Source organism: Pinus tabuliformis, chromosome 2_2 (genome assembly GCF_031772625.1).
Source record: "Pinus tabuliformis cultivar Carrire ecotype Pingquan chromosome 2_2, CPIR1, whole genome shotgun sequence".
Lineage (NCBI taxonomy): Eukaryota > Viridiplantae > Streptophyta > Pinopsida > Pinales > Pinaceae > Pinus > Pinus tabuliformis.
In genome coordinates, this window is record NC_142300.1 from 1,172,148,214 (window position 1) to 1,172,220,302 (window position 72,089).

Genomic DNA, 72,089 nt, shown 5'->3' on the forward strand with positions numbered 1-72,089 from the left:
AAAGAATATTGATCCTCTTGCCTTCTCTTTTATTGGATTCCCTAGACATCCTCAAAAAGTATTGGATTCCAAATGATTGCCAAATCCTTCATTCTTTCTTCCCAAGTGAAGACAAGAATTATGTCTATCTCTCCCCCTCAACTAGGGAAGATATGCCCATTCCTGTACAGGAATGTACCCAAGCTCCCTCTGAATTAGGGACTTATTAGGGCTCCCTCTAAACTGGGGACTCTCTTATCATCAACAGATTCTTCTTCGTGGATTCTTCAGCTTCTTGATCAATTTCTTAACTTGATGTCATGAAATTCAGTCGAGCTTCTTCTTTGTAGGGCATTAGCCATTGATGACTTTCTTGCTTGGTTCGACATGTCATTCCTTTCTTCATGGAAAGTGGCCTTCTTGGTACATATCTAGAACCTTCTTCATATGGCTATTTCTTTCTCATCATGCTTCTTTCAGGAATTTCCATTCACCAGATGAATTCTAGTTGTACTTGCATTTACAACTCTTGCTCCAGTATCCTTGCATGAACTTATCCAGATATTATTCAAGAAATCAAAACATAAAATTAAATTAAATAGTACCTTACGAGATGGCTTTTCATCCTGAAATCATCCTCTAGGTATCAACATCCTTCATACATGTTGACATATCTCCCGAACATATCCATTGTCAAGGGTCTCCATCTTTTTTAGACTTCCATCAGAGTCTTTCATATCTTTCTGGGAGATTTCCTAGTTAAATCTCCTTTCTCTTTTTGGATGTTGATTACTTTTACTATGGTTTCATATCTCATGATCTCTTCCTTCCTTTCTTCACACATTCTTTTCCCAAGAGCTTCAGAGTTACTTAATTGTATTCAACCACCTCATACTTCATATGAGGACATATTATGTTGACTTCATCTATTTTGATTCATGCCTTTTCGCAACCTATTATAAGAGGAGATTACTTTTTCCTTCGATCATGCTTCTCAAGATAGAAGTAGTGATCCATGTTATCTACAACCATACAACATGACATTATAATATTAAGCACAAGCATACATACCTGATTTATCTTTAGGTCATCTCGAATTCTTTCAGTAGCTTCCTTGATTGAAGTTTCTTCAACCCCTTGATCTGCTTCATCTCTTATGTAATCATAAAATTATCCATGAATTCCACAAGTTGATGTTTCTGACGAAACACATGCTTCCTCGCTAGATTAATGATCCCATTCATGAGGATTCCATCAGAGAATCTTAAGGATCTTGCATATCCCCATCTTGCAAATGCTTCCTTGTATGATGAGCCTTGTCCTAGATGACTTCATCTTTCCTTCAATGTCCAATGGGGTTCCCAAGAGCTATATCCTTCATGTTTGACTACCATGGATTTTGTCCTTCATGATTCCCGTGGTGATGTCAGAGATCTTGTTTCTAATGCTTCCATGATGCCATGATGCATATTATTATCATGGTCATATCAAAATATTGAGGAACTTATAGTGATACCCTTTTGTGAGGGATATCATCTCAATCATAGTAGAGGTTTGTTATTCCCTCTTTCCTTGGCCCTTTTCTTTAGTTTCCTCCATTTTTTGGCGATATGAGCTTTCTTTTCATAACCTTTCCATAACAATGTTCTGTATTGTTTGAGGACCAAACTTCCCTTTCCTTTTTATCCCATGAATTTTATTTCCCTCATGATGATGTCGCGAGTCTTTCATACTTCTAAGATGTCATACCACATCTTATTGTCGACATAGCTTATGTAGGATCTAGGATCTAGTGAGAGAGACTATCTTAATGATTTCCTACTCCCTCTTTCCAGGGAATTCTTTTTCCTCACCTCCTCCTATCCTTTCAGTAATATGAACTTTCTTTTCTTGTAATGTTCATAATTCTTCTTCTAGCTTTGTTGATGTATCCAATATTTTTTATGTGAGAGGACCTTAAGAGTTCCTTCTCATGAATTCATAGTAGACCTTTTTGATTGATATGTTTCTTGACATCACTTATCTGCAAGGACTATGAAAACCCTCCTTATTTCATGCAAGGACCATTGGTCACCCAACCAGCTTATCAATTTCCTTGCAAAATGAATTCATTTAACCAAAATTGATTAAAGAATGAAAAATACTTAATTGTCATGTGAAGATCAAATCTTCACCTTGATCATGTTGAAAGTGTTGAAGCAGGTGCATTGATGCTTCCTCTGGATGAGATCCTTTTTGTAATGATAGGAGGCTTTCCTTCTTGCCTTCAAGATACTTAGACTTACACATCTGATCCTTATGATTAACAAATTGTTGGCATACTTGAGATGGCATTGTATTGATATCACACTAGTGGACTATGGAACCTTGTAGCATTCCATTGAAATTGCAGCATTGTGTAGAACCATAGATCATCGAGGTCACTTTCTATGATCATCAACTCTTAGTATCGAGACCTATCTCTTAGTATTGTTATGACTATATCAATGGACCCCTTCATTCCACATGAAGCATTGTCCATAAAAACTACGAATATGGTACAATGAGACCTATTTCTGAGCACCATGTTGTGGATGATCTACCTCTATACGTCATCGAGTATGTATCAATTCTTTAAGACTGAATTATTTATAAGAATGATTCAACCCAAGGTTGTAACTATCACTAGTATGTTGAGATCATGTTATTATTAAGATCACTATATGATATAGACCGATACTGTGAGAGGCACCGAAATTGTTTCCATGTACCTGAGTTTTCAGCCCTTCATCTTTTGACTAAGATTACTTAATCATAGCACCAATACTGTGGGTAGTATGAGACTATGAAAGTATCTAAGAAGTTTAGATAAGGATCCAAATTAGTCTTACTGTAGTACTTGTCCTAATTGTCTTGCTGTAATACTCAACCGAAATTATAGTGCTAGGTCTGAGATTCTTCCTATAAGCTTATTCAAGACAGTTCTTTATTTGAGACTGTGTACCATCAAATTGTGATATATGTGGGGGATATATGATGGTGATTTTATCTCCATTCATGACTGTAAACAAGTCCTTGAGTGTCACTGTAACCATAACTTAGAAGCCCTTAGTTTGACTGTAACCATAGCTCTGATACCATATTGAGAATTGGGTAGGCAAAACATTATTTTAAATTCTCTTACATGATTATTACTTGTGTAACTCTTCTTGAATTATTGTTGTACTTTATTATTATTTACGTGTGTGGTACGTCAAATAAAAATAAAAAATAATAAGAACAATGACACAATTATTAGGCTTCAAGCTAGGGCTAAAACCCCTGCTCTCGAGGAAAAAACCTGCAACTCTCTTCTTATAGATTCTTCACTAGATGAGTGCATTGACCTTGACAAATATACTTGACCAGAACTACCTCTCCTAGATTAAGACACAATCGTCCTCCATTGTAGCACCTTGTACCACTTATTATCAATATCATCATGATGTAATTGTGACACCCATTCAAATTTTGTCCTTATTCATTCGAAACAGTCTCTCTGTGACCCATCCGAGATTGTCTCAGTGTGACATATGAATTCTTATGTGGCATCTGAATTGTTCAACTTGACATACAAATTATTCTGTGACATTTGAATTGTTCCACTGTTGCACATACCTGAAACTGTCATTGTGTTATGATCCAAAAATCTCAAAGTGATCTGAAAACTCTGTTTCTTTGCGAAAATCTCAATGATCTGAAATTGTGTTTCTCTATGAAAATCTTAGTGATCTAAAAACTGTGTTTCTCTTTGAAAATATCAGTGATCTAAAAATTGTATCTGTATTATGATCTGAGCTTCCTTTATATAGTGGTTGGTGCCTATATGTAAGCCAACCTATCCTTTGTGAAATAACATGTCTCATAAGCAAGCAGACATGTCACTTATATATATATATATATATATATATATATATATATATATATATATATATATATATATATATATAGATATATATATATATATAGATATATATATTGAGACCAATATTTATCCAAAGATTGTGTCTCAATTTGAAGCCAACATGAAGTCTTCATCATATATATATTGAAGCTGGCATGAAGTCTTCATCATATGTACATTCAAGCCAACATAAGATGATTGTGCTTGTCTATATTGGAGGATTTTTAGATAGACAATGTAACATCACTTCATATGACTCTAAATTATACATTTATTACAAGATGAAAAACCCCTAAAGACATCAAGAAGAAGTCATTAACTTATAATAAAAATGTATTTCTCATGAAACCCATGATGCAAGTATTACAAAATACATTTTATTATCTTTTTCTTCTTCATAAATTCATAATTAGAAATCATTATGAAGACCGAAACTAGTTATATTCTACAACAACCTGGTCACAGTTCTTGTTCATGGAACCATGACGCCATCTATTTCTTACCATTGAGACACATGCACACTTTAACAATGTTGACGAACAAGCAATGACAAGGATTTAGCCAGTGCAATTATGGTTATAGCTCATGGATCTGTGAAGTTGTGTGCCCACCCTCCATGGTGAAGTTGCCCACCTTAATCCTTCATTGGACATGAAACGATGGTTGGAGTTGGTCGATATGACCACCATTGTTCTGATGATGGAAGATTCCCACTGAACGACTTCCCACCACATGGTTTTCGTAATTCATCACTTGTTGTGGGCGAGAAAATGAATGAGCAACCATGCCAACATGACATGGACATATGACTATGGGCCCCACAGTGGAGACCTATCAAGATCATGTGATCCTAGTCGAAGCCATATGGGTGCCAAATCGGTAATATGATGACATGGCTTATTTTAACAGACCAAGCTTCAAGGAAGAATAAATTTGATCTGAGACTCAGATTGATCTAAATTTTACATTGTTAAAAATCTCTCTAGGAGCTCGCCGTTGTGGTGGTATCAAAATTAAATTCCCTAGACTTGAAAAGGTAATTATTTTTCTAACCCCATGTTCATAACAAAACTAGGAGATTGTGTCAACATGTAACCCTCGTATATATTAGGAAGCGTGGCATTTGGAAGTGCTTAAAATACATTTCACACTTTTATCATCTTGTATTTTTATTTTCTAAGCAAGGACTTGAGCATAAGAAATACAGTCAAAGACAATAAAATGAATACTAAGAGGTTTTCATCCAGTCCATGTCTGATACCGAATTATATTTTTTACACTTATTATTGGAACTTTATTATAAAAATAAGCAAATATAACTACAAATTCAACCCAAAAATCGGTTAGAGGAGCTTTAATTTTGAGTATTCTCCTAGCTTCTCAATAATTAGTAAATTATTTTATTTAGGTAGACCATTATGTTAGGGATTTTAAATTTCTTGCAATTGTCTTTGAATACCATTATTAGAAGAAAATTCTCCCACTCTATCTATTTGTATGCATTTAAAACATATGCACTTTAAAACAATAAGTTTAAATTGTTGAAAAATAATAGAGACATTTGATATGTAAATTTTCGTGTATATTCCATTGGACGGTTCATTACCACATATCTGATAAAACTATCTTTAAAAATATGAAATCTACACTATTAGGGTCTTATTTCTCTTTAGATTTCTTAATCTGTAGATTATTGTTAATTTCATATGAATGAAAATTAAAATTACGAAAAAATAGAGAACATTGAAATAAAATATCACAAACCATGATTTGACACATGATATAACCTAGGAAATCCTTTCAAGAGAAAATACAATTGGAAGGTGAGGTCGCTCTCTTCTCTTTATTTGAATAGAAAATAGTTGCAAGTACAAATAAGTATGGCCTATGGCATGTGGGCTGCAAAAATTTTCTTTCTGTGCTCTATATCCTATCCCTCTAAGCAAATTTTTCTCATGTATGCAACAAACACACTCAAATGAATCAAACCCCTTTTCCTCCTAGAGATCAGGTTATAACACATCCCGATAGCCTACTAGTGGTTAGATTTGACTACGTGAACTGTTAAACAAAGTTACAATATGGACCCCTATAATGTATTATTCATTATAATCACATGTATAACACCTTTGCCATGAGAAATGGTGGCTAACATGACATTCTCTCGAATTATGATGGTGAAAACAGGAAGGTCAACTTTTGAGTGGCATAATTTTTGCATATAGACATTGATTGATGCAATTGTTGCACCATTGTAAATGTATTTTTGTGTGTAATATGAAATAAATATGTTACGCTAAAGAAATGAATTTTTAACCCAAAAATATCACATTTGATGCCTCAAGTGCTCCTGAAAGGTTTCAGACGCACTTGAGGTGAGAGAGTGTCATGTTTAAGAGCTACTCACTTCCATAAATAGGTATGATGCCTTTTTTTCCTGATTTCCCAACCATTTCTTGCCATTACCTCTTTATTTTTAACCAACTTGATGAAGATAACATATGCTTAATTTATAAGTTAATTCTTCAGATGAATCCCTCTAAGCATTTTTTATGAACCCTAAGAAGGAGTGGTTCAATCTTGTAATTCTTGATGAATCCTATGCTATTTAATGTTTTTGCGAGTCCAGCAAACGTATAACTTGACTTCTTTTCCATGTTTAGATAATTTGAAAAATATGCAAAAAACAAAATTCCAAGAGGCTCCTTTTCATAAACTTTCCTCTTAGGCTCAAAAAGGTATGATAAATACCTAGGAGAACTTTTTAGCCATGTTCGACTAAAGTATTCATTTTTCGTAGATAATCCATCTAGTATGGAAAAGGGTAAAACTTATACTCGGTAGATGGATTTTCATTTACTTTAAAGAGTTTGAAAAGACAAGTGGTCAATAATCTTTTCATGTTTATGGAGTCTAAAAAGAGCGTAGAGAGGACTCTAAGGGGTTCCTTTTTTGTAAGTTTTACGAGCCTGAAAAAGTGATAAAAGTGTATTGATTCATCCAAATGTTCTGCATTTATAATTTCAATATATATATATATATATATATATAACCTGTATCATATTATCCAAATGTCATTTCACCTTCTTATAACACCATAAAAACATCAAAAATACATGATATATGGAAAAATTAGGGAAGAAACATTAAAAAAATATTAAATAATGATTTATTTTGACCATAAAAGAGGTAAAAGAAATTTTATTTTTACCATTTACCATTTTACCATCTTGAGAGAGCTCTGAGTGGCTTTTACCCTGATTCTTCAACAGAGGATTGTGGCCAATCCAGTGGACTATTTTCATTATCATTAGTTCTAGGTAAGAGATCTGTCCTTTCTCATCATTTTCAAGGTTTTGATTTTCAATTTCATGCAACTTTTTGGGAATTTTTTGGAGTTTTTAGGAACTATAAATTTCCCTTGGTCCATCTCACTCTTCCTATATCAGGAGGTGTAATGGGCCTATTTAATTCACACTAAAAAGTTTGACCTAGTGCACTTACCAAGGAGGCTAAGAGATATGGTTTTCATTGCCCAAGAATGGGTAGCGCAATGGGTGCAAGAAGGGTTTGAAAATTTGAGTTTTGAGCTAGATTTTCCAAAAATATTTTACATTTGTGATATAATGTGTTTCTTCCTTGTCATTTGCAAATATTTATTGGAGATAAAATGGTGTTATCATGGAGAGAAAGGTAAAATGATATGCAATACATGATGGTAGTAAATGATCTAGCCATATATCAAGCATTGAGAAACTGTGGGTTACTGAAGTTATTTAAGATTGCACGCATAAGGACCCAGTTAGAGTTGTTGTAGTATTTTGTAAGTGCCTGAGACATAGAGGGGAAATACTTAAGTATTGGTGAGAATATTGTCACAATACATATTGAAGACATATATTTCTTGACATGGATTTCACACAAAGGGGATTCCGTTTATTTATCTGGATAGAGGAAAGGTAGAGAGCTAGTGAGGGATTACATAGCTATCAATTTTTAACCTCGGGCTCATCCTAGCAAGGATGGGAAAATTGATATTAAATATGTTTGTGAACTTACCCTCAAGACAATCATATACACCATTACATGATGAGTTGGTAGTGTTTCTCCTCACATGGATACCAAGACTCAGATGCAGTATGCTTTGGAGTTCCTAGAACCTATAGTCTTCAACTCATGTGAAGGGAGTTTGGTCAATATGAGAGGACAACTCAATAGGGAAAAGATTGGATGGTTAAACAAATATGGGTATGGCCCATATTAGAATTGTTTTCTTCATAAAGGGTACCATTACTACAACCTCAGCGGACATCTTGTGAGCTACTTGGACCTAAAGAGTGTCCCGACTTCTAATTTATCAGCTTCTTGGTCATACAAGAGGAAAGATCTCCATTTGAGAAGGCATGAGGCTTAACATTTTGGTCAAATTGTTCTTTGATGCATTTTTTGTGAGCCTCGTTAACGATCACAACATCATGTCGAGTCTCATCTAGATGAGCTAAGTGCAAAAAATGATATTCTTTGATGGAGGTAGTGGGGAGATGTTTGACGACAAGTTTCAATAAAGAAATTTCACATTGAATTCGAGGAATGACTTATAGGACATACACCAGTTGAAAAGGTGTGAATCCAATCATGGTTCAGGTAGAGGCATGGTATGGCAAGAAAGCTAAAAAAAGGATAGTATACCAATTCATTTTATGAATCCATACCACGCATTGTAGCATTGTTTTCAAGACCTTATTGATGACTTGTAGCTAGCCATTATCTTCTGGGTAGTAGGGAGTTGAGCTATCATGATGTAATCCCAGCTTGCTGGTCAATTAGACATCATGTAATTGTGAAAATGTTTCCCATGGTCCATTACTATAGCTTGTGGTAGGGTGAATCTGGCAATAACATGGTTAAAGAGGAATGTTGTTAGGTTCCTATAATACTAGTGATTACCCCATTACTATTGTAGTTGTATCCCTTATTAATATTGTTGTGCCCCTATTGTCCCCATATTGTTATTACTGTGCCCCATAGAATCCCTCTATTTTTATATTTGTGGCTTTATATTATTATTGTTAGGTCAACTGGGTTATATTGTGACTCCTTTGACTCCTATATATAGAAAGGAGGTTGTGTCATTTGAATCATCCAAGAATTGTTCATTTGTGTAATGTAAAGGAGGTTTCCCCCTCAAAGAGGCTGAATTCTAAGGCGTTCAACTATCTTTCTATCTTTTCGTGAGCTGGTTTCATAACATTTGGTATCATAGCTTTGGATTCTAGGGTTTCGCTACTCCAAATAAGTCATCGTGGCATTTCCGCTATAAAAAAAATTCTGCGATGTTTCAGAAGCTAAAAAAAAAACCGTTTGAGACAAAATCGTACTGAACCTCGGATCCAAATTTTAGAGATTTTTGCACTATATTTGCGGAGATATGATCTCACGAAGTTGGTCTTTTTGCAGACTCTTGAATTACATTCCAAACAGGTGACCTGGGTAAAATCATCATAACTTTCTCTCTGACCATCAAATTGAAATTTCATAAGAAGGTACAGAAAGAGGATGGACTTTAGTTGCTTGTATATATTTTTCAGAGCCAAAGGTCGAAACAGTGACTCATGGCACGTCGTACAAGTTCGCTCTACTGAACTAGTCTATAATCAGGTCACTGTGGGAGATTTCGAATAACTCTTTCCTGGATAATCCAATTTGGATCAGACTGGTGGCATTGGAAAGAGGACGCAAAGGGCTATCGCAAGTCGCAATTTCAAAACTAGATGATCTGAAATTACAGAGATACATTAGATTCAATATCAAGCTCCTACAAAGTGAAAAAAGGTGTGTTGTTTTTTTTAAATTTTTGCATAAGCTTGGTTTGAAAAAATAGTTTGAAGGAATTCAAAGGGCATCGTAAAGCATTATTATCGGTAATTAATGCCTTGAGGAAAGAAAATGCAAACACCTAGTAAGCAACCTGAAAGCTCTAGCATGACTCATGAAGAAGAGGAAGAAATGCAACATGATATATCAAAATTACGAGACCAAGTGCAACAAGTGTCACTTGCACAAAAAGGAACTGAATCTAAGATGGATGGTTTAAATAAAGATGTAGAAGCTAAGATGGATGGTTTAAAGAAAGGCGTAGAAGCTAAGATGGATTGTTTAAAGAAAGGCGTAGAAGCTAAGATGAATGACGTGGAAGCTAAGATGAATGACATGGAAGCTATTTGAAGATAGATTTGAAGACAGATTTAACAAAGTTTCTATAAGAAATGCTTACCAATGGTGAAAGGGTAGTAAAGGAAACTCATGATGAGAACAGAAGAAATGTTAATCATGATTTCATAGACTCTAATGTTGGATAGAAGACCCACCATATTCCAAAAATCGATATGTGGAAGTTTGATGGTAAGGATCCCGCAACATGGATATTATAGATGGAGCAATTTTTCGATCTCAATAATGTGCAAAACACACAAAAGGTACGTATTGCAACTTTATATTTGGAACCAAATCAGTTTGTATGGTATCAATGGCTTTGCTCTCGTAAACAAATTATCACTTGAGCAATTTTTATGGAAGAATTGACAGCACATTATGAGGATACAAAAAGCAACATTTTTTTAAGCCAATTGATAAGTCTCAAATAAAAGGGTTCAATAGTGGATCACATTAAGGAGTTCCAAAAATTGAACATAAGGGGAAATTTTTTTCCAGAGGAGCATAGGATTGATGTGTTCATAGGGACTTTAAAGGATAATATCCAACATGATGTTCACTTTGGGAACCTGATTCATTAGAGAAGGCATTCAGGTTAGCAAGAAAAATGGAAAGCAAAATTATGGCAACCAGGAAGCATACCACTCACAACTATAGAGATGGAAGTGTTGTTGCCCCTAGTCTTCCACAACCTATAAGGTTTACACCACAACAATTGGAAGAAAAAAGAGAAAAATGGCTTTGTTATATTTGTGATAGCAAATACACTAAAGGTCATAAGTGTGTTGAGAAGAAATTATTCTACATAGATTGTGAAGAGGAAGAAGGAAAGGAGCAAGAAAGGTCAAAAGAAGAGGATATACTCTAGGAACAAAGCCTAGATAAAGAAGAAATGAATCCAACCATATCTTGTAATGCATTGGCCAGAATTACCACTCCTCAAACCATCAAGATAGAAGGACAAATCAAGAAGAAAAAGGTAATAGTGTTGATTGATTCAGGAAGTACCCACAATTTTATTCATTGTAAGATAGCAAAAGAATTGAATTGCTTCGTATATCCAGCACCAGAGTGTCAAGTCATGATTGCAAATGGAGGAATGATAAATTGCTCTGGAAAGTGCCATAATATCAAGCTATCCATGGGAGAATATGTATTGACTAGCCCAATGTTTTCCATTCCAATGGGAGGTGCTGATGTTGTACTCGGAGTCCAATGGATACAATCCTTGGGTGCAAGAGCTTTTAATTTTCAAGAACTTTTCATCAAATTTTCTACGGAAGGAAAGGAAGTTGAATTAAGGGGTATTGTAGGGAAACTAGTAAATATAATCAGCTCTAACGGTATGACAAAGCTTTTAAAGAAGCAACAAAGAGGTGTAATTGCACAATTATGTTCATTAGATGTTTCCACATCGGAATCATCTATTTCTCTAGATCTCCAAAAAGTCTTAGACTATCATTCCAAGGTATTTGAGACTTCCAAAGATCTCCCACCTATTCATGATCATGATCATGCTATTTATCTGATTCCAGGAAGTGTTCCTCCAAACATCAGGCCATACAGATATCCCTATGCCCAAAAGAGTGAAATTGAACGTATGGTTGCATAAATGCTAGAGGCTGGTATAATTCAACCTAGTCAAAGTTCTTTCCCTGCTCCAGTAGTATTGGTGCACAAGAAGGATGGATCATGGCGCATGTGTCCAGATTATAGGGATCTCAACAAGCTCACTATTAAAGATAAGTTTACCATTCCTGTCATTGATGAATTACTAGATGAATTGCATGGATCAATTTACTTCATCAAGTTGGATCTTCGTTCAAGATATCATCAAATCAGAATGAAGACTGAAGACATTCCAAAAACAGCATTTAGAACTCATGAGGGTCATTATGAATTTTTGGTCATGCCTTTTGGCCTTACCAATGCACCTTCTACATTTCAAGGTTTGATGAATTCCATTTTCAAACCCTTCCGTAGAAAATTTGTGTTAGTATTTTTTGATGATATACTAATCTACATCAAGTCTTGGAAGGATCATGTTGAACATGTTGACAGGGTGCTACAACTATTGGAGGAGAAACAATTATATGCAAAAAGATTTAAATGTTTCTTTGGAGTACAAGAGGTGGAATATCCGGGTCATATTGTATCTCATGAAGGAGTTAAGGTAGACGCTAGCAAAATTAAAGCCATTAAGGAATGGAAAATCCCCACATCCATAAAGCATCTGCGAGGATTTCTCGGGTTGACAGGGTATTATCGCAAGTTTGTAAAGAATTATGGGAGAATAGCAACACCTCTAACAACATTATTGAAGAAAGATGCATTTTCATGGACTCCAGAAGCAACAAAGCCCTTCGAACATCTTAAAGAGGCAATGTGGCAAGCATCGGTCTTCGCTACACCGGACTTCATAAAAACCTTTATTGTGGAATGTGATGCTTTAGGAAATGGAATTGGTGTTGTTTTAATGCAAGATGAAAGACCCATTGCTTTTGAAAGTAATCCAATCAAGGGAAAGTTTTTACAAAAAGCTATTTATGAGAAGGAAATGTTGGCAATATTACATGCACTTAAGAAATGGTGACCCTACCTAATGGGAAGACACTTCAAGGTAAAAATGGATCATGATAGCCTTAAATACTTTTTAGAACAAAGATTATCCTCTGAAGAGCAACAAAAGTGGGTCACAAAGATGTTGGGTTATGACTTTGAAATCATCTACAAAAAAGGGAAGCAAAATGTGGTGGCAAATGCACTCTCAAGAAAGGATGAGGATGTGGAAGCATTGTTGTGCGCCATTTCTATTATCCAACCAGATTGGATAAATGAACCAAGGGAGGAATGGAAGAATGATGAAGAAGTGTGGGCACTTATTCGAAAGTTACAACAAGATTCCAGTACATCTGATACATTTATCTGGCAAAATGATTCATTATGGTACAAATATCACTTATACCTCTGTAAGAATTCCCAACTCAAACAAAATATTCTTATGGAATTGCACGCTTCTCCCTTAGGAGGGCACTCAGGATTCTTAAAAACTTACCACAGGGTTAAGAAGGAATTTTTTTGGGATGGCCTTAAATCGGATATTCAAAAGTTTGTGGCGGAATGTTTGGTTTGCCAACAAAATAAAGTTGAAACAATTAAGACCCCAGGTCTATTACAACCTTTATCCATTCCAAGCCAACGTTGGGAGGAGGTTTCAATGGATTTTATCACAGGTTTACCCAAGTTTGAGAGAAAGATTGTCATCATGGTGGTATTTGATAGACTTACCAAGTATGCACAATTTTGTGCATTATCACATCCATTTAAAGCTAGTACAGTTTCTACTGCATTTATGGAAACAATTCAAAAGCTACATGGAAATCCAAAGATTATTGTAAGTGACAGAGATCCCATTTTCACTGGAAATTTTTGGACAGAATTATTTTCTTGTCTTGGTACTTAGTTAGCTCATAGCTCATCTTATCATCCTCAATCTAATGGGCAAACTGAGATTGTAAACAAATGTTTGGAAGGATATCTTTATTGCTTTGTATCTGATAAACAAACACAATGGGTCAAATGGTTGCCTTTGGCTGAATGGCGGTATAACACTTCCTTCCATACAACAACAAAAATGACCCCATTTATGGCACTTTATGGATATCAACCACCATCCATCACATCATATTTAAAAGAAAATTCTAAGGTTCAAGCAGTGGAACATCACATCGAACATCAACAACAAGTCCTCCAACTCTTAAAGGATAACCTTGTGTTGGCACAAAATAGAATGAAACAACAGGCAGATCAACATCGCAGTGAAAGAATTTTCGATGTAGGTGATTGGGTATTCCTACGGCTACAACCATATAAACAAATGTCTCTCAAGCAAGCTAAGAAGGATAATAAATTATCACCAAAGTATTATGGCCCATACAACGTGTTGCAAAAGATTGGTACGATGGCATACAAATTGGAGCTTCCTGCAGCTTCTCGAGTGCACCCAGTTTTCCATGTTTCATGTTTAAAGAAGGTTATAGGCGACAAGCTCCCAGTTCAAACAATATTGCCAAAACTTGATGAGGAAGGAAAAATTATATTGGAACCGGAAGCAGTCATAGAAACAAGAACTTGACAGCTACGAAATCGATCAAATTTGGAGTATCTCATCAAGTGGAAGAACTTATCCACTGAAGATTCCACATGGGGGGATGAGAATTTTATACAGAAGCATCGAGAGCTACTCAAGCATTGAGGACAACACTTTTTTGAAGGAGAGGGGCATGTTAGGTTCCTATAATACTAGTGATTACCCCATTACTATTGTAGTTGTATCCTTTATTAATATTGTTGTGCCCCTATTGTCCCCATATTGTTATTACTGTGCCCCATAGAATCCCTCTATTTTTATTTTTGTGGCTTTATATTATTATTGTTAGGTCGACTGGGTTATATTGTGACTCCTTAGACTCCTATATATAGAAAGGAGGTTGTGTCATTTGAATCATCCAAGAATTTTTCATTTGTGTAATGTAAAGGAGGTTGCCCCCTCGAAGAGGCTGAATTCTAAGGCATTCAACTATCTTTTCTATCTTTTTGTGAGTTGGTTTCATAACAAATGTTGTAGAAATGTTTTCATTGTTGTCATATGTAGGCTTCACTTTGACCCATTTAGTAAAATAATCTAATACAAAAATTATGTAACCATGCCCCCCTAGTCGAGCGAGGGTTATAGGTGATGAAGTTGATACCCCATTTGGAAAAGGTTCCAGCAATGATAATTGGATGCAATGGAGTAGGTGGACCATGGGATTTATGGTTATGTATCTGGAATGCATGACACTTTTGGACCATTAGGATAGAATATCTAAGCATAGTTGGCTGAAAGTAACCATCACGTAATATTTTTTCAGTAGTAGCATATCTAGACATATATCCATGACATGTTGTGGCATGACAATCATTTAAATATTTCTCAGCCTCCTCATGAGTAAGGCACCATTAGAAAATTGTATCGACACGATGAAGATAAAGAGTATCGTTGATTATGATGTAATGGCGGGCCTAGTATCAAATTCGACACTGATCAGGATGAGTAGTTTTAGGCTAGAAAGTTTGGGTTAGGAGATAAATGATGATATCTCTATACCATGGATTAGAGTAATCGATCAGAAACAATGTTGATCAGGGATAAATATGTCAATTGTTGATTCTAACGTAGAGGAGGGAAGGTTGCATATTAGTTCGAAAAATACTAAATATTTCTTAGACTTGGATTTAATGAACTCCAAATAAAACACTTGGAGGATAATGATCCAATTTGAGTATTTTCACCCTAGAAATTGATGTGATAGGATGTATGTCATAGGGTTGCAATCGAAAACTGCAATAGTTGTGCAAAGCAGAATATAGTGGTGAAATATTTGAACATCTTGCATGGCTTCGAAAGCTAACTTTTCAACATGAGAGTGCTTGGATTCAGTATTGGTCAAATTATGGCTGAAGTAGTAAATAGGTTGCTTGTCAGCTAATTCGTCTTCTTGTACGAACACCATAGTGATAGTGGTAACAGCCGCAGCAAGATATAGGAACTAGTGTCGATGATAATTGGGGGGACACATTAATGATGCTTCCGCTAGGACATCTTTTAAGGTATCAAAAGCCTTTTGATTCGTATCATCCCAATGAAAGGGAACCCATTTTTTCAATAAAATAGCAAATCCTTTCTACATAAATAGGAATGAAACATCATAGAAATTTATTCTTCCCTTGCAGGCGTTCTAACTGAATGAGAGGGTGCCAAATCAAGAATTACCTAGATTTTCAGTGGATCAATGTGAATCCCTTGCTTGGACACAACGAATCCTAGAAGTTGACTAGATTGAACACAAAAAACACATTTGTGCAAGTTTAATCATATGTTATAATCTTCAAAGCATAAGAATATTTCTATGAGATGCATTGGATGGTCTTGATGACATTCAGAATGGGCAGGAATATCATCGAGGTATGGTTGCACAATATTCTTAATGTTGTGAAAAGCATAGTTACTTTCCCATTGGAAATTTTCTCATGCATTATTAAGACTGAAAGGAATCTTTCAATAAATAAATGTACCTGATGGACAGATGAACTAAGTCTTATGTTGGTTTGAAGGGAATATGTTTATCCATAAACGAGAAAGTCTCAATCCCAGCACAATCATCAACAATTTGGTCGATAAAATGAGTTGGGTAGTTGTCCTTTAGACAAGATCGATTAATAGCCTAGTATTCGACACACACTTGGATAGCACCTTATTTCTTCATTACATGAACTATATTCAAAACCCAACCGGTTAAAGAAATAGGATAAATGAAACCAACAAACAAAAGTTTCTTAACTTCTACTATAATTGCAATAGCTTTCTTAGAATGGATCAAACATAAACGTTGTGGAACAGGTTTGGCATCCGAGTATGTTTTGATTTCATGCACCATGATATTTGGATCAATGCCTAGCATCTCTTCATAGGTCCAAGCAAACACATCACGAAATTCTTGAAACAAGGCCTTGTAAATTTTAATCTCATCTGGAGAATAAGAGGCACCTATGTGGACATTTTCAACAATTCTGGGTTTGATTGAGATATCGAGGGGAATGGTTTCTTCGATATTCACTAGATTCTTCTCATAATCAACCTCATGAATGGAGATGGAATTTTGAGGTTCCTTAGTAATATTGGGTGATAAAAATACTTCAAAATCATTCTCAAGAATTTATGGTTGACGCAAGGAATGATGATGACTATCATCCCGGGGTTTCTCATTTGACATCATTATCTTCATGATGCTTTTATTGGTGGGAAAGATGTCATTGAAAGGGTCGGAGTGGGAAACTATATCTAAATCTTGATTAACCCATTTTACTAAGTCATTTTTTTTAGAAATGGCATGACAGGCCTGGTGAATAGCCTCATAAGCTAACTCAATAGGATTGAGTGGCATATGGTCACTAAAAGAGTCAATGTTGGAACTTTTAGGTACTATCCATGGATTGTAGGAATAGTACTAGACGAAATCATATTAATTGGAGCAACCGTAGTGGAAATTTCGGGAGGTGGGAGCACATGAAAGGTCCCATTAAGGATGAATATTTTAGTAATCCTACTCCAACATTATCATAAGGAAGTGGGGTTTTAGCCATGATCAGTATGTTATGAGTAGTTTGGGAATCATCAATAAAAAGGAAAAGTTGATCAATAGCCAAAATGCCCCCTTAATGATGGAAAGAAATCATCCAAAAATAGAATGAGACTATAGTTTACATAGCATAAACCCAAGTATATCCCAGTAAGAGGTTATAATCTAACACTCCATGAATGACTTCGACCTCTAGTGAGACTGTCTTACCTGTTAATACCACTTTCAATGACTTTAAGATCCCATAATGTCTTAACCCTCTTCTGTCAAAGGCTTTAAGGGTTGTTGGTGACTAGCGAAGAAATAGAGAGCCTAATTATTTCCAACACGATAACGAAATAATACAAGTAGATGAACTTTCATAAACTATCTTTCAGAAGACATTTTTATTTCTAATAACAAATTGAATCATGAAAGCAAGTTGAGCTAGAAGTTTAGGAATACCAATTTCATGATTAAACACAACAAGACATGAATCCAAAGGATCCACTCCTCTAATTGCTACTAACAATTACTTCCATTGAGTAGGAGAGTTCTGCAAAACTTTGAGCTAACATTACTAAAGTAACCCAATCCAAATCTTCAACTATGTTATAATTCTATGTAGCTCTCACATGAGGGTTAAAATATTATTTACGAATAATTCCCTTAGTAGGAGGTTTTACCATTAGTTCAAAAATTGGTTTCTTAATTTGTAGAGGACTAGAGGTAGGTGGAGTAGAAATGGAAGGTTGATCATAGGCCTTCCCATTTGAAGGATTTGAGTTACCATAGTCCTTAATTTTTGTAGCCACCATGAAGTCTTCCTTAATTTGGGTAGTTGCTAACATCAACACCTGGGAAGAGGAGGATAGGTTTTACGCAACCATATTAGTTTCCTGGTTGGGGAAGGGTCTATCAACACAACAGGTGTAGTGGATGCAACCTTCAAAAACTGATTAATCTATGCTCAATGTGGACAATCCTTGGTAAAATTCTATTCATTACATATGAGACAAGGATAAAGCGATTTGCGATTCACATTAGGATATTTATTTTTTTATTTGTCTTGTGTAGGGTTTTATTATTTATTCCTTTCTTTACCCTTATTTTTACTTCTGGGTTGCTGATATTTTCATTTAGTAGATTGAAAAATAGTAATCTTAGAAGTAGTCACAGGAGCGGTAGGAGAGGTATTTTGATTAGACATAATATGAGGAGGCTTCTCATTGGATTAACCAGAGGATCTACTCAGTGACTTTTGACTGACTGAACCAATCACGCCACCAACAACATGTGATTGCTTAGAGGAAGGAGGTGGAATAGTATGAGATGGTCGCATAACATTAAGTATCTTGTCATAGAGCATGTCATATTGGGTATGAATTAAATCTAAATATTGAGCTTAAAAAATGAATTTCACTTCACTAACACCTCCACCCTTGGAAACATCCTCAGTTACGGAAGGCAGCAAGGATTTGATGAACCGTTCTGCCAAAAATTGATATGGACTATAAGTTTTAACCAGATGACGATGATGTCTCCACTCATGTATGTGATCTAATATGTGATTGGAGTCAGATTATTTTAGAGAGGTCAAAATATCAATACTAGTTTCATAATGGATAGGTAATTGAAAATTAGTTAGAAATGTGGTTTCCAATGCATTGAAGTTATTAAATGAAACTCTAGGTAATTTGACATATCATTTGGTTGTTAAACTAGTAAGATTTCATTGGTAAAGACACAAATGAATGGAGTCGTCATTTAAGGAGTTCGAAGAAAACCATAAATGATAAGTCATGATATGGTTTGGTGGGTATTCTCCAGGATTCCCATTGAATTTTGGAATGCCACTCGACAATTTAGTTGGAATAACTGACCACCAAGGAGAATGATAGATTGGATCATTCGTAAGTTGAGAGAGGTTTGGTAATTCTAATGTTTCGATGAAAGGAAATTTCCTATTGAATTTTTTCTATATGGCCTCGTAACCTTGAAGGTAAAGATTAACTAATTGTGGGGTATATATTAGATAAGATGGAATTGGTTGAGCCACTTGCACTTACATTCAACCAAGGTAAGGAGGAGTATGAAAGGAATTATAGCTCATATCAAGTTACCCAGTTCCATGAAAACTTCGATAAGGTTCAAAAGGTTGACCTTGGATGTAGTGACCTTGATAAGGTACTTGTGGAATGGTTGTTTTTTGGCAAACATGGATTTGTGGTATACCTTGTAAAGGTTGTCTAGATGCAATTTTCATCATTCCTATACTAGGTTGATTGGTTTATACCTGTGGCATTCCTTGAACGGGTTGATTTACTTGTACCTGGGGTATATTTTGATCAAGTGGGTTAGATGGAGATTCAAATACACCCTGGATAGGTTGGGTAGATGGGATTTGGCGAATCCCTTATACTAGTTGACTAGTCTGTATTTGAGATACAGCTTGAAGGTTGAGTTGCTTAAAATGTGATTTGGATAAGTTGACTAATAGGAAGTTGAGGTATAGATTAGAGAGTTTGAAAGGTAGGAACCTGAGGCATAGCCTGGACAGGTTGATAGGTTGGAACTTGAGTTAAAATCTAGCTAGGTTGACCTGCCACAAGGAGGGTAACATAAAATGGAGTGGTAGGAAGAGGACTTGCGATAGGTGGAAAACCAACTTGTAACATCTAATTAGCGGGTGGGACCATTCCAACAACAGATTTCCCCTCACCTAAAGGATAAGGAGTGAAAGGAGGGTATCCAATATAAGATGGAGTGGGTTTTTATGGGTGTCCTAACCCAATAAAAAGGACACTATACTATTGATCCAAAGAATTTTGAGGTGTAACAGGTGGAACAAATTATGGGGTGTTTGGTCAAGATAGACCAAATAGTATTCCAGATGATGGAGGTAAAGGAGAAGTCCAAGGGATAGTTGACACATTGGAAAAGGTTTATGACAACAATTGTTATCCAGGTGAACTAACGGACAACAATAAAGGTGAGTTTTTGGTGAAGTTATGAACATGGAGGTCGATGCATCTTCAATCGATTCACTCATAATGGCAGATACAAGTTGGGTGACCATCACTGATTCTATCATCATGGCTAACATAATCAAAGGAATTTTCCAAGGAGAGTTTAAGAGTGAATCAAATCGAGGAGTTTGATGTAAAAGAGCTTGTAGTAGAGTATGAGGAGTAAGAAAAGGAAAATATTGATAGAGAGGAGTTCCTATAATGTGAATGGGAGTTTGTGGGTGAGTAGGAACTTACTTAGTAGTTTCTTCTATACTCAATAAAGCAGGTGGAAATTGTTCTTCTTCAACACCCAAAGAAAACGGTTGTGGATGAGACAAAGGTAGAGGAGTTTAAGAATAAGTTACTAAAGTGATTTGTGGTTCCCTAGGTTATATTACCTCAGGTTGTTAGCTTTCTAAATCTTCACGTTTAAGTTCTACAACTTCAAGTTCTAATGTCTTAACAACTTTTGGTTAAGAGGTTTCAACTGTCTCAAACTCACTAGTTTCCAAGGATGTAACTTCATGTTCAGTACTAATAGGAAGTGATTATTTTGGTTGATTAATTTTGAATGTGGTTCTAGATGGGGTATCTTCTGAAGTACCAAGTTCAATAGTTTGCATTTTCTTATTCTTACGACGACCAAGTGTTTCCACTGGAGGTAAAGGAGGCCATTTTTTCATTTGATGTGAATGACGAGGGAATTATTCCATGGTTAATTAATTGATTTTTGAAATTAAAAACAAAAATAAAAATAAAAAGGGGTAACTAGGCATAAAAGGTTTACCAAGTCACCTTGAACTGCAATATATGGTTAAGTACATGAAGGAAATATCCCCAAATTCTATGTTCGGTGTATCAAAGCTAAAAAGTAAGTTGACTTGGTTACGTATGATGGGATTGCAACCTAGTGGGGACTTCCAAAATATACCTGGAGTTACATGGAAGTGTAGTTTGTAGTAGTGTTTTCTAATGCATAACCGTACAATGGGGACATTTTGATATACTCATTGTACATGGAGTGGTGCCCTATATACCCAAAGGTACGTGGAATAATGTTCTAATATACTATAATGTACATGGAAATACAACCATTCATAGGATGAAACATTAAAAAGTAACAAAATATCCCACATTTAATGACGTCGGAAAATGTCATCTAGCATAGAGCACTAAATGTGTTGTTAATGTTCCAAATTATTCTTAGGTTAATTGATAAATTTCAATGTTAATCTTCATTAAGTTTTTAGTTTTAAGGCTCAAAACGAATTCACCTACACTCCTATAATGCAACTAGCATGAGAAAATGAACTCTTTTTAATTCAATGAAGATATATCTAAAGAAGGGAAGCAATTCCAAACAACGATGAAACAAACAAGAAATTCCAAATAAGATCTTCAACCTTCACAATTCCAATGTAAAGATCAAAAGCTCTAATGCATGAAGAAATGAAATATTATTTTCTTTTCATTTCCAAATTTTTAATGCAATGAAAAATTAAGGATGACTATATTATTAAATAAAAAATATTCACATAGATCTGAACTATAACATGAAATTCATAAAAAAAAAAAATGAAATAAATCACATCAAATAATATATGTCAACACATTTCGAACCAATGTCCTCCCTTCCTATTCTGGTCTGCATTCCTCCCCTTCCAGTCATAAGCTTTCATCCTATTCTCCTTCAATTTGCTTGAGTGTTGACCCTTGCATTGGTCTCCACTCTCAAGGGTCTTTGATCTACGTTTAAAATTCTCTCCGCAGACCTTCAATAACCCGAATCATTTGTATGTGGGTGTTGTTTTTTCGGTAAGCTATGATAATAATGTTAATTTTAATTCTAGAATATGTAAAGGTATTATTTATAATCATAATAATAATAATAATAACAACAACAACAACAATAATAATAATTATAATAATCCTCATAATAATAAAGTAGTTAACCTATCAACTTTTACCTTTCCCCCTCCAGTGTTTAGTCTTTTGGAAAAAGGTTTAAATTTTTCCCTTACTCCTAAGAAAATCTTGGTGGATGATATCATGTACGACATTGAGTTTGGGATCAAGTGCTTACCAGATAATACTAAAGATATTATTCGGTAAGACTACATTATTATCCTTAGGAAAGAAAAGCCCCCTAATAATAACATTATCAAAGATGATTTTGACACCCTCAAATCTTTGAACATGAACCAAGCTGACATCATTGTCCTGAAAGCCAACAAAGGTATGAAAGTTGCAATTATGGATAAGGAATATTATCAGAAGAAGATGTTAGATCACTTGTATAATAGTAGAAGCTACAAAAATCTTGAAAAGAATCTCTTAGAGAGGGTTTCCAGAGTAGTTTATATTGCTATAAAATCTAGTAGCACTGTTGGTTCCTTTAGCCACAACCTTATCGAGAGTAACCCTATCACTCCAATGATCTATGGGCTTAAAAATTTCCATAAGTGGGGGGGCCCTCTTAGACCCATTGTCAACACCATAAGTGGGCCGGCCTACCATCTAACTAAGTATTTATCCATGAAGCTTAATCCCTTTGTTGGCCTTACGAAGCCCTTTGTTAAATACTCCTCGTCATTTTTCAATGAGTTAAGGGACATGAAATTTAATCCTGGAGACAATCTTGTCAGTTTTGATGTAGTTTCTCTTTACACTAACATCCCTATTAAGGAAGTCATTGTGGTCATCTATTACCTCACTGATCCTGACACTGCTATATCAGTCGAGATCTAACTTGTTTTAACTTACTTTGACACCCTTGAAAGTTACAAAAATTTTGAATTTGAGCCTGTCTACCTCCTCGCTAAATCCTCAAGATGATATAAATTTTCTTTAGAAATATGAATAAATAAGACATGGAAGTTTGAGGTAATTGTTCAAGCATCGGAACAAGTCATCTTCATCAGAACTTCTCATTGGAAAATAATCTGGATTAGCTTTCCAACAATATATAGAACTCCCCCAATGGACTTCTTTATCAAAATATAGAACAAGTTGAAGTTCACTCTTCAAAATCCAGAAAATAAAAAAAAATTGCCTAAGTGTTTAGTCCCACATCCCGCGTCCCATAGGTTCTAGATCCTACATCTTGGAGGTTCTAGACCTCGCATCCCAGAGGTTTATGGCTATTCGGTAGTCGACGGGGTTGAAAATCAGAAATTCGTAATGGAGGCAGGGTGATCACATTTCGAAATCATCGGGACTGCGAGAAAAAATCCTACAGTGTTAAAATGTTGGGAAACGTCGAAAGAAAATTATAAAGGAAATTCATCTCAAAATAGAGCAAGGTTGGGCCTTTTCACTCTCCTCCCAAAGGGATGTGTGGCAATCAGCGATTGGATCTGATAATGGGCATATGGAGGATGACGTCAGCAATGACATGGACATACGGTGGACACATGGCAGGTGGATTTGACATTTTCAAGGGTCAAAAGGGGCCAAAAATGGACAACATGTGTCATCACTCACAGGATGACATGTGGCAGTGATATGGCAATGATGATGTTAGCAATCACATATCAGCGATCGAAGGTTGAGGATTGTTGTGCATCGGAGTGAAACCTTCAATTGAAAACCTCTTGGAGAGGGGCTCTAATAAGAGAGCTAGACATGAGAACATGAATATTCACATGATTAAGGGCCATACGTAAAGGGTGATTGATGATCGCAATCGGCATTTTCCAACTTGTGACACTTTAAAGTTCTAATTGCGAATTGTCGAGAAAAGGAGCTCCAATATGAGGGCTTAATTGTGGTCACATGAAGAGCCAAAGGACCAGGGCTAAATATAAAAGGCGATTAGTGATCGCAATTGACATTTTGTAACATGTCAAAATTTAAAAGTCCTAATTATGAATTGTTGGGAAAAGGAGCTCTGATATGAGGGCTTAACTGTAGTGACGTGAAGAGCCAAAAGACCAGGGCTAAACATGGAAGGTGATCAGCGATAGTAAGTCTTAGAGGGTGCAACCAATGGCTACATTATAAAATCTCTAATTGCAAAGTCCCAATATTATAAATTCCCAAGCACATATTATGTGGTCCCATATAGCTTAATATTTCTAAAGAATTGGCCCCCTTTTCCACTATGTCCCAAAGTATTATTTTAAAGGACTATTATGATGCTATACTTCAAATAATCAACCCCCTTTTTCTAGCCAAAGGGTTTAAGCCCCAAAAAGGTTTTGGTCCTGGGTTCCGTGGCCCTAATTATATAGTCTCTACTTAAGCCTTAGGGGCTAAGGCTCATAGATCAACAACCATCATTCATTTTCAGACCCCCCGTGTTTTCCAAAGTTTAACAAATAAGGGGGGTTTGAAAAGTGGTTTGAAACCATTTTTGGATATGTGGAAATCTATGGTGAATTTCACACCCCCCCCCCACCCACCCTGGCTTGGAACAACATACCGCCAAGGGGGCCCCCTGAAATCCATTAGTGGTTTTAGGGGAAAATTTTTAGGCTGATGCAGCAATTGGAAAACACTACACCTCATTTCATTCAGTGTATCAAACCAAATTGATTAAAAATTCAAGGTGTCTTTGAGCAAGGACTCGTATTGCATCAATTGCGTTGTTGCGGAGTGTTGAAAGTAGTTCGGATATCTCAATCGAGCTATCCCACTCGAATTTCTCACCAGAAGTTTGAAAAACACCAAGTGAGAAAGAACAAGGGAGTATTCATCAACTTCAGATTACCAAGATAGAAAATTAGCAGTCATAGGATTGTATTCTCTATTCTTAAGACCTAAGACAATTAGTAGAGCATCCCAAATTAAATTCCAAGGAATTTGACTCAAGCAGATCAACAATTCGAGGCAACAATACCAACATATTTCAAGTAATCAAAGACATGCTACAACTAAAATTCAGCACATGGCATAAGCTGAGCATATTTTGGTTATAAACAAACAAAAGAAGAAAAGGAGCAGTCAAAGAATCCATTTCCCAAATTGGAGGCTAGAGATTTTCCAACAGTTATAGATTTCCTGTAGACTATCTAGAGATTATTCTATTTTTAGTGTATTGTTTAGGATTTTATTCCATAAACATTGTAACAATTTAGGAGAGATTTATTCTATATATTGTTTCATTTGTAATGGTCAAAGGGTTGGCTTTTGATGCCAAAACCCTGTCACTATTGTAAATATTTGATTACAGAAATCCTAATTGAAGTATTCTAGCTCCAATTCTTGACAAAATTTGTGTTTCAGGTATGTTTTTCTAGTGCTTTCATATCTTATTTTGCACATGTTAAAAGTACTATAGAAGATATGGGTAAGAATATATTGAGTGTCAATCTCTCTAAAATCCCCTACAAAGTTATAATCATTTAAAGAGATTAATTAACTAGATTGTTTGTCTTGGTTAATTCATCTACATCTGTTAAATGTTGACTTCTATTATCTCTTCAATGTGTTTTGTTTGGTTGTAGAAATCTTCTACATGCATCCATTCTATCGGGTTGATTAAATATTCAATATTTAGTTATCATGAATTCCCTTGTTTTATTATGTCAAATCCTTTAAAAATCATGTTTCTCTATAAAATTAGATGCTAGCACTTTGACCAAGGACTCTGCAAGAGAGGGATTTATTGACAAATAGAGATTGAATAATCATTAGCAACCACCCAAAATAAATCATAAATCTAGCCAATGTGCTTCATAGGATGATGTCCAGTGATAGTGAACAACGTTAAACAAAGCCTCATAACAATTGATGGATCCCCCTCTAGTTCAGGGGCCAGCTTGAAGCTAAAGATTGGTCGATTTGGTTTCTTGGCATAGTTTTTATAGCCAAGAATTGCCTACGAGAAACAAGTGCTACATTTGGCGTCATTGTTGGGGAACGAAGTGACAAATTTTTTTTTCCCTAGATCACGATAATGATTAGATCTACTCTTTGCTAGTGAATAAAGACTATACAGTTGATATTGGTTGCATTACTTTCACCTGGTGACTCCACTTTGTCATATGGAGATTCCACTCGTTTATGGATTCTACTGGTTCAAAATGATAAGTACATCTCTGCCTATGATAGTAACATGAAACTACATGTTTTTTCTTTTTCATAGCAATGGTAGCATTTAGTAACATATTTCTCTTCCTCTCTATTGCGATCAAAAAATTCACAAGCTTGCAGAAGATGCAACTTTCCAAGTTCACATGTAAGTATCTCTTGTGTGTGGATTTTGAGTTTTATATTGTAAATATGTTTCAATTTTTCAGCTACTGGGAAAGTGGTATGTTAGTAAATCTACTCCTGACTTGGTTACACTAGAAATTTGATTACACCTAACAGTGTAGATTTTCAGCTCAATTAGATAAGAGGTGTGTGGGATTGAATTAGTTATTTTGAGATTCAGTGTGTAGTAGATAAGTGGGTTTGCAGTATATTGTTTAATGCAGTAGATGAATAGTTGTTTAACCTTGTGTTTCAAGTTTCTAGTATGAAGTTTGGTTTGCTTGAGTGTAATGACTTGCAGGGGATTGAAGGGAGTAAATTTATTGTTAATTCATTGATTGACTCCATAGCCCAATGAATTAGGCACTATTGTACTTATTTCCAATTGCAGTGTCAGTGTGAAATAGTCTTTGGATTAGTGCAGGCAATATGGTTATATATTTGCTAACTACAGGGTTATGAATTGACTCCATGCCCAACAAATGTAAGGCAGTTGGTCTACTAGGTTCTATGCGTCCCACAAGGGGAAGCAGTCCCCATTTGGAGTCAATGTTGTAACTTATTTTGACACCGTTGAAAGTTACAAAAATGTTGAATTTTAGCAAGTTTACCTCCTTGCCAAATCCTCAAGCTTATATAAATTTCCTTTGCAAATATGAATAAATAGTACAAGGAAGTTTGAGGTCATTTTCCAAGAACCATAAGGACTTAGAGCTTCATAGGAACTTATCCATTCGAAATTACTCTGTATTAGCTTTCCAACCTTATATAGAACTCCCCAATTGGACTCCTGCATCAAAAGATAGAACAAGTTGAATTTCACTCTTCAAAATCCAGAAATTAAAGAGTTACATATCGCGCATCCTGTAGGTTCCAAATCCTGCATCCTAGAGGTTACATATCTCGTATCCTAGAGGTTTATGGTCATTCAATGGGGTTGGAAATCAGAGATTTGTAAATGAAGGTAGGGCAATCACATTTCGAAATCGCCAGGATTGTGGGAAAAATTCCTACAATGTTAAATTGTCGGGAAATGCTGAAAGCAAATTATAAAGAAAATTCATCACAAAACAGAGCAAGGTTAGGCCTTTCCTCTCTCCTCCTAAAGGGACGCATGGCAGTCAGTGATTGGATCTAATAAGGGCCACGTGGATGATGATGTTAACAGTGAAGTGGTCGTATGGTGGACACATGGCATGTGGAACTGACGTTTTCAAGGGCTAGAAGGGGCCAAAAATGAGTGACATGTGTCACCACTCACAGGTTGACTCATGGCAGTGACATGGAAGTGATGATGTCAGCAATTGCATATCGGCGATCAGAGGTTGAGGCTTGTTGTGCATCGGAGTGAAACCTCTGATTGAAAACCTTCAGGAGAGGGGCTCTGATAAGAGGGTTGGATGTGGGCACATGAAGAGTCATAAGATCGAGGGCCACACGCAAAAGGTGATCGGTAATCACAATCGACGTTTTGCAATTGTGACTTTAAAAGTTTCAATTATGAATTGTCAGGAAAAGGAGCGCTGATATGAGGGCTTAACTGCAGTCACATGAAGAGCCAAAGGACCAGGGCTAAATGCGAAAGGTGATCAGTGATTGCAATCAGTGTTTTCTAACTTGTGATGCTTTAAAAGTTTCGTTTGTGAATTTCCACGAAGCAAAGCTCTGATATGAGGGCTTAACTATGGTCATGTGAAGATCTAAAGGACCAAGGCTAAACATGGAAGCTGATCAGAAATCGCAAGTCCTAGAGGGTGCAACCAAGTGCTATGTTATAAAATTGTTGGTTACAAAGTCTCGATATTATAAAGGCCGAAGTGTATATTATGTGGTCCCATGTAGCTTAATATTTCTAAATAATCAGCACCCTTTTCCACTAAGTCCTAAAGTATTATTTTAAAGGACTATTATAATGTTATACATCGAAGAATTAATCCCCTTTTTCTAGCCAAAGGGTTTAAGCCCCAAAGAGGTTTTGGTTCTGGCTCCCCTGGCCCTAATTATATAGTTTCTACCTAAGCCCTAGGAGCTAAGGCTCATAGATCAACGACCATCATTCATTTTCGGACCCCCCGTGTTTTACAAAGTTTAACAAAGAGCGGGGGGATCTGAAAAGTGGTTTTGATGAAACCATTTTTGAATATATGGAAATCTATGGTGAATTTCACACCCCCACCCACACCACCCCCCCAACTTGAAACCACATACTGTCAAGCCCCCCCCCGGCCCTGAAATCCGTTAGTGGTTTTAGGGGAAAATTTTCAGGCTGATGTAGCAATTGGAAAACACTACACCTCATTTCATTTAGTGTATCAAACCAAATCAATTAAAACTTCTAGGTGTTTTAGCAAGGACTTGTATTGTAGCTATTGCGTTGGTGTGCAGTGATGAAAGTAGTTCGGATATGTCGATTGGCCTATCCCACTTGGATTTCTCACCAACATTTTCCAAAACACCAAGGGAGAAAGAAGAGAGGAGTATTAAACATCTTCAAAGTACCAAGGCATAAAATCAGCAAGCATAGGATTACATTCTCTATTCCTAAGACCTAAGAGAACTGGGAGAGCATTCCAAATTCATTTCCAAGGAATTTGACTCAATCAACTCAACAATTCGAGGCAACAACACAACATATATCAAGTAATCAAAGACATGCTACAACTAAAATTCAACACATGGAATAAGCTGAGCGTATTTTGGGTATCAACAAGAAAATGAAGAAAAGGAGCATTCAAAGAATCCATTTCCGAAACTGGAGGGTGAAGATTTTCTGACAGTTCCAAATTTCCTGCAGACTATCCAAAAATTGTTTTATTTTTAGTGTATTGTTTAGGATTGTATTCCATAAATATTGTAACAGTTTAGGAGAGATTTATTCTATATATTGTTTCATTTGTAATGTTCAAAGGGTTTGATTTTGATACCAAAACCCTGTCACTATTGTAAATATTTTATTACAAAAATCCTAATTGAAGTATTCTAGCTCGAGTTCTTGACAGAAATTGTGTTTCTTGTATGTTTTTCTAGTGCTTTCATATCTTATTTTTGCACATGTTCAAAGTACTATAGAAAATCTGGGCAAGAATAGATTGAGTATCAATCTCTCATAAATCCCTTGCGAAGTTATAATCGTTTAAATAGATTAATTAACTAGAGTGTTTGTCTTGGTTAATTCATCTACATTTGTTAATTATAGCCTTCTGTCATCTCTTGAATGTGTTTTGTTTGGCTATAAAAATCTTCTACGTCCATCCATTCTATCTGGTTGATTAAGTATTCAATATGACTACTTAATTATCATGAATTCCCTTATATTCTCCTATCAAATCCTTTAAAAATCATGCCTTTCTGTCAAATTAGATGTTGGCACTTTGACCAAGGACACTACAAGAGAGGAATTTATTCATAAATAGAGATTGGACAATCATTAGCAACCACCCAAAATAAATCATAAATCTGGTCATTGTGCTTCATAGGCTATTGTCTAGTGACAGTGAACATTGTTAAACAAAGCCTCGTAACAATTGAGGTAGCCCCCTCTAGTTTAGGGGCCAGCTTGAACCTAAAGACTAGTCTAGTTGGTTTCTCCGCATAGTTTTTGCAGCCAAGGACTACCGATAAGAAACAAGTACTACATGCCTTACTTCTACTTTTTCATGTTTTGAAGGTGAGTTCTATGAAAAAACCTGTGGTGTAGCCATGGGCTCCCCCGTGTCCCCTATTATTGCTAGTTTGTTTATGGAAGATGTTGAATCCAAAGCTTTCAACTCGGCTTGGTTTAAGCCTAGTCTTTAGAAAATATTTGTGGATGACAACTGCACCATATGGTCGCACGATCCTGAAAGGTTGGATCTCTTTTTCCAACATCTTAATAATCAATCTAATTCCATAAAGTTTACCATGGAGCACGAAGCTGATGTTTCCCTTCCATTCCTTGATGTCCCCATTTCAAGGAAGCATGATGGCCCATTCTCCCATGAGGTCTTTCGAAAGAAAACTCATACTGAGCAGTATCTTCATGCCAAATCTCATCACTTGTTTGCTCAAAAGCTAGGTGTTGTCAACGCGTTAGCTACTCTTGCTCTGAGGATTTCTGATGAAGACCACATTTCCAAAGAGAAAACCCATCTCCTTAAGTTCTTTATTAATAATGGATATAGTAGGAAACAAGGTCTTAAAGCTTTCCACAAAGCTAACAAAGGCCCTAAATTTAAGAAGGGCCCCAAAGATCTTATTTCACGGGTTCATATCCCTTTCATCCAAGGGACCACATACAGGATTGCGAGAATCTAGAGGAATCACAATGTCCCCTCAACCTTTAGACCCCTCAAAACCACTAGAAGTTCCTTAAAATTTGTTGAAGACCTAGTGAACCCTATGGATATGAAAGGGGTTTATGTGATCTCATGTTCTTATGGAACCTTATACATTGGTGAAACGGGCCGATCCATAAGTCAAAGGATTAAGGAACACGTGGCCTATGTCAAACATGGGAGAACCCGCTCTTCACCCTTGATTGGCCATGCTAAGAAGAGAAAGCATCATATATGCATTGAGGAGGCTAAGTTCATTGCGAAGCTTTCTCAATTTCATCATCGTAAGTTTAGGGAAGCCATTGAAATTGAGAGAAGTTCGAGCAATCTAAACAAGGATGATGGATGGAAAATTAGTAATTGTTGGATCCTGACCCTTTCCTCCTAGTCGTTCTCCTTCGTGATCCTTGATCTTGTCGTTTTCCTTGAGTTTTCTTTTTCTTCCTTTCTCTTAGGTTTTTATAATTGAGTCATTTTTCCTATTGCTATATGAGTTTCCCTCCTTTTTTATAATTATCTCCTACCCTTTTCTATAAAATGGATTGTATTTCTTCACCCTTTATATTTATATATATATATATATATATATATATATATATATATATATATAACTTAACTCAATTCATTCCCTTAAGAATTTTTTTTCCTAATTTTCACTTCAATCACAATTAGTTTGGGAATCTAGGTTTTAATTTATTTATATGTTTTTAATTAATTAACTCACAATTAAAATATTAATTTTCTTAATTTAGTCGTAAAATAGAAAAATATAATATTAGCATCCTTAGTTACACATTTGACTTGATATATATTCTTCCTTTGTCTTAAGTAATTGTGAGTTAATTTTCTTAATTATTTAGCTTTTTAACAAATTTATCTTTATTTTAATAACTATCCCTATCCTCATTTTTTGGAATTTTTTTATAATTCATATATATATTTCATTTTTATTTAACATTGAATTTGTATTTTTTTTTTATTAGTAATCAAGTCAATGGTTAGTTTATAATCCATCATCTTATTATATATATTTATATATAATTAATTAGTTAAATTATAAGATGGTTTGTAATCTATGAGCTTAAATTATATTTTGATATTTAATTTATATATATTTATCCATATCTGAATGATAATTAAAAGACAATTTCTTGGTTTAGTAAAAAATAATTTATAATTTATGATTAAATAATATTAATATTTATTGATATTTATTTGACTTGATTATTTAATATTGTTTAGAATTTTTCCTTATTGTTCGGCCAAGTCCTCTGTAGTAGTTTCTTTATAGTTGTTGGGAGGATCTTTCAGTGTATTTAACCTACACTTTGTTGTTGGAAGGATATTTCCCTCTATTGAACCTTTCTTTGATTTGAACCACACTGGTTGGCTAAAAGTGTCCATATATATTCTTTGATGTGATTTCTTAAGAAAAAAATCTTATTATAAATCAATAACCAAACCAAGTAATTGGAAACCCTAATTGATAAGAAGAACAAAAATGAAGCTGTAGTTTCTTTATAATTGTTAGAAAGATCTTTCATCTATTTAACCTGCTGCTTTGATTTAAACCACACTAGTTGGTTCTATCTACATATATTTCTATCTATTTAACCTTTCTTTGATTTGAAACACACTAATTGGCTAAAAGTGTCCATATATATTCTTTGATGTGATTTCTTAAGAAAAAAATCTTATTATAAATCAATAACCAAACCAAGTAATTGAAAACCCTAATTTACAAGAAGAAACAAAAATGAAACTGCAATTTCTTTATAATTGTGAGAAAAATCTTTCTATCTATTTAACCTGCTGCTTTGATGTGATTTCTTCCCAAAAAAATCTTATTATAAATCAATAACCAAACCAAATAATTAGAAACCTAATTTAGCAGAAGAAACAAAAATGAAGCAAACTCTTATTGAAAGGCAATCGACCCCTAAATTACTCAGCCATGTCAATCGTACACCTAAATTACTCAATCATGTAATAGAATAAACTCTTTTAATACTCTCTTACATCTCTCTTAATTTCAATATCAAGGATGACATAAGGTAGGTCTCTTTGTTTTTCGTGAAAAAAGGGTAGGTCTCTTTGCTTACATTATGCATCATTCTTATAATTTCATGAAGAGACTGAATGGGCTACTTATTGTAATAATTTCAGGAAGAGACTGAATGGGCTACTGAAATCTGACGTCGACTCAACGTTCATACGAGAATAATTCATAGTTTATTAGAGCAATACTATGTATTTTGTCTCTATCGATTTCATTAAATCAGAACAAGTTAACTGGACGATGCCTGGGCAGCAATCTCCTCGACAAATTCTTGGATATTTTTGTCTGAAGACCCGCCTTCTATCATCGCTGCACTCGCTAATGTCTTCCACCGTAAAGCGTTCATCCTTAGCTCAATGCCACGCTCACTTTCCATGACCGTCCTGATACCTTTCTCCACTTCGTCCTTCCCAACCAGTCCATCTACTGATCGTTTACTCAATCTCAATCCTGTCTTCCATTTCTCTGCAATGAATAGAGAATCGGTTGTCTGATCGCTCCACTGGGGAACCGCTAACATGGGAACTCCCAAGCTGAGGCCTTCTAGCGTCGAATTCCACCCACAGTGCGTCATAAATGCACCGACAGATGCATGAGAAAGGACTTCCAGCTGAGAACACCATGGAACGACGAGTCCTTGTTCGGAGTTTTCGTCCTGGAAACCCTCTGGCAAGTTTTCGTCCGTCTGACTCTGCCCTTTTGAAGAGGATTGACGAATAACCCATATAAAGGAATACCCACTAGCCTTCAACCCAAAAGCTATCTCATGATTTTGTTCTTTCGAAAGAACCGCTAGGCTTCCAAAAGAAACGTACACAACGCTTCCGGGTTGTTTAGTATTCAGCCAATCCATGCAGTTTACCGTTTCCCACATATGTGGAACGGAGTCTGTGTCTCGTGGACTCAGTCCGTCCAAGGAAGCAGAGGGTATGAGGGGACCAACAGTGCGGATGGGAGCTGTCGTTTTCATTGAATTTATTTCTTCCGATTCCAGTTCGTTAAACGAATTTCCAAGAACCCATGTCGCCTGTGGCAGAGAGATAAATTGATCGACTACGACTCGCAGTAAACTCGCGTAGGGACTTGAAGGTTGTAGAATGGATGGCATATCAGAGAGAGTCAGCGGTGGAAGTCCCGGTATTTCTATCCCAGCCATTGTCTTCTGCGTTTCTTCCAACTGTGTAGCTGAAAGGAAGAAGAACATCAAGTTAGAAATAGAAGTAATGAGACCACGACGAAAAAGTATAGATTTCGATGCGATTCTTTTAATAGAAAACTTACCCAGTTTTCCATGGACAAAATGGTGATAGATGGAATAGACTGCACAAGATTGCGTCCAGAAAAACGCCGAAGGAATCTTAAATTTCTTCGCAACCTCCGGAACCCATACAAGAAAAGAGTCATGAACGATGCAAGAAATCTTGGGGCCTTGAGCATTGAGACTCTCTATTAGATTTCCCAACGTCACTCCTCCTGTCTTGCATAGCATCTCGTTTAAAATCGCCAAGTCGTTCCTCTCAGAATCCGAAGTTAGTCCGTCTCGGATTGTCTCAAACCGAACTTCCTCGGACTTCTTTGAGGCACCGGGTGTTGCTCCTTGTGCTTTTAATATGCGGTTGTGGTTTGCCTCCGTCATCACAAAGGTGACCCCGACATTTTTAGAGGCCAGACGTTTGGCAAACTGCAACATTGGATTGATATGGCTTTGCCCTGGAAAGGGCACCACCATAACGTGAAGTTGGCTCTGCTCGACCCCTTCCAAAAACCCCATTCTCCTAAACTCCAACGACTAACACCGAAAACTTACTGCACAAATTGCTCCCTTTTTCTGAAGCTCTGGACTCCTCTCAGTAAGCTTCCCTGGTGCTCCTCCCATCGAGCTGATTTATTTCAACGCTTCTTCATTTTAATAATATGTCGTCTCTTTCACAGAAAACAATTAAAAAACAAACAGTGATGGCCCCACACTCTAGGTAGTGAGGTCACGGCTTACTCTATGCGTACTATTGTATGAGACGCACCGAATAAAATTGCCAAATGGTCTACTTCGTTTTCAACAAATCAATAACAGACTATTTCTCGTCGAAAAAAAAACAAACGACTATAATGTCTTCCTAACAGTTTTCAAATTAACCTAACAGTCTGTCGAAATAGAGCTACATAATACAAGGGAAAACGCTTGCCTACATGCATTGCCGTGTAGTAGCAGAAATCTGCCCCATCCGCTTAAGGACAAAAATGATGCTGGGTCGATCTTCACGCCGATATCTTCATACGATTCGTTGGACGATAGGTTTCCGGAAAATGTGCATAGACGAGCCGTGATCATAAAATGCACTATAATGATTTGTCCACGGTACAATTGCATGAATTAGTATATTATAGGTATGGCTTAGACGAAGGCAACGTCTATCAATGAGTCAATCCCGCTTTAATTTACTTAATAGCTTTTGTTTGTTTTTGTAAGGTAAGTATTTTTATTTATAAAGTCAAGTTAACAAAACAGGGGGAGAGTTCACACTCTTGTGATATTAAAGAAATAAGACCAGATGCAAAACTATAAGTTGAAAACCATTTATTAAAATAAGTTATTAATGTTCATCAATCGATATAAAAACCTAACTTGAAAGTCAAGGCTACTAAAAGCTTAAACGGGAAACTCAAGATAGTAAACTTAAAACTCAAGATAGTAAACTTAAAAAACACTTGCAATATTCCATAGCTTCAATTGCAATAGGTTCTTTGTTGTTGCTAGGTGTGCAACCAATATGAGGAGGGATGCCTAGGTGAGCTTCCATACAAGTGAGTCTTTTACTAAAGGACTGCAAGGAGGGCTACATGTCATCTAACACTAATATAATCTCCTATTTAGCTTGTCCTTCTCCACTAGGCCCTTGCCTACTAGGAGCTTTAGATGCCAATATATATCTACAATCGACATGTACTGGTTATGCCTACCGCATGTATGACCTGTGTCAGGTACCTTGTCAATAACGCAATACATGATCTCAGTGTCATTGAGGAAGCTACACTTGCATGCTATGTTGTTCAACTTGCTTGATTTCCTCCTGAATGGCCTAACCTTATGCTCCCTATACTATTGATTAAAATTGGCAACGTTTGTTTGGGCACATCGGCTCTTTTATGCCCCATGGAATGTAGCACCACATCTAACCCGCGCCCATTAACAAGGCATGACGAGAGTCAAGGGAAGAGCAAAGGGCTAAATAAGACCAAGCAAGACCACAAGAATAGGAGGAGGGAAGCAGAGAGCTCGAAGCAACCTTGTTTTACAAAAGAGATGGGAATGGGAAGGGGTTGTGATGCGTAGTTCAAGAAAAGAAAGAGTTGTGAGAAGGGACAAGAAAAAGTAAAATGAACTAGAAAACCAAAGAAAGCAAAGGGAAATGAAGTTGATTTAGAGTAGAGCTTTAGCTAGCTAAGGAGAGGTAGAGAAAAAACTAGTAAATTACAAAGCCACAACCAAAGAAGGATATAACTACAAAATACAAAACTTATATAAGAACTTAGAAAGATCACCTTCTAGAGACGATTACAAATGAAGACCACCCATGAAATGAGGTGCCTGTCAACTTCATAGCACCATTGGTAGATAAAGGACTACAACTGACATGCAAGTTGAAGCCACTAAACCAAATAATTGAAACCTTCTGCATGAAATGATAGAATATCATAAATTATGTATCCAAGATAGGGCTAAATGATGGTCGTAAATCTCCAGGAACATGGCAGAGATATATGCAATTCGCATCCTTGGGAATCAAAATTGTACTAAAACTTGCACTGAATTCTATTAAACCATGTTTCTTGCTCATGAATAACAAATCTAGGAATTAAGGCTCATTAATACTCTTGAGGAGAGTGGATGTATTTCCATGTGTCATCCTATAAATGCTTAGTGGTTTGGTGGCAATACACTTCCCCACATATCTCCTTATTACTACTAAGAATGCACCATCCTCCAAAATAATTATCCTCAAGGTTCCAAAGTTAGAAGGTGTCTTGAAGGATCCAAAGATTCAAAAGGAAAATATAAACTAAGGGTCGATAAGGGACAAGCGATGGGAATGCCCACGAAAAACCTTACCCTGCGGGCACCAATGGGTGAACACCAACATGGCACAGAAGCACAGGTGCATGGAAAAAACAGGCCTTAGAGCACTGACATAGGAAAAGTGACAGGTGTCGGGATCTAACAGTGGGCACGTTGATCAATCCGACGACCTACAACAACCTGCGCCACCAACATGGTTGGACTTTAACATGGCTGAGGGGTGTGAACAGGGCCACTTGGTGCCATATTGTGCTCCCCGTGTAATTTAAAAACTTTCAATCATGAGTTTGTGGGCTATGTGAAGGGCACCATGTGGGCGTCCTATTCATGCCAACCCTCCACTTAGCCTTTTCTACCATGTTGATTCTTCCACACAGAAACCTCCTACAGCATCAGCCGCTAAGATGTGGCATGACCCACATCTTGTTGATCTAATCATGACATCAACATGATGTTAGCCCAAATTTTGTGCCCAATGAGGCACAACACATGTGAGGCAAAAAAAAAATGTAAAAAGGGCTTATTCGCCCATTTTTTCGTTATTATATCTTATCTTCCCTCTAGCTCAACTCTCCCACTCGTAAAGCTTAACTTACTGATTTCCGCGCAACCCAAGCCCAAATTTATGCTTCTAGGTTGGCAATTCACTCTCTAACTACGAATTCCATATGTTAATCTCTCATTTTGGCCAAATCAAGAAGAATTTAATATTGAAAACAAACCTTAGGCCCTCTTCACAATGGATCATGGGCCTTGCTCGTAATAAATCATTCTCTTAATGAATAAATTCCTTATTTTACCCAACTAGTCATCCAAGTGCTTTCACAAGCTAAATTTACCTCTGAATTTGACCTTCGCATGTACCAATCACTCTTATAGTTCAAAATTTTTAAATAAGATTCCATCCACCTCACTGACCAATCTGTTGTGGCCATGTGGCACCCACTCATTCACTGGTTAATCACACAACAAATCTCACTTTTGTCCTTGTCTCCACTTTACCTGAGTCAACTAGCTCTCTTGTCAGCAAATCATGCTCTTGCAATGGCCACCTCTTCTACACCAAGCTCTAATGATGTTCCAATGGTTGAGAAAACCAAGGACCCTAACTTCTATGATGGTGATGCAAATCTCAAGGACCCACTGGTAACTACTTGTGACATGAGTATGACCATCCATTTGGTACAAAGATACTGAGATATAATTGGGTACCACAACAATTTTGTCTACATCAAATATGGTCCTAGCAATAATTCAACAAGTTTATCACTTTCTAGAAATGGTATCTTGGTGTGTTAACCATGACTTTGAAACAAGGAGTTATTTTGTCATCTTAGGTAGACAAGGAAATAATCAAAGTAACACCAGAAGTGATCGCAAACATTCTCTCATTCCCAAATAGAACATGTTTGCAAAGGTTGGATAAAGAAACACTTGAAGAGAAGTGGAATGTTTTTTGTCTAGAAATAAAGCAGTTAATGGTTAGTTGATATATGAAAGAGGGGGTAATTTCCTCTTCAGGTCCTCCTCCCTACCCCCTCACATTCTTTCATTTTGTTGTACCTCCCAAAGAAAGCCTCAGATTTCTTACAAGACTAGTGCTTGGGCACATCTAAATTTGGAGTGTCTCAAATGATTCTCAGTAAAGGGAGACCTCACTTATATTTTATATGTATATATAATGGGTTGGTTCATTCACCTAAAGGAGTAAGACATGAATTTATGGTACTTCTTCACATATACAAATCTCAGAAATATGCATAAAACAGTGGAGGCTGAGTAGTTCAAGGACTTACAGTTTAATAAACTTTTGTAGAGCAATGATAGAGGATAAGGAGAAGGAGAAACTCACCATATGGAGCTTACAACATCAAGAATTCTATGCTTAACACATAGAGCTTGCAGCTTTAAGAATTCCTACACTTATTTGAGTTACAGGAAGATATAATGGATGAAGGAGGGATTGAATGCTATGATTCATGTAGCACAGATTTAAAGATATAATTTCAATAATCCATACAGGCACATGCATTAACAATGTCGATACAAATGAATCTGTGATATAGTTACAGGCACTTGCATTAACATATCGATACAAATGAATCTGTGAGGAAGCTTGAAATATTTCTAGCAGCTATGATTGCATGAATTCAGAGAAGAAACATGAACATAAAATGGGTTTTAATAGAGGGATAACATACTGTAATACTTGAAGGGAGAATCACCACCATTTCGTTGATATTCTGAAAATTTGTATTACAAAGCCATACAATCTGAAACTAACATGTAGTGTTTTCTTTAGAATTCCTGAAACTTTGTTAAGCATTCATTTCCCCAATTTATATTGAGAGGGAAGCATGGACATTCATTACATCAAAAATATCTTCAACCGAGTCTCAGTTATCAGATTGACTAGCTGTCTCGGTTGTGGATGGCTCTGTGGTCCAAAAATATTACAAAATTAATGGCCTCATTAAAAGGAGGAGAATTGCAGGACATCAAATAAGAAAACAGTCAGAAAGAAGAATTAATAAACTATCACAGTACCCATCCCTATAATTACTTCTGCTTCAGGTTGCGATGGGCTTGTCGTATGGTCTCTTGTGCTACTTATCCGGTTCCCATCATCTCTGCATTTACTACTCGAGCCATTCATTATTTAAAGCTAGGAGTGGGAATCCTCAACATCATGTCACAGTACCGAAATAGAGGATCCTTGGGCAGTACTTCGTCTCTATCTGATATGGGATACCATGCCTGAAAATTGATTCCTACCAAGCTACCAAGTCTCTTTTCACTCATGTCAGCACTGACCCTAATTCTGTGTCACAATGGTCTTTTCTGAATCATCCCAAGTCGGTTTTGAATGCACGACTTGTGTCCCTTAAAGCCATAGCTTCCAACCCATCACGGCTTTAAAGCCCACCCTATACTATCAGCTCCGTGATCTGCCTGGTGATGCTCCTTTGGTGGCAATATGGAGGACATTCCGATGCTGGCCAACATTGCGAAATAGAAGAGTCCCAATCCCCCTTAGCCCCTTTCACTTTTAGCTATTTTCCATGATTTTCTTCATATGTTTGGGGGTAGGAACCATGTGCTTAGCCTGAGGGTTCTAGAGTCCTTTAAGGCCTGTTTGGGGGGCCTTTTTCCTTTAATCCATGAAATCTCACACTTCGGCGCTTCCTGAGGGTTCCCACTGATATTTCATTTTGAACCTTGTGATTGTCGATCTGCAAGGTCTGACTCATTGGAAGTATCACAGTCACACTACAGGAGGGGAATGCCTTTACCTTTCTTTATAACGTTGGTCGAATCGTCCAAACGCGAAAACCTTATAGGCCATACCACATAACATATCACAATCAAAACATTAGAAGGGACATCAGCAGAGGATGGATCTTGCCTTGTGTGATCGTCAATCACTGATTGCGATGGGTGATGTCATCACTGCCACGTGTCACCCTATGAATGGTGACAAGTGTCACCCAAAAATGCCCCCTTAAGGACCTTGAAAATGTTGAATCCGTGTGATAAGTGTCTTCCATACTTCCACGTCAGCTCCGTACCACCACGTCGGCTTCCATGTCGATTCATCAAGACCAATGATATTCTGCCACATGGCCCCCTTGCAGAGAGAGAAAAAGGCCCACCCAACCTTGGTTTTTCTTTAAATTCCTTCGTTAAATCAAATTGACCCTCCTTAGTGATTTAGCACTACATCGATGATTTCTTGTTTCGCAGTCTTTTTACCATGGTCCTGTCCTAGATCTCCGATCTGTGAGAAGTGCAACATGAGGGACCAACCGTATTCCACCACGTACCCCCTGAGGAGGAGAGAGAAAGGGGTCACCCTACCTTGGTTTTCCATTGATTTTCTAAGTTAATCCATTTCTCAGCCTTTTCGGCACTTTACACTATTAGCACAAAATCGCAATTTTGCAAGTTTTTAGAGTGGTACCCCTGCTGATCCACCGATTTACGATTGGGATAAGCTCATGGACCTCCAATATCCGATCTTCGATGAGCCCTTACCTAGGTCCTTTCCTCTCTGTTTTCTGATTTTCAAAGGGTAGCATCAAATGTCCTTCTCTTCTATTCTAGAGGTCCATTTTCGAACTTCCTTATACCGTTGGAAAGCTCGTTCCAGGAAATATGCAATGGGGAGGTTCCAATTTGGCTTTGAGTTCTCTAGTGGCCTAGAATATGGCTTCAAACATCAGTGCCCTTTGGTAACTTTGATCAACTAAAAACCCATAATGTAGTGAGTGACAACATTGGCTCCAACTGGGGATAGTGCCTTGCTAGCAAGTGTTGAGAACCTGCAGACCAGTAGCTTTCCTTCCATTGGGAATGGACTCATTTTTAAACAAACTATAAGTCCGTGCAAATGGATTTTTTAACCTAAGCTAAAAATTACATATAATAGTTACAATACACACACCGATATTTACAATGGGTGTGAGACAGGAACCTCTAGTTTTGGAAATAAAGTCTGAGGAACTAACCATTCACTAGGAGTTCTAGAGATTCACCATCTAGATTCTCAAGCATGTATGTATTATTTCCTCTTTCTTCTTCAATCTTGAAGGGGCCAAACCATAGTGGGTCGAATTTTCCATGTTTTCCTTTATCTTCTGGTCGAAAATCCCAGCAGAGAACTGAATCCCAGGATTGAAGCGATCGATCCTTAGCCTTCTTGTCAAATAGGGATTTCATCTTTTGTTGGTAATTTGACAATTTCGCCCCCACCTATTCTGTATTCTCGTGAAGATCAACTAGTTGATTTATGCTTCGCATTAAGGAACTTGGCTCTTCCTCTGCTTCCTGTAATAACCTTTCCACCGACATTGCTAATTGGATCGAGAAGACTCTAGCCTTTCCATACATTAGCTCAAAAGGTGATTTCTACATGGATCGTTTAGGTGTTACTCGATTGGCCTATAGGGAAAACTTTAGTTGGGGGTCCCAGTTTCTCTGATTTTCAGCGATGGTACATTTCAGCACCCTTACAACAGTTTTGTTGGAGGACTTAGCCAAGCCATTAGCTTGGGGATAATAGGTAGTGGAGTGCTCGATGATAATATTGAATTCATGGCAGAAGTTGGCAAAGTTGGAAGACTTGAAGACCTAAGCATTATCAGTGATAATTTTGAAGGGACAACCAAAGCAGGACAGAATGTTCTCCTCCATGAATTTTATCACCTCTGAGTCTATGGCATTTCTAGCTGGGATTGCCTCTACCCACTTGGTGAAATAATATGTGGCCATCAATATCCACTTGCGTTGGCCACTGGATGGTGGGTTTATTTCTCCTATGAAATCTAGTCCCCATTGTCTGAAAGGTTCTTCCACATGTATTGGAATCAGGGGGAGATGAGAAAGACTTTTCCTCTCAGCAAACACTTAGCACTTCTGACAAGACCTGACCTAGGAATGAAAATTACCAAACAGAGTAGGCCAGTAGAATCCTTCCTTCGAGATTTTATGTGTTGTGGTCTTCTAGCTGTAATGTCCCCCACAGACTCCTCCGTGAAAATCTTCAATCACCTTCTTGGTTTCACCCTCCACCAAACATAACAGTAGTACCCCCATTGGGTCCTTACAGTAGAGTAGACCATACCTCCTACATTTTTCAAAGGTGATATTTAAATTGAGGATGTGCTCTTCATCAATATTAGAAAAGACTGTGACATCATCTAGATAAACCACTACAAATTTGTCTTGGTCCTCTATGAAAGTAATGTCCATGGCTCTCTGAAATGTGGCCACTACTTTAATGAGACCGAAGGGCATGCGAGCGTACATGAGTGTTCCCCATGGGGTGGTGAAAGTAGTTCTCTCTTGATCCTCAAGATGGACTGCCACTTGGTTGTAGCTAGAGAACCCATCCATCATGGACATTTTGACTAAGCCAACCACCTTCTGCAATATATGGACCATCTTAGGGAAGGGGTAGTTGTCTTTCAGCGACACCCTATTTAGATTCCAAAAATCTAAGCATAGAATTATTTCTCTGCTCTTCTGCCGGACAGGAACTAGCCTGGCCACCCATTCAGAGTACCTTAAAGGCACTATGATCTTTTCCTGTAGTAGCTTTCTCACCTCTTTTTCAATGGATGGTTGTAAGATTGGGTTTATCTACTTGAGTTTCTGATTGCATGGCTTTATTCCACTCTTCAAAGGAATCTTATACTGAATGATATTAGTATAAAACAATTTCAAATCGTCATAAGACCAATCAAATACATCCTTGTAAATTTTGAATAGATTTAAATAGCTTTTTCTGTATTTCCAGGGGATTCCTTTTGATAGCTTGATCCTCTGGGGCTCCTCCTCTGAGCCGATGTTGAAGTCTTATACTTGATCATCTATCTCCAGGGCCATTGGTTTTGAGACCATGCCGTCCTTATTAAAAATCCTTTCCAGTGGGACCAGTCCATGAGGGATGGTGTTCCCTTTTAGTTGTGCCCAACCACTGTGTCTTTCCATGCAGTGGCTTCTTGATTTGTTTCTTCTTCTTCTTGGTCGATGGTGGAGTGGGAAAACTCCCCAACAACTTCTATGAATCATTTCACTTACTCGTCATCCTCAAATACCTACCAGTGCTTGACATTATCTGGTATTCAGGGCCTATATCTGACTTCTACCTCATATCTGAGGAGCATATTTTGTGGGGGCCTGAAACTACTTGCTACTACAGCAAGAGAGTCAGCCATTCTATTTCCTTCCCTGGGTAGAAATTGGATATTAAATGCCATGAAGAAATTATCAATTAGATCCCACACTTCATTTTAGTACATCCTTAGTCTAGAGTGTTTGGTCTGGCATTGGTTTCTGATCTTCCTTATGACCAACTTAGAGTCTCCATAGACCATTAGGCATTCAATATTCATATTTTTTTTTCATTTGTAACCCAAGGAGAAATGCTTCATACTCCGCCACATTGTTGATCACCTCAAATTCCATCTTGGAAGAGGGGTATTAGGCTGCCCTTTGGAGATACCAACAATATTCTGGCTCCATTTCCCTCTGGTGATCTCCAAGCCCAGTTGTTCCATCAATATCAATGGCATGAGGTTGTGTGAGGCTCCGAATCCAATATGCAACTATGCAGTAAGAGGTCGTGGATCACTAGGTTCATGTAGAAGGGTGTAGTAGAAGGTTCCAAATATTCCACATGTGGCCCAAAAACAACCATTGGCCTCTCCTCTTGGAGGTTTAAACTATCATGAGTTGGTGTTGAGGTAGGTGAATCCATGAATTGAGAGACTTGAGCTTTATAATTAGGTTGCTTTAGAAACTCAGTTACAGGAATAAGAACTTTTACCTTTTCAAGATCCCTTTGGAGATTCAATGTGGGTTGGACTTTTTACGTACATCCTGAATTTGGTCCTTCTTCCTTCCTATTGGCAATTTTCAGCAGAACAAGTGCCTCCTTTTCTGTGTGTCCCTTAGAACTATTTCTTTCCTTATTTGTAGAGACTTTTATCTTAGAAGGGTAAGGATTTAGCTTACCTTTCCCTTCGTCTGGTACTGGAGGAAAAACTTGGGGAGAATTTCCCTCCTGTTGCTCTTGTTCTCTTGACTTCTTCTTTGAAGATCTTAGATTATACTTATGTTGTGGTTGTGCTTGCATGAAATATGCAAACTATTTGCAATAATAATCTATATCTTCCTCATCTGTTGTTGCTTCCTTCTCATGAATGGCCTCTTGGTAAGCCATATTCTCATGATCTTCTCCAGAGAAAGCATAATACAAATTTCCCTGGATCTCCTTTGTATCCAACGATTGCTCATCGGGATCCTCTTCTAAATATAGAGGATGAGGGATCTCATTGATCTGTTCCTTTCTTTGCCTTGGAAGTATCTACAATGGAGGTGTTCTTTACTATGGGTTGCAACCCCGGTTGTTGACTTGAGCATTCTATTAGGAGAGGCTTTTATTCTCAATTTCAATATTTCCAACCTTTTGTGATAAACTCCTTATGAGTTTCTCCAGCTCATCCATCTTCAGGTCTAGTGATCCTTTATCTCGATGAGAGGAGGATGCCCCTTCTCTCCCTCTTTTATTTTCAGTAGGTTCTTGCTTTCTCCTTGACTTTCCTACTAAGGAGAAATTTGCTTACACCTCAACTGCATTGATTTGGAGTTGATCTAGAGTGAGAGACTTCCTTTCCCTTAGAGTAAATCCAAAGTCATATTCAAAGGCTCCCAAAATAGCTACTCGAGCAGTGGCTTGAGGAGGCTTTATCTCAGCTGGCAAGTTATTGTACTACTTGTTGAACCTTCTTATAAATTCTAAGATATCCTCTTTTGGCTTCTTCTTTATGGCATTAAACTCTGAGGTACTCATGGTTTCTCTTTTCACCCCATTTTTGTGTCAAAGTGTTCAAGCTCCTCCCAAGTAGTGATGGAGGAATTTGGTAGGGCTTTGAACCACTTTCTATGCTCTCCATCGAGGGATTGTACTAAAAGTCTCAAGACCACATCGAGTTGTTCTATGTTTAGGTTCTTAGCAAAGGCAATGCAGGTTTCAATGTGTCTTTGTGCCATGTTATCATCTTCCCCATTGAACCTAGGCAGATGATTTAGGTAGTCTTGTGGCATTACACTTAGAGGCTGAGGTAAATTAGGAGGTGCATATTTATTTACCAAAAAACTTGGAAGATCCATTTGGATTGATGGAGGGGGATTTAGACATTCCAGAGGAACTTGGCCCAAAAACACAGTGGTAGGAGTGGCTATACTAAATGTAGGGTATGTCAGGGCCTTAGGAATGAATTCTGAGTAGTGAGTAACAGTGGGTTGAGAGCTGGATGAGGAAGCTTCAAAGGCTGGTGAGATGGTAGCACAGGCAGGGGGAGTTTTCTCTTTCCAGACTTTCCTAAAAATTAATCTTTCTGGGTCAGATACAAATGGGGCTTTCTGCTGAGATGTATCTGAGCGAGTGTGAGGCCTTTTAAAAGCCAGGATGATAAATAATAATGGGGGTTTGTGGAGTCACCAAGGTGATGATGAATGCAATCAGAACCTCTTTGTTCACCTACGCAAAGAGTGCTCAACTTGTCGTATCCCAGGGGAAAAATCCTTCAATACGTTCCCTGGCAATGACGCCAGAAGATGTTGTAGCTCTGAGAGACAACCTCGAATTTCTTACAAGACCAGTGCCTGGGCAGATCTAAATTTGGAGTGTGTCAAATGATTCTCAGTAAAGGGATACCTCACTTATATTTTATATCTATATATAATGGGTTGGTTCATTCATTATAAGGAGTAAGACATGAATTTCTGGTACTTCTTCACATATACAAATCTCAAAAATATGCATAAAACAATTCATAATCTTTTGTAGCGTAATGATAGAGAATAAGGAGAAGGGAAAACCCATCATATGGAGCTTACAACATCAAGAATTATATGCTTAACACATAGAACTTGAAACTTTAAGAATTCATGCATTTATTTGAGTTACAAGTAGATATAATGGATGAATGAGGGGATGAATGCTATGATTCATGTAGTGCATAGAGGCACATGCATAAACAATGTCGATAGAAATGAGTTTGTTATACAGTTACAGGCACCTGCATTAACATATCGATACAAATGAATCTATGAGGAACCTTGAAATATTTATAGTAGCTAAGATTGCATGAATTCAGAGGAAACATGAACATAAAATGGGTTTCAATAGAGGGATAACATATTGTAATACAGGGGGAATCACCACCATTTCCTTGACATTCTAAAAAATCGGTATTACAAAGACATACAATCTGAAACTAACATGTAGTGTTTTATTTAGGATTTTTGAACCTTTGTTAAGTGCTACTTTCCCCTATTTATATGGTTAGGGAAGAATGGACATTCATTACACCATAAATATCTTCAGCCGAGTCTCAGCTGTCAAATTGACTAGTTATCTCGGCTAGGGATGGCTCTGTGGTGAAAAATATTACAGAATTAATGGCCTCATTGAAAGGAGGTGAATTGCAAGATATCAAATAAGTAAACAGTTAAAAAGAAGCATTAATAAACTATCATGGTGCCCATCCCTATAATTTCTTCTGCTTTGGGTTGTAGTGGGCTCATCATATGCTCTCTTGTGCTACTTAACCGACTCCCGTCATCTCTGCATTTACTGCTCGAGCCATTCACTTTTCAAACCTGGGAGTGGGCACCCTCAACTTTATGTCGCAGTACTAAAATAGAGGATCATTCGGGGGTACTTTTTCTCTCTATGTTGGGACACCATGCCTGAAAAATTGAATCCTCCCAAGCTGCCAAGTCTCTTTTCACTCCTGTCAGCGCTGACCCTGATTCTGTGTCACAATGGGCTTTTCTGAATCCGCCCATGCCGATTTTGAATGCATCACTTATTTACCTTAAAGCCATAGCTACTAATCCATCATGCCTTTAAAGCCCTGCTAAGTACTATTGGTGCCCTGATCTGCCTCGTGATGCTCTCTTGGTGGCAATATGGAGGACTTTCCAATGTTGGCGGTTCGCTAAAACAACGTTGCGAAATAGACAAGTCTGGATCCCCTTTAGCCCCTTTCACTTTTGTCTCTTTTCCATGATTTTCTTCATAGGACCGGGGGCGGGAACAAGGTGCTTAGCCCGAGGGTGCTAGAGTCCTTTAAGGGCTATCTATGGGCCTTTTTCCTTTAATCTATGAAATCCTGCACTTCAACGCTTCCCGAGGGTTGCCACTGATATTTCCCTTTGAACTCTCTGATCATCAATGTACAAGTTCGCACCCACCTAAATTATTGTAGTCACACTGTGGGAGGGGAAGGACCTTTACCTTTCTTTATAGCATTGGCTGACTCGTCCGGACATGAAAACCTTATAGACCAAACCACATAACATATCGCAATCGCAACATTGGAAGGGACATCGGAAAAGGAGACATCTTGCCTTGTCGGATCGCCGATCACCAATTGTGATGGGTGACATCATCCCTGCCACGTGTCACCCTATGAGTGGTGACACAAGTCAACTAGAAATGCCCCCTTTAGGACCGTGAAAATGATGAATCCACGTAACACTTTTCCTTTGTACTACCACGTGAACTTTGTACTACCACATCGACTGCCATGTGGATTCTTAAGGACCAATGATATTCCACCATGTGCCCCCTAGAAGATAGAGAAAAAGGCCCACCCGAACTTGGTTTTTCTTTGAATTCCTTTGTTAAATGAAATTTTCCCTCCTCGACAATTTAACACTACATCAATGATTTCTTGTTTCGCTGTATTTTAACCTCGGTCTTGTCCCATATCACCAATCTTCAAGAAGTGCAACATGTGAGACCAACCATATTTCACCACGTTCCCCCAGGAGGAGATATAAAGGGGCCGCCCTACCTTGTTTTTCTATTGATTTTCTTAGTTAATCATTTTCTCGGCCTTTTCAGCGCTTTACACTCTTATCGTAGAATCATGATTTTGCAAATTTTTAGAGTGGTACCCTCGCTGATCCGCCGATTTGCGATTGTGATGAGCTCTTGGGACTCTGATGTGCGATCTGTGATGAGTCCTTGCCTATGGTCCTTTCCTCTCTGTTTTCTAACTTTCAAAGGGTAACTTCAAACAAACTTATCTTATGTTCTAGAGGTCCATTGTCGGACTTCCTTCTACCATTCAAAAGCTCGTTTCGGGAACTATGAAATGGGGAGGTTCTAATTTGGCTTTAATTTCTCTGGTGGCCTAGAAGATGGATTCAAACATCACTACCCTTTGGCAACTTTCATCAACTAAAAACTCATAATGTAGTGACTGACAACAGATTCTATGCCAAGTTATATTTTTCTATGGTTTCTCAACTCCTTGGTCTCAATACCAATGTATCTGTAATTTAAATGATTCTAGGTTCTTTATTTTCCTTGTGTCAATGAGCTACCAAGGCCTGTATAAAATTTTATTTTCCATAATTTCTGTTTGATGAGATCCATTACTAAATGATAGAATTTACAGAAGTGGTATCTTTTCATTACCAAGCTTACCTAGTCCACTTATTTATCAACCAAAAATACTCTCACCTTGAACACCTAAAGCCCAAGATGGTGGATGAACATAACTCCTTGTTACTTGTCTACAAGTGACTACCCATGGTTAGAAAACGAGAAAATAACTAGGGTTTCTTCAAATATGTGACTTGTTTCATGTCAACTATTTATACCCTTTTACATGGTCAAGATTTACCCAACGTTCCTCAGTTCCTCAAGGAGAAGTTATAGTTCACTCCTCATACTAGAGTAGGTGGTTGGTACCTTTTCCAAGAATACACAATCACCAGAGTGTATGGATTTGAAGTAAAACCTTTCCAGTTACCAACATTCATGACTCCCCACATATTTTCATTGAAGTACATCAGACAAAGGTTCCACAGTGATATTGTGCATTTCACTTCCAAAAAGGAAACTGCAACTTTCCACCTCCCTAATGAGGTAGGACCATTTGTGGTAAATTCAAGGAATTCCTTAGATCTTGTGGAGAAGATCATGCAATATTTTGAATTCCCACAACGAGGAGTATGGAAGTATGACCCTCATAACTTCATTTATGAGATGAAAAAGGAGACGTACATAGAAAACCATAAGCATGACTCAAATACCATAGTAGAAGATTATGTCAATAAGTCTACTTGGGAGAAAGTTAAAGCAATTTTACATGTAGTTGTGTCAAGCACTTCCCACCTTTAGGTAAGAAAATGTTCATTTCCAAACCCATGGATTTTTATCAAGAGGAGAAGCCTAGATTTAATAAATCAGTTGTAGAAGAAGTGAAAGGAGATGATGATGAGGAGGAGGAGGAGGATGAGAAGACATAGTCATAGGCACTAGTGCTGTATAATAGTCAGTTGGAAACCCTGTCAAAGTAAGATTTTATCATGGAACAGATGCCCACTTCCATGTCAACATCTAAGGCAACAAATTTAGGCAAGGTTTCCAAGCCTAGATAGGTGTTAGTGGTGGAACAATTTTAGGAAATGGCTAATCAACTAAAGAAATAAAATGAGACATAAGAATACCAAAAAAACAAGAACTTCCCCTTATGCAGGTTAAGAGTGAATTAGACCACGAAGTGGGAATTTTCATGTTGTTGGTGTTAAAGTCCAAGGTAGAGACAACCAGATCTATGTCATATTATGATTTTCATCAACTGTCCCTACTAGATGAAACTGAATAAGTAGGTGACTCATATGGTGCATAGACAAATTCATCTTAATGATGCTACAACCAAGAAGTTACAGGAATGGTATAACAAAGCTAGCACCCAATTGAAATATGAAAGGATGGTATGTAGGTTCAGGAAGATGAACATAAAATCCTAGAGGATAAAATCACTTACATTGATATATTCCCTTGTGATTTCAGGCAATACAAGCCCATGTTGGAGAACCAGTATAGGGAGATAACATCCATGAAAAGGAACTCAAGATCTAATATGCACAACCAATGAAAACATATGAGTTGGAAGATGTGGAGAAAGAGATCCAGGATCTGAAGCAAAAGCTCCATGATTCACTAATGTAGAATAAATAATTCAATAGCCGAGTTGTGCTAGTGGAAGTACAACTCCAAGAAATGAAGGAAAATATGTGTGAGACTTCATAGTCCCACCAAAACCTTGTTGTTTTATCCAGGAAAGTGGAATAAATGAAAATATGATAGTATGCCAAGAAGTTACAAGTTCTATTCTCAAATCGAGAGCAAGAAATGAAAAAAAGGGAAGAAGAATCAGAAACTACCAAGTTGGAGTTGTACAAGACATAAGAGTATAGTCAACAAATTGAAGAAGAGTTGGAATTTTTGAAGAGGAATCGCCCTAGTAAATCTTCTTTTAAGGCTTAATTTTTTGAAATAATCATTTGGGAGAGATATTGAAGACAATGGAAAAGCACTCAGATCATATGGAGTTGATCCAAGAAAATATGCACAATGTCAGAAGTTCCCATAGAGAGATGAATGCTATTAAGAACACTATTGGTCAACCCCCCCACCAAGGATAGAGTGTTAATAAATTTTCTTAATCATATTCCTAGGGAGGATTTCACGAAGGAAAATATTCACAGATCTAAGTCGGTAGCAAGGGCGAATCAAACGAAAATAAATAAAAACTAATGAAATTGGTTGAGAAGAATGGAGAGGCATTTGAGAAGGAAGTTGAAGGCTTCAAGGATAAGTGTGATATATTGCATAAGAGGAACTTTCAAACACTCTTTGATGGTAATGGGGACCTATTTTCCAAGGAGTCTTTCATGAAAATCCTAATAAAAAAGAAATATGATCATAAAGGCTTTGGGAAGGAGGATTGTGCCATACAAGGAAAAGGAATTGTAAATTATATGGGTATCATTTTGGAATATTGTACATGTTGAATAACATCTTCAAGGAGCAAGGAAAAGTGCACTATGATCCAGTCATAGATCTAGAATGGTCCACTTTGGATGCACAGTCATGTGATATTCCATTTGCCAAGGAGTGGGGGATCAAGCACTTCCCACCTTTAGGGAAGAAAAGAGTAACTTCAAAACCAATGTATTTTTATCAAGAGGAGGAGCCTAGCTTTAAGAAAACTATGGCAAAATAAGTGAAAGGAGATGATGATGAGGATGAGGATGATGACAAGTCAGAGTTATAGGCACTAGTGTTGTATAACATTTAGATGGAAACCCCATAACAGTAGGCTTTTACTATGGAACACATGCCCTTTTCCATGTCACCATCTAAAGAAACAAGTTTAAGCCAAATTTCCAAGCTTGGATAGGTGTTAGTGGTGGAACAATTATGGGAAATGGCTAAGCAGGAAGGAAAAGAAAGAAAAGGATGCATAAGAATAGAGTAAATTTGGGCCACTTCCCCCTATGCAAGTTAAGAGTGCATTGGAATATGAAAGGGGAATTGTCATGGTGGTGGTGTTACAATCCAAGGTAGAGACAACCAAATCTATGTCATATTATGGAGTTCATCAATTTTCCCTACTATAATATCATATTCCATATAAATATATCATGGAACTGAATAAGCAAATGGCTCATATGGTGCATAAACAAATGCATTAGATTGATTCTACAACCAGGAAGTTGCAGGAGTTATACAACAAAGCTAGTGCCCAATTGAAATATGAAAGGATGGTATGCAGGTCTAGGAAGATGAAGATAAAAATCCTAGAGGATAAAATCACTCACTTGGATACATTTCCTCATGGTTTCAGGCAATACAAGGCCATGTTGGAGGAAAAGGTTAGGGAGATAGCATCCATGAAAGGGAAACTTAAGATCCAAGATGCACATCCCATGCAAACATATGAGCTGGAAGAGGTGGAGAAAGAAAGCCAAGAGCTAAAGAAAAAGATCCATGATGCACTAATGAAGAATAAAGAATTCCAAGACCAAGTTGTGCTAGAGTGAGCACAACTCCAATGAATGGATTAAAAGATGGGTGAGACTTCTCGGTCCCACGAAAAACCTGATGTTTTATCCAGGAAAGTGGAATCAATGACATTATCAGAGCATGCAAAGAATCTACAAGTTCTACTCTAAGATTGAGAGAAAGAACTGAATAAAAGGGAAGACGAATTAAAAGCTACCAAGTTGGAGTTGTATCAAAGACAAGAGTGCGTTAACAAATTGAAGCTGTGATGGATATTTTGAAGAGGAAGGACCCCAATAAATCCTCTTTTAAAGTTTCCATAAGAATCATATGGGATAGGATAATGAAGATATTGGAAAAGCACTAGGATCATATGGATTCGATCCAAGAAAAGATAAACAATGTCAGAAGGTCACATAGAGAGATGGATGTTATTAAGAATGCTATTCATGACTCCCCTACCAAGGCTAGAGTGTTAATAAATTTTATTAATCATATTCCTAGGGAGGATTTCATGAAGGAAAATATTCATAGATCTAAGTCGGTAGCAAGGGCCAATCAGTTGAAAATAAAACAAAAACTGATCAAATTGGTCTAGAAGAGAGAAGAGGCACTTACAAAGGAAGTAGAAGGCTTCAAGGATAAGTGTGATATATGGCATAAGAGGAACTTTCCAACACTCTTTGATGGAAATGGGGACCTATATTCCAAGGAGTCCCTCATGAAAATCCTGATCGAAAATAAAGAGGATCATCAAGGATTTGGGCAGGAGGATTGTGCCCTACAAGGAAAAGACATTGTAAATTGTATGGGGATAATTTTGAACTCCTGTACATGCTAAAGAACATCTTTTAGGAGAAAGGAAAGGTGAATTATGATCTAGTCACAAATATGGAACGATCCATTTTGGATGCACAATCATGTGATACTCCATTTTCCAAGGAGTGGGAGATTTTAGTAGACATATATAGATTAGCCACTGATTGGGGTTGTCAAGGCTGGGGATGGCTCTGTGGTCCAAAAATATTACAGAATTAATGGCCTCATTGAATGGAGGCAAATTGCAGGACATCAAATAAGTAAACAGTTAGAAAGAAGCATTAATAAAATATCGTGGTGCCCATCCCTATGATTTCTTCTGCTTCAGGTTGTAGTGGGCTCATCATATGGTCTCTCATGATTCTCAATAGACTCCCATCATTTATGCATTTACTTCTTGAGCCATTCATTTTTTAAAGCTAGGAGTGGACACCCTCAACTTCATGTCGCAATACTGAAATAGAGGATCCTTGGGTGGTACTTTGTCCCTCTCTGTTATGGGACACCATGCCTGGAAATTGAATCCTCCTGAACTACCCAGTCTCTTTTCACTCCTATCAACACTGACTCTGATTCCGTGTCACAATGGGCTTTTCTGAATCAGCCCATGTTGCTTTTGAATGCACCACTTGTTTCCCTGAAAGCCATAGCTTCCGACCCATCATGCCTTTAAAGCCCTGCCCAGTACTATCAGTGTTGTGATCTACCTGGTGATGCTCTCTTGGTGGCAATATGGAGGACTCTCCAACGCTGGCTAAAAAGACGTTGTGAAATAGATGAGTCTAGATCCCCCTTATCCCCTTTCACTTTTAGCTCTTTTCCATGATTTTCTTCATATTATTGGGGGCGGGAACAAGGTGCTTAGCCTGAGGGTACTAGAGTCCTTTCAGGCCTGTCCATGGGCCTTTGTCCTTTAATTAGTGAAATCCCACACTTTAGCACTTCCCGAGGGTTTCCACAAATATTTCCCTTTGAACCCTCCAATCGTTGATCTGCGAGGTCGAGCCCACTGGAAGTATCACAATTACACTCTAGGAAGGGAAGGTCCTTTACATGTCTTTATAGCACTCACCAACTCATCCAGACGTGAAAAACTTATAGGCCAGACCACATAACATATCGCAATCGCAACATCGGAAGGGACATCGAAGGAGGAGGGATGTCACGGGGGTTTCACTCAATGAACCTCTGACATATCACGTGCGTTCATGGCATATTAAACAATACCCTTAATTTGACTACATATTGGAAAATACCTCTAAAAATCACATTATTTAACCCCCTACCAATACAAACCAAACACACCTTCCCAATTTAAAAACCCTTACCTTCACTAGATATTGTAGGTATCCATTTTTTTATTAACATTTTTTTTACCCCTTTATATTTTTTCATTAACTTTGGACTCCACTTTTCATACTTACTAATATAAAAACCCTCTCCCCCCTATATATCACCCAATATATTATGCCATTTTTTCCTTAATGAATATCCCCTAATATGAACCCACGTGGTATGGTATTGCTCCCCAATTGAAGCCCCTGTGAGGGATGTTACCTTGTGCGATCGTTGATCACCAATTGAGATGGGTGACATCATCACTACCATGTGTCACCCTATGAGTGGTGACATGTGTCAACCATAAATTCCCCTTTTAGGACTGTGAAAATGTTGAATCGGCATGACACATGTCCTCTATACTGCCACGTCAGTTCCATACTGCCACATCGGTTGGCATGTCAATTCATAAGGACCAATGATATTCCACCATGTGCACCCTTGAAAGAGAGAGAAAAAGGCCCGCCCGACCTTGGTTTTTCTTTGAATTCCTTTGTTAAATGAAATTTCCCATCCCCGACAATTTAACATTACATCAATGATTTCTTGTTTCGCTGTCTTTTAACCTCAGTCTTGTCTTGTATCGGCAATCTTCAAGAAGTGCGACATGCAGGACCAACCATATTTCACCACGTGCCCCCCCAGGAGGACAGAGAAAGGGGCCTCCCTACCTTGGTTTTCCATTGATTTTCTTAGTTAATCGTTTTCTTGGCATTTTTTGGCGCTTTAAACTCTTATCGAAGAATCATGATTTTGCAAATTTTTAGAGTGGTACCCTTGCTAATATGCTGATTTGTGATTGCGATTAGCTCCTGGACCTTCGATATGCGATATATGTAGGAATTTACAGGGTAAGTTCCTCAGATAGAACACCAAAGGACACCGCTCACAAATAGATCACAGATCAATACACCAGTATTTTTGACATGGTTAAAACCCTCAAAGAGGGAAACAGTCCACGGCCTGAGCCAACGCGGCCACTTCAGGCAATTTATTAATAAAAGAATGAGAATTTACATAAGCTTCTCTCATGGACGATTACCCTACAAATGACCCTCCATGCTCTTTAAATAGAGATCATGGACCAATCGGGTGTCAAGCCATGGATCAAGTGTCGGTAATACCGAGGAGAGAATGAACCGTCGGATCACTACATATCGTGACCATCGGATTGTAAGTTACAAAATGTACATAGTAAAGAAACACACTTTACCTAACTCTATACTAGACCAAGTTATACTTAACTATTTCCTATGTGTCGGAATATCCTAACATCCCCCCTTAAGAAAAACTTGGGATAGGATTGAAGGATTTACAAATATGACATAATAGGAGAAGGAAGGAAGCGCTAGAGCCTATCCCCCCTTAGTGACAACTTCCTGAACTCCAACCATAAATCGAAGTTTAGTAAACTTTGCCTCTGTGAGAGCCTTTGTAAAGATGTCTGCAACTTGATCATCTTTTGAAGTGCATGTGCAGTTCAATGTGTTTGCTGCGCTAATGTTGGACTGGGTTTTTGCATAGTTGAATGACACTTTGATTATCACACCAAAGTGTAGTCGGATGTTGCTGCTGAAAGCCAAACTCTGACAGGATCTAATGAAGCCACAAGGCTTCCTTACTAGCTTCTACAGAACCACGATACTCTGCTTCTGCTGAAGAAAGAGAAATGGCACCTTGTTTCTTGCAAGCCCATGTAATAGGTCCTGAACTAAGAGTGAACACATAACCTGCAGTAGACTTCCTATCATCAGGGTCACCGACCCAATCAGAATCAGTGAAACCAACCAATAGAGGAGATGCTTCAGCACTGTAATGAATCCCAAACTGAACTGTACCTCGAAAATAACGAAGTATTCTTTTAGCTGCTTTCCAATGACTTTCATGTGGGTTTTGCATAAACCGAGCAACAAGGCCAACTGCAAAGGAAAGGTCAGGACGGGTATGGGTTAGATACAAAAGTTTTCCTACAAGTTGACGGTATAAGGTAGCATCAACTTCAGGAGAAGTACAAGTGACTGAAAGTTTGACTCTGGACTGAAAGGGAGAAGGGGCTGGCTTACAGTCCTCCATGTGAAAATGGTGTAGAATATCACAGGCATACTTGGACTGGGAAAGGGAAATACCTTCCTTGGATTGCAAGACTTGAAGACCAAGAAAATAATGTAAGTGTCCTAAGTCTGTCATTTCAAACTTCCTTTTAAGGCTAGAATTCACATGGTTTATAAGGTTGGGATCACTACCATTTAGGATAAGATCATCAACATAAAGAATAAGAATGACAAGAGACTTGCCCACTTTCTTGGTGTAGACAGTATTGTCAGAATGACACCTAGAAAAGCCAGATTCTAAAAGAAAGCTATCCATTTTGGCATATCAAGCCCGAGGAGCTTGCTTGAGACCATAAAGGGATTTCTTAAGCCGACATACAAGGCTGGAGTCTGTTTGTATAAAGCCAATAGGTTGTTCCATATAGATTTCTTCATGCAAGAAGGCAGATTTAACATCCATCTGATGGACTTCCCATTTGAAAGAGGCAGCAAGGGAAAGAACAAGGCGGATAGAGTTCATTTTGGCAACAGGGGAGAAGGTTTCAGTGTAGTCAATGGCTTCAACTTGTGAAAAGCCCTTAGCAACAAGACGAGCTTTATGTTTATCAACTTTCCCATCTGGTCCATACTTGGTTCTGTAAACCCATTTGCATCTAACAATTTTTCATCCCTTTGGTAGAGGAACAAGATCCCATGTATCATTTGCCAATAATGAACGATATTCTTCATTCATAGCTGCGTCCCAATCTGGATGGCCTGAGGCTTCTGCAAAGGTGTCATGATCATAATTTGCTGAAGCTTGAGCCAGTAAAGAAGAGGCTCTATCAAACCGAGAACGTGTACGTCACTGATATGTGGGATTACCGGCAAGATCACTTGTTGCATCCCGAGTAGCGCGGACCCATTTTGGAAGCTGAGGAGCTGAAGGAGGATCCGGAGAAGGTGGGGGAGGATTGTCATCCTCGCTTTCATCATTTGAAGAAGAAATATTTTCAAAAGTAGAAGAGATAGGGAGAGGTGGCACATCTGCCGAACTAGGCTGGTAGGCCGATATATTTTTAGCAAACTTTACATCTCTTCTAATGATAACATTTTTGGACTGAAGTGGAATAAGTCTATATCCTTTGACATCTTCAGAATATCCAAGAAAAATACATTTTTCACTCTTAGGTTCTAAAGCTTTATGTTTCTCATCTGGAATATGGGCACATGCTTCACTTCCAAAAACACGAAAGTGACTTACATCTAGTTTAATTGAGCTCCATGCTTCTTCTGGAGTGATATTCTTTAAAACCTTAGTAGGAGTGCGATTTATTATGTAATTTGCACAGTTAATTGCTTCTGCCCAAAAATTAAGACCATGTCCTTTAGATTGAAGCATACAATTAGCCATTCCCTTTAAGGTGCGATTCTTCCTTTCAGCTACACCATTTTGTTGTGGAGTATATGGAACAGTATGTTGCATTTAAATTCCATTCTCAGTGCAAAAGTTGATGAATTTGTTGTTAACATATTCTCTGCCATTATCAGATCTTAGCTTAAGAATTTGATGTCCAGATTGTTTTTCAACAAAGGCCTTAAAGGCCAAGAAGATGTTAAATACTTCACTCTTGAGTTTTAAGAAGTATACCCAAGTGCGTCTGGAGAAATCATCAATGAAAGTTAAGAAATACTTGTAGCCAGAGAATGAAACAACTAGAAGTGGACCACATAAATCACTATGCACAAGCTTTAAAGGGGTTGAGGCGTGCCAAGAGGCACGTTTTTCAAAACTATCCTGATGATGTTTTCTGAGTACACATCCGGAACAAACACCATCTCTACAAGATACCATTGGAAGACCTGTCACCATATTTTCTTTACATAGATTCTGAAGGGAGCGATAGTTTAAGTGACCAGATCGCTCATGCCAAAGTTTGCTCACTTCATCGTTATGAGCAACAAATACCAAGGGAAGATTTGATGACCCAAAGTTGTGAAACTTATACAACCTTGTAGAATCATCAGCAATGCCAGTAGCTAAAATCTGTCTAGGATCTCTTAGGTCCTTAATTACAACATCGTGAGGTGAAAATTCAATGATTTTACCTTCACCTGAATGAGTTATCTGATATATAGATAGAACGTTGCAGGATAAGGTTGGAACACATAATACATCATTAAATTGACCATTGTCTATATGAAAAGTTCCAGTCCCTACAACACTAAGAGATCTATCATCACCAACATATATATTTTTGGTGTTACAATCATTTAAAGAAGAAAACATGGCTTTGTTTTTGGCCATGTGATAAGAAGCTCTAGAATCAATGAGCCACTCATGAGAATGAGAAGAAGAAGATAGATTTAGTGCATAGCCAAACCGAGATGCTTGACAACCACATGCAGAAAGTGCTATTCCTGAAGATGAAGTTGAAGTTGAAGAGTGCTCCAAATGGATGTTATGCTTCTTCATTGTTTCTTCCAAGGCTTCCATCTTCTTAAAGCATTTGGATTCTAAGTGGCCATCTCGATTACAAAAGTTTCAATGTCTATCAGTCTTCTTCCCTTTGTTTTTATTTGTCTTATCATTTTGTTGAAATGATTTTTCATTTTGAGGCTGAAATTGCTTAGGACCCTTGTTTGGTTTAGGACCATGCATTTTAGGATAAAACTTCTTATGATTCTTTGAATTTGGTTGTTGCTGGGCGGCTAACGCTTTCTTAGAAGAGATTCCAAGATTAAGAAGACCAAGGTGTAACAGTTTTTCTTGTTCTCTTATTAAAGAATCACAAAAGGAATGAAAGGAAGGGGACTTGTAGGCTTGTCCTTGAGAGATGAAGGCTTCTCTTGTAGAATGGAAGGTGGAAACAAACACAGAATAGGCTGGTCCCAACTTAGTAAGAATGGAATAGATAAGGTTACTATCTTCTTTCTTAACCTTAACACCTTCCAAGAGAAGTCTAAGGGTCTTGAACTTGGACAAAAAATCTTCAATGCAAGCAAAATTATTGGGGTCCAATGTAAGCAACTCATTTTCGAGTTGATGGGCTTTAAGTTCATTTTTAATTCCAAAAACTTTAGTGATCTGTTTCATTGCTTCCTCAGGAGTATCAAGTTCTGCAATGTGGAATCTAAGATCTAGAGAAACAGACATCCCTATCAACCCTCATGCTTGATCTTACCTATTTTCCCATTTAGCTGCCTTATCTTCATCTTTCGGTTTGGTTTCTTGGCCTGAGGCTATTCTGTAGAGACCTTTACTTCTAAGTAAATCCACAATGTAGGACCACCATTGAAAGTAGTTGGTGTTGTCAAGAGTAACTTGGCATGGACTTTCCATTTTAACAGAAATTGAAGCTATAGATGCTAAAACTAAGTGTTTCAATGGAAAGATCTCGAAAAATTAGGTTGGTTAAAAAAACCGGCTCTGAAAACGGCTTCCGGATGAAGAAGTTATGGCTTTTTGAAGAAAATTTGATGAAGATGCCGACGAAGTGCGGGAATGTGCGGAAATGAATGATAATGTTATAAAAAAAAAAAATCAGCCCTCTTTCCAAACTTAATCTAATTAGCTCAACAAAAAAAAGACTTGAACTCAAGACCTCTACTCTCATAAAGTAGCTTTGGACCAAGTGAGCTAAACTAAAAGTTTAGTAATTTTTGGAAAATAGGAAGTTTTTTTTTTTTTTTTTTTTTTTTTTTTTTTTTTTGTAGTTGCTGAAGCTTTGGGCTGCGTGCTTACTTTGAGAAAGCTCTTTTTCCCTACAAAACAAAAAACACAAAACCCAACATGGACATACAAAAAAAAGTGAACCTTTCGGCTCGAAGTTAGCTTTAGCCGGAAACAAAATATTTTCGTCAATGTTTCTGATTTTCCGAGATCACACTAAGGCGCAGCGGAAAAGAGCATACGCATGAGAAAAATCCTTCCTTTATGTTTCTAATTTGCCCAGATCGCACAGAGTCATGGGGCAAATAGCATACGCAGAAATGAAAGGTATAGATCCGGTAATTAAAAAAAACTAAATAAACCGAAATAAACAAAGAGAAAATAACTGTAAACTGCAAATAAACACTGTATACCTCTAGATCTTAAAAATGACGTAGCTAGGGCTACCGGAAACCTTTTCGCGTGAAACGAAAGGGGTTCCTCACTGGAACAGATGCTCCTAACACAATAGAGCATTCCTCTCGGCCCGAAAGTAGTCAGAAACAATAGATATAGGAAACGACAGTCGGATGTAGTTCTACCGGCTTCAGATTTGGATCACCAACGGACGCAGCCCTCAAATAGCTCTGATACCATGTAGGAATTTATAGGGTAAGTTCCTCAGACAGAACACCAAAGGACACCACTCACAAACAGATCACAGATCAATACACCAGTATTTTTGACGTGGTTAAAACCCTCAAAGAGGGAAACACTCCACGGCCTGAGCCAACGCGGCCACTTCAGGAAATTTAATAATAAAAGAATGAAAATTTACATAAGCTTCTCTCATGGATGGTTACCCTACAAATGACCCTCCATGCTCTTTAAATAGAGATCATGGACCAATCGGGTGTTAAGCCACGTATCAAGTGTCGGTAATACCGAGGAGAGAATGAACCGTCGGATCACCACATATCGTGACCGTTAGATTGTAAGTTACAAAATGTACATAGTAAAGAAACACACTTTACCTAACTCTATACTAGACCAAGTTATACTTAACTATTTCCTATGTGTCGGAATATCTTGACAAGGAGGAGAGAGAAAGGGGCCTCCCTACCTTGGTTTTCCATTGATTTTCTTAGCTAATCGTTTTCTCGGCATTTTTTGGCGCTTTAAACTCTTATCATAGAATCGTGATTTTGTAAATTTTTAGAGTGGGACCCTCGCTAATCTGCTGATTTGTGATTGCAATGAGCTCCTGGACCTTCAATATGCGATCTATGATGGGCCCTTGCCTATGGTCCTTTCCTCTCTCTTTTCTGACTTTCAAAGGGTAACTTCAAACGACCTTATCTTCTGTTACAGAGGTCCATTTTGGACTTCCTTATACGGTTGGAAATCTCGTTCTGGGAAATATCCAATGGGGATGTTCTGAATTGGCTTTAAGTGCTTTGGTGGCCTAGAAGATGGCTTAAAACATCACTACCCTTTGGAAACTTTGATCAACCGAAAACTCATAATGTAGTGAGTGACAACACATTGTATGCCAAGTTATATTTTTCTACAGTTGCTCAACTCCTTGGTCTTTGTACCAATGTATATGTAACTTAAATGATTCTAGGCTCTTTATTTTCCTTATGTCACCGAGCCACCAAGGCTTGTAAAAATTTTATTTTCCATAATTTTTGTTTGATGAGATCCATTACCAAATGATAGAATTTAAAGAAGTGGTATCTTTTCATTACCAAGCTTACCTATTCCACTTATTTAGCAACCAAAAATACTCTCACCTTGAACACCTAAAGCCCAAGATGGTGAATGAACATAATGACTTGTTACTTGTCTACAAGTGGCTACCCATGGTTAGAAAACCAAAAAATAACTAAGGTTTCTTCAAATATGTGTCTTGTTTCATGTCAATTGTTTATACCCTCTTACATGGTCAATATTTACACAAAGTTCCTCAGTTCCTCAAGGAGAATTTATAGTTCACTCCTCATACCAGAGTAGGTGGTTGGTACCTTTTCCAAGAATACATAATCATCAGAGTGTATGGATTTGAAGGAAAACCTTACCAGTTACTAGCATTCATGACTTCCCACATATTTTCATTTAGTTACATTAGACAAAGGTTCAATAGTGACATTGTGAATTTCACTTCGAAGAAGGAAACTACAACTTTGCACCTCCCTCATGGGGTAGGACGATTTGTGGTAAATTTAAGGAATTCCTTAGATCTTGTGTACAATATCTTGCATGGTTTTGAACTCCCACAACCAGGAGTATGGAAGTACGACCCTCATAACTCCATGTATGAGATGAAAAAGGACAAGGACATAGAAAACCATAAGCATGACTCAAATCCCATAGTAGAAGATTATGTCAATAAGTCTACTTGGGAGGAAGTTAAAGTAATTTTACATCTAATTGTGTCAAGCACTTCCCACCTTTAGGTAAGAAAATGGTCACTTCAAAACCCATGGATGTTTATCAAGAGGAGGAGCCTAGCTTTAAGAAATCCATTGTAGAAGAAGTGAAAGGAGATGAGGAGGAGGAGGAGGAGGATGACAAGACATAGGCATAGGAACTAGTGTTGTGTAATAGTCAGCTGGAAACCCTGTCAATGTAGGATTTTACTATGGAACACATGCCCACTTCCATGTCAACATCTAAGGCAACAAATTTAGGTAAGGTTTCCAAGCCTTGATAGGTGTTAGTGGTGGAACAATTTCAGGAAATGGCTAAGTAGCTAAACAAATAAAATGAGACATAAGAATACCAGAAAAATAACCACTTCCCCTTACGCAGGTTAAGAGTGCATTGGACCATGAAGTGGGAATTTTCAAGTTGGTGGTGTTAAAGTCCAAGGTAGAGACAGCCAGATCTATGTCATATTATGAATTTCATCAACTGTCCCTACTAGAAAATCATATTCCATATATAGATATCACGGAACGGAATAAGTAGGTGACACATATGGTGCATAGACAAATGCATCTTATTGATGCTACAACCAAGAAGTTACAGGAGTGGTATAACAAAGCTAGCACCCACTTGAAATATGAAAGGATGGTATGCATGTCCAACAAGATGAAGATAAAAGTCTTTGAGGATAAAATCACTTAATTGGCTACATTTCCTTGTGATTTCAAGCAATAAAAGACCATGTTGGAGGATAGGAATGGGGAGATAACATCCATGAAAAGGAACTCAATATCCAATATGCACATCCCATGCAAACATACGTGTTGGAAGACATGGAGAAAGATAGCCAGGAGTTGAAGCAAAAGCTCCATGATGCATTGCTGTAGAATAAATAATTCAATGACCAAGTTGTGCTAGTGGAAGTACAACTCCAAGGAATGAAGGAAAATATGGGTGAGACTTCACAGTCCCACCAAAACCCTGATGTTGTATCCAGGAATGTGGAATCAATGATAGTATCATAGGATGCCAAGAAGTTACATGTTTTATTCTCAAATCAAGAGCAAGAAATGAAAAAAAGGGAAGAAGAATCAAAAGCTACCAAGTTGGAGTTGTACAAGACATAAGAGTACGGTCAACAAATTGAAGCACAATTGGATGTTATTGTTGGCATTATCATATAGATCTTGTCCTTGATGGCAACTCACATAGATGACAATTCACAGTGCAAGAGGTTAACAACAAAGGATTATAGATCAGACTCCAGAGATTGAAGAAAGAGAGGTATACACTGGTTCACCTTGTCTAAGTAGTGTATACACATGGGCGCACTGAACAAAAAGAGCTTATACGTATACACACACTTTCACACAAGGAAAAGCGCGTGTGGGATGGAAAATTAAGATTTGGTCTGAGGTATTGGTCCTAAGTGGTTTCGTCAGAGGTATTCGATCCAAGGTATTGGTCCTAAGTGGTTTCGTCAGAGGTATTGAGAAAAGCCTAAAACTATATAAGGAGGAGAGGATCAAAGTGATAGGTGTGCAAGTAATGAATATCTTATGAAGAGTGAGATCAAAAGCAAATATGCATGTTATGGGTTTTTGGTGCTTTGCTTGATCTGAACTAAGGATGAACCTTAGTGGCTGATGAGGGATGAGATCTAATGATCGATTAGGATCATAAGACCTTAAATGAATTATCATTATCTTGTTTGATCATGGATAATCTAGACCTGAATACTAACACATGAGTTACACTGTAAATGTTCTGATCTGGGTATGACTGAAGTCTGGAATAGTTGTGATGTTTTAAGTTAGTATTTATAGATTTGTACGCTAATTTGCTTTGGTAAAAGCGCATATACACGCTGGTTCGACACATCGAAGTAGCTTATACATTATGAAATATGATGTTTGAAGTTGCAGTTGGTTCAGGTTGTTGATGCAGAGTTCTGGGTTCCGCTTTGAGTTCTAGTGATTGTGTTTTGGTGACAGTGTTATAAATGTGCAGATTGATTGATTGTGATTTGCTTTAGTGATGATGGGTTTTTAGTGATTGATTGATTCAGTTGTGGTTGATTCAGAGATTGACGATTGAGTTTGAATGATTGGTTGATGCAGATTTATTTGATGGTTGTATTACAGTGGCGATTTATTTTGAGCTTCAATGTTACTCATGGGTCCAGTATGAAAATTTGATGAAACGTGGCCTTCAGATTGTGGTTATATATTCTAGGAATACCCAGTCTCAAAATTTATGAAACGTGGTCCCTGGAGGAAGAGAGAAGGTCGTAGACTTCTATAGGTCGGTGCCTATGTACTGGTAAACATAATGTCCAGTGCAAAAGCCAGGGGGCTGGAGCTCCCTTCCAGTAGCAGCTAGAAAAGGAGTGAAGGTTGGAGCCTTTTGTAGGCCGACACCTACGTAGTAGTAAACGAATCGACTAGTATGAGAGTTAGGGGGTTGTAGCTCCCTTCTAGTAGAAGATGGAGAACGAGAGAATGTTGTAGCCTTCTGCAGGTGGGTTCCTGTGCACTGGTATGAGTTTGCACCAGTACAAGATTGTAAACAAGTTTTTCTTATATTAAAAGAAGACATCAGCAAGTGTTTTTCGTCTCGCATTGTGTTTCCACCTTAAATATTGGTGTTCATGTGCATTTCTTATGTGTGATAGTTTATTATGTTATTACTACACATGGTTATTGTTTATATGGTTAATGAAGTACTGATACACTGATTAAAGATCAACATATGATGAATTAACTGAATCATAAGTTTGTTGGATATAATCTGGTTGTTTTAAAGACAGTTGCGTGTACACGTAAGTTACCTTCATTGAAGTAGTGTATATAAATTTGAGTTTGAAAAGAAAAATTTATTGATTTGATAAATACTGATTCACCCCCCCCCCCCCCCCTAGTATTATGTCCAATGATTTTGAAGAGGAAGCACCCTAGTAAATCCTCTTTTAAGGCTTATTTTTTCGAAAGAATCATTTGGGAGAGCTATTCAACACAATGAACAAGCACTCAGATCATATGGAGTTGATCTAAGAAAAGATACACATTGTCAGAAGTTCCCATAGAGAGATGAATGCTATTAAGAACACTATTGGTCAACCCCCCCACCAAGGCTAGAGTTTTAATAAATTTTCTTAATCATATTCCTAGGGAGGATTTCACAAAGGAAAATATTTATAGATCTAAGTGGGTAGCATGGGCCAATCAAATGAAAAGAAAGAAAAACTAATGAAATTGCTTGAGAAGAATGGAGAGGCATTTGAGAAGTTGAAGGCTTCAAGGATAAGTGTGATATATTGCATAAGAGGAACTTTCCAACACTCCTTGATGGTAATGGGGACCTATATTCCATGAAGTCTCTCATGAAAATCCTAATTAAAAATAAATATGATCATAAAGGCTTTGGGGAGGAGGATTGTGCCCTACAAGGAAAAGACATTGTAAACTATATGGGTATCATTTTGGAATATTGTACATGCTAAATAACCTTTTCAAGGAGCAAGGAAAAGTGCATTATGATCCTGTCATAGATCTAGAATGGTCCATTTTTTGTGGACAGTCATGTGATATCCCATTTGGCAAGGAGTGGGAGATCAAACACTTGCCACCTTTAGGGAAGAAAAGAATAACTTCAAAACCCATGTATTTTTATCAAGTGTAGGAGCCTAGCTTTAAGAAAGCCATGGTAGAAGAAATGAAAGGAGATGATGATGAGCATGAGGATGGTGACAAGACCGAGTTATAGGCCCTAGTGTTGTATAACATTCAGCTAGCAACCTTGTCAAAGTAGGATTTTATTATGGAACACGTGCCCTCTTCCATGTCACCATCTAAAGCAACAAATTTAAGCCAATTTTCTAAGCTTGGATAGGTGTTAGTGGTGGAAAGATTATAGGAAATGGCTAAGAAAGAAAAATGCACATATGAATAGCATAAAGTCAGGCCACTTCCCCCTATGTAAGTTAAGAGTGCATTAGACTATGAAAGGGGAATTTTCAAAGTGGTGGTGTTATAATCCAAGCTAGAGAACCAAACCTATGCCATATTCTGAAGTTCATCAATTTTCCCTACTATCAGATCATATTCCATATAAATATATCATGAAACTGTATAAGCAAATGACTCATATGGTGCACAGACAAATGCATCAGAATGATTCTACAACCAGGAGGTTGAAGGAGTTCTACAACAAATCTAGCACCGAGTTGAAATATGAAATGATGGTATGCAGGTCCAAGAAGATGAAGATAAAAATCCTAGAGGATAAAACCACTCACTTGGATACATTTCCACATGGTTTCGGGCAATAGAAGGCCATGTTGGAGGAAAAGGTAAGGGAGATAGCATCCATGAAAGAGAAACTTAAGATCCCATATGCACATCCCATGAAAACAAATGAGCTGGAAGAGGTGGAGAAAGAGAGCCAAGAGCTAAGGAAAAAGCTCCTTGATGCACAAATGAAGAATAAAGACTTCAAAGACCAAGTTTTGCTAGTGGAAGCATAAATCTAATGAATGAATTAAAAGATGGGTGATACTTCTGAGTCCCACCAAAAACCTGATGTTTTATCTCGAAAAGTGGAATCAATGATAGTGTCAGAGGATGTCAAGAATCTACAAGCTCTACTCGATAATTGAAAGAAAGAACTCAAGAAAAGGGAAGACGAATTAAAAACTACCAAGTTGGAGTTGTATCAGAGACAAGAGTGTGTCAACAAATTGAAGCCATGATGGATATTTTGAAGGGGAAGCACCCGAGTAAATCCTCTTTTAAGGTTTCCAGAAGAATCATATTGGAGAGGATAATGAAGATAGTGGACAAGCACTAGGATCATATGGATTTGATCCAAGAAAAGATAGACAGTGTCAGAAGGTCACATAGCGAGATGAGTGTTCTTAAGAACACTATTCGTGACTCCCCTTCCAAGGCTAGAGTGTTAATAAATTTTCTTAATCATATTCCTAGGGAGGATTTCATGAAGGAAAATATTCATAGATCTAAGTGGGTAGAAAGGGCCATTCAGATGAAAAGAAAACAAAAACTGATTAAATTGGCCTAGAAGAGGGAAGAAACACTTACAACAGAAGTAGAAGGCTTCAAGGAGAAGTGTGATATATGGCATGAGAGGAACTTTCCAACACTGTTTGATGGCAATGGGGACCTATATTCCAAGGAGTCCCCCATGAAAATCCTGATTGGAAAGAAAGAGGATCATTAGGGATTTGGGGAGGAGGATTGTGCCCTACAAGGAAAAGACATTGTAAATTGTATGGGGATCATTTTGAACTCTTGTACATGCCAAAGAACCTCTTTTAGGAGAAAGGAAAGGTGCATTATGATCTAGTCACAAATATAGAATGATCCATTTTGGATGCACAGTCATGTGATATTCCATTTTCCAAGGAGTGGGAGATTTGAGTAGACATATATAAATTAGCCACTCATAGGGGTCCTATAGAGTCATATGTTGAAGGAACAATGCCACATGTGTCTCTGGAAGAGGTTGGCTCTAGTTTTAGGACACTACAGGACCAACATGCATAATTGCAGCTACAACCACATGTACCAGCACAGCAGAGTATGCCCCCACTAATGACTTCACCTAGGTCACGCGCACCCTTCAACGAATTCCTAAGAAAGAGAGAGAAAAGCACCAAGCACCAAAATATATATTTTTCAAAAAATTAATAGAATTTATATTATTTAAAATATTATAATAAGACAATTGGTGCCACACATCCCTAATTTGGTCTTAAATCCCACTCCAAGTAAGTGTTTTTCTTTATTTGTTTTCTATGTTATATTTAGATTATTTTTTTTAAATCATAAGTAACTCTAAAATCTGGTACAATGTGCTGAGTAGTGAAACATCCATACTCTTTCCCTCTTTCTCTAATGCAAAGAAACCACTTGCAATATGATGATATGATCATGTTTTGGAAAGATAGTCACATTTAGTCTTTTAGAAAGACTAAGTAATATTGATCGAGTGTATTATATGAGAATAAGAGTTCATGTTTTTGGCCTAAGTTATGGATTTAATCATTCATTTAAAAGTCCTATAATGGTAGTATAAGTTGTGGATTTGATCATTTTCTTAAAAAGATTATCATGCTAGTATTTGTAGGATTCTTCAAACCAGTGTCAGGAAGTGTGGACCCAACACTCATTGTAAGGACTCTAGACCAGATCGTGGAGGTTGTAAATTGTTGTTGGGGATGGTTCATTGTTTGGGAATCAGGTCATGGGACCATTTTTATCAGTGGGACCTAGTTTGTCAATACAGGATCTGAAACCTTCTAGGAGCGTTTTGAGGCATCAAACGATATTTCTTGGGGTTAAAACTTTTCCACTTTAACGTTGCACCTTCTTATGCTATTCTACACACAAAGACATTTCCAACAATGCAAGAAATGTGTCAATCAAAGTCCTTATGCAAACGTTATGTGACTCAAAATTTTACCTTCCTGTTTTCACCACCATGGTTCGAGAGGATGTAACGCCAGCCCCCATTATTCATGGAAAATCGGCTAACCACTTGTTTGTGATGTAAAATACTCTAGAAGAGTCTATATTGTAACTCTAGTTGAGTGTTGATGTAGTCAAACTAAGCCATTAGTAGGCTATCACGTTGTGTTATAATCGGGCCACTAGGAGGAAGAAACATTACATTCTTTTGAGAGCATTTTGTTCCATAGTTGAACTAACATAGCTAGGATAGATAGAATGTAGAACACAGAGAGAGGATTTGTGCACTGTAGTAGCTCACGGGCCACAAACATTATTTCTTTGTATTTGCAACCTTATTTTCCAAGCAAAGAAAGAGAGTGAAGCGACCTCACCTTCTAGGTGGATTTGCTCCCAAAAGAATTTCCTAGAGCATATCTTGTGTCTTATGTGTGTGTGTGTGTGAGTTATTTTTTTCGTTCTCTAATTTTCTACATAATTTCCATTCGCATGCATGTACTAATTATAGTGAAATTCACAGATCTAGAGGTTCAATAAAACTATAATAGTATAGAAATTCATAATTTTTAATACAAAATTATCAAATCTGTTATAACAAGCTGTCTATTGGAATAAATGTCATAAAATGTCATAACAATTTATGAAACAAAACCTTGGGATAATAAACCCTGATATTAGTATTATAAAAACCTAAGTTTAATATATGAAATGCTAAAATTAATATTATAGACCTTAAAATTATAAATCTTAAGCTTAATATATTAAATTTATCCTAAGATTAATATAATAAATCTTAAGATTAAGATGAATATTATAGAACTTAAACCTATAAATCTTCAGCTTAATATATTAAAATTATCCTAAGATTAATATTACAGACCTTAAAATTATAAATCTGAAACTTAATATATTAAAATTATCTTAAAATTAATATTACAAATTTTAAGATTAATATATTAAATTATAAGTTTAATATATTAACCACTAAAATTATAAACGCTAGGGTATAATTATAAATCCAAGAAATAATGTTATAATATTAACATTAAATATTATAATATTAAATGTATTTGTAATGTTATATCATTTCATATATAAATAGATGGCTGTAATTTTATTGATATTATAGTAATGTGCTAATTATGTTCTCTGTTTTTATGTCTTAATATGATATTAATAATATATTAACTATATTTTGAGTAGTTAATTTATATTTATATTTAAATATAATTATATTAGAATTACAACCAAATTCAATTCAAATTTGGTTAAAAAAAAATCTATTATATCAATTTACGTTTTCACATATATCACCATTAAAAAAATAGTATAACTTTCATATATATATATATAGATATAAAAGAGTTCGACTAACTTTCATATATATATATATATAAAAGAGTTCGACGAGAGGACATATGAAGTAGGGGATACAGATTCCTTCAAAATATATGGGACAAAATTCCATTATTCCGCAATCGCATATACAATCCCACTGGACATTTCCAAAAAAATAGATAATGCTTGCCAGAATATGGTTGACAAAATGAAACAAAATATGATTGAGACAAATGAACGAAATATGATTCACAAAATGACGTGCTAATCTACCTAATTTTTCCATAAACCTAATAACTCGTGGAACTTCAATTCCGTAATGACACATGGCACTTCAATTTTTGGGGGGTCGTTTCGCACACCTATAATGTTGAACCCCAAATCATATACTATAAAACAACTAAGTGACTAAGTTTTCTACATCCACCATCTATGTAGGCACTCTCATTTTGCACGGAAAACACTTCGCGGGGGACGTGTATTCGTGACTCTCGTATTTCGCACTGTGATCTCTCAAATAATTTATCTAATTCTGACCCGCGGGATATCCTACACTATCTGCAACAGTACAGGGTCCTTTGCCAAGCATGCCTTTGTTCTCAAGTAACATAGGATCTGGCAAATAGCAAAGTTTGAAGTGATCCATGAATACAAAATCAAATACTAGGCTGCTATTTCATTCAAGATGTCCTCTAATATGTTATCAAGTTCAATCAATATTCCTTTTAATAACGTCACTGTTGAGGAGAGTCCTTATGGATGTTAAAGTTTTAGAAGATACATACATATGAAGTAATTGATGCATTTCATGGATTATTTGTGAATTAAAGTCATAAATGTTCATATATTCTTTTTTTCCAACAAAAACAAAACTAACATTTTTTTATTAATAAAAATTGTTATATAGTTTATAGGTTTATAATGTAATTCACTTAGAAACATATTGTTGGAAAAACCAACCGTCTTCAATCAGTAGCCATACATAAGTTCACAAAGCAAATCTACAAAGAAATCATGGAAAACATGCAAGAAAGAGATGAAAAGCATTGCTAAGTCACGAGGAGTAGCAAAAAAACTGATTAGTCCAAAAATGATAGTATATAAGGGCTTATTGTTTAATGAGACATTCAATTAAATGTACTAAGGAAAAAGAGATATTTGTGTAGTTTATATATATATATATATATATATTCCCTATTGAAGATGTATGTTTGAGAAAAGAAAATATAAATTGTTAATTAATGGAAAGGCTGTTGAAAATAATGGAGAATGTGTAAATCTAGAGAGATTTGGTTCACTAGGGCCTTAGATTAGGAATTAGTTCCTACTTCTAAGGCAGTTGTTCTAACTTCCCTAGATGTGTGAACACTATATATAATTTTGGTTGTAAGATAATTCTATGTAGAGTCTGGTAGTCTCGAGGTGGAGCTCCTCACATATGAGTGGTCCACTTAATCAATAAAGTTGATTCTTTAGGTTGTTTAACATGGTATCGGAGTTGTAGGTTTGAGAGGGCCTGTGAATCCCTGAGTGGGGCGCTGGTGTGAAGAAAACTAGCCCATGTAACGTGGAGAAGAAACACATTATTTTAAAATTTAATCATTATTTTTCTAAATGGAAGAGGGTGATGACCATGACAAATGTGTCCATTGCTCACAAAAATCACGAATATGAGGGTGAAA

The 72,089-nt window shown here is 37.1% G+C and overlaps 1 protein-coding gene across 1 annotated transcript; it reads right to left on the reverse strand.

The window, feature by feature from the left end:
• Positions 1-32,859: 32,859 nt before the first annotated feature.
• Positions 32,860-34,715, reverse strand: LOC149197629 (UDP-glycosyltransferase 74E1-like). Its single transcript, XM_089403952.1, has 2 exons — positions 34,137-34,715; positions 32,860-34,040 (listed from the first exon to the last, which is right to left on the reverse strand). Exons 1-2 carry the CDS (start codon positions 34,624-34,626, stop codon positions 33,085-33,087), a joined length of 1,446 nt encoding a protein of 481 aa, XP_089260078.1. The 5' UTR covers positions 34,627-34,715; the 3' UTR covers positions 32,860-33,084.
• Between the last annotated feature and the right edge of the window lie 37,374 nt (positions 34,716-72,089).

What these genes read in the sequence shown, in the direction of transcription:
- LOC149197629 (XM_089403952.1), bottom strand. Translation starts at nt 34,626, where the DNA reads ATGGGGTTTTTGGAAGGGGTCGAGCAGAGCCAACTTCACGTTATGGTG. An exon ending in TTTTGTCCATGGAAAACTGG is followed by an intron (nt 34,041 to 34,136) that starts GTAAGTTTTCTA and finishes TCTTCCTTTCAG; the next exon opens with CTACACAGTTGGAAGAAACG.